The following is a 72,089-nucleotide window of genomic DNA, read 5'->3' as shown; positions in this document are numbered from 1 at the left end:
TTTGATTTTCCTTTACCAAAATGTGTCTTATGATGATCTTTCCTGAGTTCTTTCCTTACTTCGTCCATTTTGCCTCTTATGAAGGATGCCAGTTCACTCGAAAAGATGTTATTATTACATTTAGTAATCATAGCGTGTAGTAGTAGACCATGGTTCAGATCAAAGGAATTCTTCATCTCGTAAAACCTAAAAAAATAAAAATTCAGAATGGAGGGAGAAGACTAGTTCTTTAGGGTCTGCTAGGGAAAGACCATTCGGATTCCATTCTCGGAAACTAAACGAAAACAGAATATCTAACTCTAACAGAAATATATATTATCCTTAAAAGACTTGATTCTCCCCACACTTAGTTAGCTGTGGTGTCGAAATTTTGATTAACTTCATTTTCAATTGGATTATCAACAACTTGTATATCTCTGACTTTTGCTTCAAGCCAATTGTTGATTTCCTCTGTAACTTTCACAAATTCAACCAACATTGCCTTTTATTTAGGCGAAAAATTGGATACTAATCGGTTACATAACTTAAAGTTCCCCTTAATCCTAGCATCTTGAATCCGTTTATAAAGTTTCTTCGTTGAACTGTTAAAAACGGGTTCATCTAATTTCGTATCAACAACGGAGTTCTTTGTTATCAGGTCATCATTGGTTGTTGCTTCATCTTCCCCACACTTAGGCATTTTTATTGGTTCAACAGTTTTGGTTGGTGGAGATCTAAACTTTCATTTCACAAAGGTGACCGATTTGTCACCATCCCTTAGTGTCATTCTACCTTCTCTCACATCAATGAACGCCTCGGTGGTTGCTAAAAATGGGCGACCTAAAATTAGAGGAATATCAAGGTCTTCCTCCATATTAATAACTATGACGTTTGCAATAAAGGTCAAACTTCCCACTTTAACATGTAAATTGTTTGCTATTCCAACCAGGTGTTTAATGGTTTGATCAAATAATTGAACACCTATTCTGGTTGGTCTTAATTTACCGACACCTAATCTTTTGTATAAGGAAAGAGGCATAACATTTGCACTTGCTCCTAAATCTGCGAGTCCATTATACATAGCACCATCGTTAAGCAAGCAAGAAATGATAAATTCACCTGGGTCTCCTACTTTAGTAAGTAGAGTTGGTTTGTTAACCTTTTCCAATTGATCTTTTCTTGGTTCTTTCACTTCCACTTGAACTTCTTGTTCACATTTTTCTTTGTTTCTTGGAATGGGAGGTTTGTATAGGAATTCTTCTTCATCACTCCAATTTGAAGCTTCCCCGTCTTCTAATTTTAGTTTTTCATATGTTTTTGATAACATATTTATGTTTTCATTCTGAGAGTTTTCTTGGGTGGTGAAATTATGACTGACTTCATTGTCAACTTCCATCGGACCATGTATGTAATGTTTAACTCTGTGACCATTAACTTTAAATTCAATCCCATCTGAATTTATTAACTCTATTGTTCCATATGGGAAAACTCTTTTGACTATGAATGGTCCAGACCATCTTGATTTCAATTTTCCAGGAAATAACTTGAATCGTGAATTGAAAAGAAGAACTCCGTCTCCTTCTTTAAATTCTTTTGAACTTCTGATTCTTTTATCATGCCATTTCTTCGTTCTTTCCTTATATATTAACGAATTTTCGTATGCTTCATGTCTTAATTCTTCTAATTTGTTTAGTTGACTTAACCGTAGACGTCCGGCTTCATGTAAATCAAGATTACATGTCTTCAAAGCCCAAAATGCTTTGTGCTCAATTTCTACTGGAAGGTGACATGCTTTTCTATAAACGAGTTTAAAAGGTGTGGTTTCAATTGAAGTTTTGTAGGCTGTTCTAAAAGCCCAAAGTGCATCCTCCAATTTCATGGACCATTCCTTCGGATTTGATCCTACAGTATTCTCTTGAATACATTTTAAAGCTCGGTTGGTATTTTCAACTTGTCCACTTGTTTGTGGATGATAAGCGGTTGAGATTTTATGAGTTACTCCATATCTTTTGAGAACTTTCTCAAGTTGATTATTACAAAAATGAGTACCCCGATCACTTATTAAAGCTTTCGGTGTTCCAAACCTAGCAAAAAGACATTTTAAAAAATTGACTACAACCCGTGCATCGTTAGTTGGGAGAGCTTGTGCTTCCGCCCATTTAGATACATAATCAATAGCAACGAGAATGTAGAGATTATTATGAGATTTTGGAAATGGACCCATAAAGTCAATACCCCAAACGTCAAATACTTCACATACTTGAATGACATTTTGTGGCATTTCATCACGTTGACTTATTTTTCGAGTCCTTTGACATGCATCACAGGATTTACAAAGAAGGTGCGCGTCTTTGAAAATTGTAGGCCAATAAAATCCAGCATCATAGACTTTTCTTGCTGTAAGTTGTGGCCCATAATGCCCTGATGTTGGTCCTGTGTGACAGTGGTTTAAGATTTGACTAGCTTCATCTCCGAATATACATCGGCGTATTATTCCATCGGGACAACTTTTAAACAAATGTGGATCTTCCCAGAAATAGTGTTTTATATCACTAAAGAATTTCTTTCATTTTTGGTACGACAACCCTTTTTCAAGGAATCCATATACTAAGTAGTTTGCATAGTCTGCAAACTATGGAATTTCATTATAATCTATCTTCAATAGATATTCATCAGGAAAGTTATCTTTTATAGCCGATTCATTTAGAACTTCTAATTCAGGATTTTCAAGACGAGAAAGATGATCAGCGGCGAGATTTTCTGCTCCCTTTTTGTCTCGGATCTCAATATCGAACTCTTGTAAGAGTAAGATCCAACGAATTAATCTTGGTTTGGCATCTTGTTTAGAAAATAGGTATCTAGGAGCAGAATGGTCGGTATAGACCACCGTTTTAGCTAGAACGAGATATGAACGAAATTTGTCAAAAGCAAAGACAATAGCAAGTAGTTCTTTTTCAGTAGTTGTGTAATTCATTTGTGCTCCTAGTAATGTCTTACTTGTGTAATAAATAGGTTGAAATCTTTTTTCAATCCTTTGTCCTAAAACGGCTCCCATTGCAAAATCACTTACGTCGCACATGAGTTCAAATGGTAGATTCCAATTTGGAGTTATCATGATCGGCGCATTAGTGAGTTTTTCTTTAAAAATATTAAAAGATTTGATGCATTCATCTGAAAAGATGAATGGAGCATCCTTTTCTAGGAGTTTATTCATAGGAGTGGCAATTTTAGAAAAATCTTTTATGAAACGTCAGTAAAAACGAGCATGTCCTAGAAAACTCCTAACTCCTCTAACATTGGTGGGATGTGGAAGTTTAGCAATTACATCTACTTTAGCTCTATCCACTTCAATTCCTTCCTTTGAAATTTTATGACCAAGAACGATGCCTTCTTTAACCATGAAATGGCATTTCTCCCAATTAAGAACTAGATTTGATTGCTCGCATCTAATAAGCATTCGTTCAAGATTAACTAGACATAATTCAAATGTATCACCGAAGACTGAGAAGTTGTCCATGAAAACTTCCATGCATTCTTCTATCATGTCGTGAAAAATCGTCATCATGCACCTTTGAAAGGTTGCAGGGGCACGTGAATGTGGTTTTCTCTTGGTCTTCAGGTGCTATTGGAATTTGAAAATATCCGGAAAAATCGTCAAAAAAACAATAGTAACTGTTTCCGGCTAATCTTTCCAACATTCGATCAATGAAAGGTAATGAAAAGTGATCTTTTCTGGTGGCGTCATTTAATTTTCTATAATCAATACAGACATGCCATCCTGTTACATTCCTAGTAGGAATAAGCTCATTTTTTTCATTTGTGATGCCAGTCATGTCACCCTTCTTAGGTACGCATTGAACTGGGCTTACCCATGGACTATCAGAGATTGGATAAATTAAACTTGCATCTAGTAGTTTAATAATTTCTTTCTTAACAACATCTTGCATATTGGGATTTAGTCTTCGTTGGCATTGCACATATGTTTTATGACCTTCTTCCATAAGGATTTTATGTGTGCAATACGAAGGACTTATGCCTTTAATGTCATGAATTTTCCATGCAATAGCTGGTTTCTGAGCTTTTAGCATAGAAATGAGTTGAGATTTTTCATTTTCAGCAAGAGAAGACGATATTATTACAGGTAATTCAGATTCACCATGTAAATAAGCATATTCCAAATGGTTTGGAAGTGGCTTTAACTCTAATGTCGGTGGTTCTTCTATCGATGATTTGTATCGATATCTGTCTTCTTCTTTTAGCATTTGAATTTCTTCTGTTGTTGGTTCATATCCATTAGCCATGAGTGTAGCTAATATTTCAGCTTCATTAATTGGTTCAGTTCCTTCTCCTAAAGAACATTCTCTTGTTCCTTGTAATTATGGAAATTCTTCTAACAATTCTGCATGTGAATCTATAGTTTGAATATAATAACATGTATCATCTACAGATTGCGGTTGTTGCATGGCTCTATCGACAGAAAAGGTAACACTCTCGTCCTCTATACTTAGGGTCAGTTTCTTACCGAACACGTCTATTATTGCTTTAGCCGTATTTAAGAATGGTCTTCCTAATATAAGAGGAACTCGAGAATCTTCTTCCATGTCCAGAATAACAAAATCTACTGGAAATACTAAAGTACAAACTTTAACTAGCATGTTTTCCATTATCCCTCTAGGATATTTTACTGATCGATCGGCTAGTTGTATACTTATTCGTGTTGGTTTCAATTCTCTAAGATCTAGTTTAGTGTATAGTGAATACGGCATTAAATTTATACTAGCACCTAAGTCTGCAAATGCTTTTATTGAACTAAGACTACCCAGAAAACATGAAATTGTGAAACTTCCTGGATCAGAGAGTTTTTCTGGTATCTTATTCAACAACACTGCAGAACAATTAGCATTCATAGTAACAGCCGAGAGTTCTTCCATTTTCTTTCTATTTGTGATTAGATTTTTCAGAAATTTGGCATACCTAGGCATTCCTGAAATCACATCAATGAAAGGAAGATTGACATTTATTTGTTTAAACATATCCAAGAATTTGGATTGCTCGGCTTCAAGTCTTTCTTTTCTCATTTTACTTGGGTAAGGAAGTGGTGGTTGGTATGGTTTAACATAAGGTTTAGCCTTAACTGTGTTATCTTCATTAACCTTTTCAACTACCGGTTCTATTTCCTTCTCTTGTTCAGGTTGTGGTATCTGTGTAGTAGGAATAGAGTCATCAGAAATTACAGGTATTTCAGGTGGTTTAAGTGTAATACCACTTCTCGTGGTAATGGCTTTAGCTGTTTCATTTCGGGGGTTAGCATTTGTATCGCTAGGTAAACTTCCCAGTTTTCTTTCACCTATCAACCTTGCTAGGTTGCTTACTTCTTGTTCTATATTTTGAATAGAAGCTTGTTGATTTCTAAATGCTTGAGCATTTTGTTTATTAGTTTGTTTCTGAGATGTGAAAAATTGAGTTTGAGATTCAACTAGCTTTGACATCATGTCTTCTAAATTTGGCTTTTTATCATCGGTTTGCGGAAGTTTATTTGGAAAAATAGATCTTTGCTGATTGTAAGGATTGTTGGATACTTGTTGATTGCTAGGACCTTGTTGATTGTTGTATGGAACATTTTGGTTATAATTCTGATTTTGATTGTAGTTTGGTCTTGGCGGTTGATAATTATTCTGATAATTATTTCCAGGCCTTTGGTTCATGTATGAAACATTCTCTCTTTGTTCCATTGTTTGTTCAATACTGAGACAATCTTTTGTCAAATGTGGTCCTCCACACTGCTCATAACTAATTCGTATTGAGTGAATATCTTAAGTCATCTTTTCCATTCGTCTTTCGACAGCATCTATCTTTGCAGAAATGGAATCAAAGTCATGGCTAGAATCGGCTCTAGCCGCTTTAGATGATCTAACGATATCTTTTTCTTGGTGCCACTCAAGTGAGTGGGAAGCAGTGTTATCAATAATTTTGTAAGCTTCAGTTGCGGTTTTCTTCATAATAGAACCACAAGCTGCTATGTCGATGTCTTTTCTTGTAGTAATGTCGCATCCTTGGTAGAATATTTGTACTATTTGATAAGTGTCTAAACCATGTTGCGGACATCCTCTTAACAATTTTCCAAATCTTGTCCATGCCTCATATAGAGTTCCATTTGGCTTTTGCATGAACGTAACAATTTCTCCTTGAAGTCTCACGGCTTTAGATGCCGGAAAGAATTGTTTAAGAAAATTTTCAACTAAGACATCCCATGTATCAATCGACCCTTCAGGTAACGATTCTAACCAATCTTTGGCTTCTCCCTTTAAAGTTCAGGGAAATAACATGAGATATATCTGTTCATCCTCCACTTCTCTAATTTTGAATAGAGTACAAATCCTGTTAAAGGTACGAAGATGTTCGTTTGGATCTTCCTTCGGCGCACCACTAAATTGGAATTGATTAGTTACCATGGGTAGGATTTGTCCTTTGATTTCCTAATCTGGCGCATTAATGTCTGGTTGAGTAATTGCATGACCTTGGCCAGTGCGTTTAGCTCTCATTCGGTCTTCCATACTTAGAGGTTCCAGATTTTCCATGATTGAATTTGTTGAATCTGAATCAATAGAGGATTCTGATTTAATGGTTTCTTCCTCGACAATCTCTGGATGAGTGATTTGTGGTTCAGGAGGAATGATTAGTGGTTCAGGATCTCTGAATTGTACCTGAATATCCTCCGGATTCTCAATTGTGGGGTCGGGTTCAAAAAATGGATTATCGGAAATTTGAATTGGAGTACTTGGTCGACTAGATGACGATTCTAAAGAAAAATCAACGGCGACAATGTTGGCTAGATGTCTTGATCTAGTTACAGGAGGTGAACGTATGAAAGGTGGTGAACGTTTTGCTCATGCATTCACTGAATATCCTATTAGTTATAAAAAATAAAAATTATATAAGTTATCAAATTAATAGACTTTTCTGATTTTTGCCCACGTTTCGAATAGCCAATAGATGCAGCAGGTAGCCAGGACCCTTTAAATCGGAAGCCCACAATTCGCCACTAACAAATCCAACTATTACTACGAACCAGAAAATTTTGGATGTCTATCAATTTAACCGCTTACAATAATTTTTCGTCGAAATTTTGAAATAAAAATCTATGTCCTAAAAACTAGAGCGTCGAAAAACAAGAAAGAAAAAGAGTGCGTCGGAAAACGTCGAAAAATAAAAGGTCAAAAAATAAAGGTTGAAAATAAAAGGTTGAAAAATAAAAATAAGAAAGAAAAGCGTCGAAACTCAAAAGTCTAAAAACTAAGAATTAAAACTTACGTCTAAAGGTATTAAAGATAAAAAGAATTCTATATCCAAAACGGCAATAACTTAAAAGTCACTAAAATCTATAAAATATTAAAGCGGTAAGTGATGTCGTAAAATTCTAAAGCACCTAAATCTTAGTCTAAAGAAAAAGCGCTTAAGGCATTTTACGGCAAAGTCTTAAAAATCTAGAAATGAAAATAACTACGGCAAAAACTAAGTTTAAAACTAATTACGCATGATAAATATACAAATATTACGAATAAACGATTAAAATATACAATTTATAAAAAGAAATGAAAAGTAATAAAATTACAATTTTATAAAAATATTATTTTTGTATTATTATTTTATAAAAGTATTAATTTTATAAATAATAAAACTAATTGAAACTTAAAAATACAAAATAAAATAAACTAAACTTAATTATTAAATAACTAAACCCTAATTAGGGTTTAATAATAAAAATAATTAATAATACTCCGTAATTAATTCTGATGGTCAAAGGTTTCAGACGTGTCAGAGTGTACCATGCAGTCGCATGGATTTTAGCCTACGGGTTCATGCGGTCGCATGCCCCAGATGTTCAGGTCACAAATTGAGCTACTACAGTTTCCAAGCCTGATTCTTTTTACTTATTTTTTTTCTTCTGCTTTTAACTTATATAAAATATTTATATAAATAAAAACTTATATTTTAAAAACTACCTATTAGTTTTTGTAACTAAAAAAATACAAACTTTTTAATTTTAAAAACATAAAAATATATAGTAATATATATATATATATATATATATATATATATATATATATATATATATATATATATATATATATATATTTATTTATTTATTTATTTTTCTTTTTCTTTTTCTTGTTTTTATATTTTTGATATTTAAAACGTATTTTTATGACAATAAATTAAAACTTAATAAAAAAATATATTTTTTTTAAAATAGAGTTTCGCTTCTGCGTTTAAGAGATTCCCCGGCAGCGGCGCCAAAAAATACTTGATGTGCGCAGAGGTGTATACGAAATAGTTTTATTTTTATTACGAAATACTATTAAATACGATACAATTTTACACAAGTTATTTATTTATTTATAGAGTGGATATACCTAAACCTTGCTACAACACTTATAGGCAGTGTACCTAATCGTACAGTAGTGTAGTTTTTAGTAAGTCCGGTTCGTTCCACAGGGATACAATAAACAAGTTTAACGCTATAATTATTTTAACTTATAATTGTAAATATATATATATATATATATATATATATATATATATATATATATATATATATAAGTAGTAGTATTATTATAAAAGAGGGTTTTTACCGTTTAATTACCGGTTTGTCGATTTTATGCTTTAAGTCGCAATTAAAACCTAATGTAAAATATTAAAAATAAATATAACTTAATATAAAGCGTAAAGTAAATGACGATAATTAAAATGCGATAAATTAAAGTGCAATAAATAAAATGACAGTAAATAAAATTGCGATAATTAAAAGTGCGATAAATAAAATTACGATAAATAAAATTGCGGTAATTAAAAAGTACGATAAATAAAAGTGCGATAAGATATAAAATAAAGGAATTATGCTTATTTAAACTTCCGTAATCATGATGTTCGACGTGTTAATTTTTAATTTATTACCATGGGTTAATTATCCTTTGTCCTGGATTATTCGATATGTCCATACGGTTTTGTCCATAATAGTCCATCAGTCATAAATATAAAGTGCGAGAGTCTTCGTCAAATTATCCTTATACCCGAAGTCAAATATTCCAACTAATTGGGGATTCGAACTGTAACAAGGTCTTAATACTTTGTTTAATGAATACACCAGGTTATCGACTGCGTGTAATCCAAGGTTTTACTACTTTGTTAACAATTACACCAATTACCCTTGAATGTAATCCACCCCTGTTTTAATGAGTCCATTAACTATTAATCCATCCTCGTGTCCGGTAAAATGAACGATAATTCGTATTTATAGATATCCAGCCCACCGTACCCGATTAAGCGTATGTGGTTATATATAGATACGTCAAATTGTAATCTTTATACTAAATTAATGAGGTATCGTTTAGTTAATATAAAGCCCATTAATAGCCCATAGTCTAGTTTTCACAAGTGTCGTTCTTTTGTCCAAACCCCAATTATGGTACAAAGCCCAATTACCCCGTCTTTAATATTTAGCCCAACATCATGATTACTTCGATTTAAATAAGCATAATAATAACTTAGCTACGAGACATTAATTTAAATAGGTTGAACATAACTTACAATGATTAATAATAGCGTAGCATTACACGGACAGAATTTCGACTTACACACTTACAAATTTGCCACTATAACCTTATTATTATTAAACTTTAATATTAAAATTATAATTAAAATATAAATATAAATATATATATGAGAGTTAGAGAGATTGAATTAAAAGGTGTATATTTTCGGCCAGAACTCGCGAAATTTATAGGACCAGACCTGCTACAGTCATCCATGCGATCGCATGGATTTAAAGCTTCCAGGACATGCGATCGCATGGCCACCTTTTCCTGGTCACAAAGCTTCCAAAACGTGGGCTGCTATGATTAATTTAATATATAATATAATATATATAATTTTATATAATTAATTATATATTATATTATATTCTTGTACTCCGTTGACTTGTAATTTTAGCTCCGTTGCGTTGCGCGTTGATAGTTGGTTCATGTCCCGGTTTCGGATTTTCAAACGTCCTTTCGTACTATTTAATATCTTGTACTTTGCGTTTCGCGGCTTGTACTCTTGTAATTTTTAGACGTTTCTCATCAATAAATTGAACCACTTTGATTGCACTTTGTACTTTTTAGCTTTTTGGTCGTTTGCGTCTTCAAATCGTCGAATCTGTCTTTTGTCTTCACCTTTTATTATTTAAACGAATATCACTTGTAAATAGAACAATTGTAACCAAAAGTTTGTCTTTCTTGAAGGACAATGCTATGAAATATATGTTTATTTTTAGCATTATCATTATCTCATTGTTTTTTTGCAGATGATGCTTTGTTTATAGGGGAATGGAATGACCAGAATGTTCAAAATCTAATACGCATCCTTCATTGCTTTTACCTTATTTCCGAACTACAAATTAACGTAAACAAATCTAATTTATTTGGTATCGGTATCGAGGAATCTGAGGTTCAACGGCTTGCTAATGGCACTGGTTGTGGTTCGAAAATCCTCCCATTTTCGTACCTTGGCCTCCCAGTAGGAGCTAACATGAACCTTATTAACAACTGGAAACAAATCATCGACAAAGTCAAGTCTCGGATTGCTTCTTGGAAGGTGCCTTTACTTTCGTTTGGAGGTCGGCTTACTTTAATTAAATCTATTTTGGGCTCGCTTGGTACTTACTTCTTTTCGCTATATAAGGCTCCTAAAAGCATCATTAAATCTATTGAAGCTCTTCGGGCAAAGTTTCTGTGGGGTGGTGTTAAAGATGACCGAAAAATTCATTGGGTCAAGTGAGAAGTTGTGCGTAAAAGTAAACAAAAAGGTGGTCTCGGGGTTACAAATCTTGAATCTCTAAACTTGGCTTTACTTTGTAAATGGAGATGGAGAAATTTACATTGCACAGATTGGATTTGGGTCAAGGTTATAAAGGCTATACATGGACCTCAGATAGATGGATTCTCTCCTCCGATTAAACAGTCGTCTGCGGGTAAACTGTAATGACCCGAAAATTTTTGACTTATTTAAACCAATTCCCTATACGATTTATTAGTTTGACACGTTAAACAAAGTCTGTTAGATTGAGTCTCAAAATTTTAGTATTGTTTCATATATTCAATTACCTTTGAATAGTCTGGACGATTCACGAATAATTATATGTACGTATATATATATTATAAGATGTACAAGTAAAAACGACTTCGCTACAGTAAAAACGACTTTGCTACAGTAAAACACTATTTGCTACAGTAAAAACGACTTTGCTACAGTAAAACACTATTTGCTACATTGAAAACGACTTTGCTACAGTAAACACTATTTGCTACAGTATTTTTTGTCGACGAACTAGCAAACAAAAGCGGATCAAGGGCCATGCGATCGCATGGCAAAAGCACTGAAAACCCATGCGATCACATGGGCTACAGTTTTTGGAAATATGCCTATAAAAAGACAGTTTTCTCGACGAATTTATATACACCATCTTTCTTTTCTCTTTTTCTGTGTTCTAAGTTTATATTTATAATTATAATTAAAATTTTAATTTAAGTTTAATAATAATAAGATATATTTGAGGGTGTTTTAATTCGGGTTTCAAACCATTTTAAGCTAAGGAAATATTGGATATTGTTCGGGGTATTGTTCTTGAATCCAAGGTCAACCATACAGTCATCTACCATCATTACGTCTACGCTTTTTGCCTACAATATTGAATCTCAATATTGAACTGTGAGTTTATAGTCTCCTTTTTTAAATACTTTAAATATTTTTGGGCTGAGAATACATGCAATTTATTTTAAACGCAATAAGACACAAGTACATACTAAATTCTACACTGAGTTAAACCGAAAATCTCTTAGCTTTGGTAACTAGTAGCTGCCAGCACATAGGATATGGACTGATGGGCGCGAATAATTGTATATGAATCCATAGGGCTTGACATCCCCGTCCGAGCTAGAGCGCTAGCCTTTTAACGGACGTATGTTATTTGAGTTTATGACACGTTGGTTTGCGTGTATTAAAACGAATGGGGTAATTATCATTATAACGTTAAAGTTTAGTTACCAGGGTGCTCTGTTACGTAGAATCTATTGATAAACTTTTGATGAAATCTTGTGGTCTACCTTTATATATATTTATGACTCGAGCAATTAAACCTATAACTCACCAACATTCGTGTTGACTTTTTAGCATGTTTTATTCTCAGGTCCTTAGACTGCTTCCGCTGTTATGTGCTTGTTGCCTGCATGGAGTCTCTCATGCTTTGTATAAAGTTTATTGCATTCGAAATAAAACTGCGTTGTGTAATAAATAATTTGACTGTGATGTCAAACTGTATGATAAAAACTTATGTATTTTGGGAATTTGCTTATACCTAAGCACTCACCCACGTGTTTATAACTTTCTATGTTTAGAAAGTCACTTATTTTAATGAATGCAATATTTTATCAAAACGTATCATATAGAGGTCAAAACCTCACTGTGGAATCAATGATTAACGTGCCGCGTCAATAGCGATTTTGACGGGTCGTTACATAAGTGGGCTAGCATTAATCGGGTCATTATTGACTTGCACAATCGCTTTCCAGTTACCTCCTCTTTACTTTTGATTAATGTTGGTAATGGCATGAATACTTGTTTCTGGATGGATACATGGATTGGGAATACTTCTTTGAGTTCTCGCTTCCCTCGAATGTTTGCTCTCGAATTGAACAAGACTTGTAAGATAGTAGATCGTCGCTAGATTAATGGTGTTTGGATTGGGATTGGCGTAGAGATCCTAGACCGGGAATTAAATCTCAACAATTTAATGATATGCTCGATTTTTTAGCTCTGGCTTCCTTTTCTAACTCTCCGGACTCTTGGACGTGCCCCCTTTTCAAAGAGGGCAGATTCTCTGTCAGTGGTTTTCGCAAGCTCATTATCGCGGATCAGATGGGGGAATGGCCGACTCATTGGTGTAACGTTATACCTCCAAAAGTTAACTTCTTCCTTTGGAGGGCAAGGTTTGATCGATTACCAGATAAATGCAATTTACTAGATCGTGGGGTGGTTGCTTCTAACCTCCTTTGTTCATCTTGTCATATCCAGATCGAAGACTCTTGTCACATATTCTTTGATTGTGAAGTCGCAATGCAAGTTTGGTCCTTTGTTGCTCAATGGCTCGAAATCGATATACCTCGGTTGCAAAACTTTGATGTTTTCTGGCAATGGTGTATGGCCTCATCCAATGATTTCAAGAAGGTCATGGTGACGGAAGTGGTGTGCTACGCGGCTCTTTGGACAATTTGGCGCTATCGAAATGGAGTCATCTTTAATCCTAATAAGTTTCGGAAGTGCCATTTACTAGATTCGGTTGTTTTTTCTTCGTACGACTGGATTTCTTCTCGTTATAAGAAAGCTAGACTGAATTGGAATTTGTGGTTATTATCTCCGTTAATGTCCTTGTAACTTTGTTCTCTAGCGTCTTGCTAGCTTTTTAATAATATTTGAGCCGTTCAGAAAAAAGGCTTTCCAAACTCCGTAGTACATATATATCTACGACATATTTTCAACCAAAGTAAAATAGTACGTTGGTTAGTTCTAATACCCTACCAGGGATTATCCACGCCGATAAAAAAAAAAAATCACATGGACCACCCATGTCCATTTTGTTAATCACATGAACCAACCACTCCGGAAAAAAAGATCAAGGACCAATGACTTCATTTGGTGTTGTAATATTTAGGCGTCTTTTTGTCTCCATAGTTTGTTTGTATCATGTAACTGTTGTTTTCTTGGCTCGCTCCTAGCTCGGTTTGGTGCATTTTGGCACGCTCCTTGCGTGAGTTTATAATAATATTAGCTTTTCGGAAGAAAAAAAATCAATGACTTCTTTTGATGTAAACTACAGGGACTAACCGTTCATTTTGTCCAATCTTTATTATAAATTATTATAATTTTGCTCTAGTCTGTAGAGAAGTTTTTAATTTTAATTCACATTTGTCTCGAGGATGATGATCACTAATTCCAATTCGTGGTTCTTTTAGAATGAAAAATAAAGATAACTAATTTAAAGATTCTTTGGACCTACACAATTTTGTTAAAATAAAACTTTGTTTAATATTATATTATTATTATTATTATTATTATTATTATTATTATTATTATTATTATTATTATTATTATTATTATTATTATTATTATTATATTCATAAATATGAAAAAAAATGTATGTAGCATTTTATTTTAAGCCCTATACTAAAACAAAGAAATTATAAATAGTAATACACAACTAACATTGCATGCACTATAACAGTTGTAAAAAAGTACGTTATGCGGATTTTATTTTCCACGCCCCTTTCTTTTCCAATTCAACCCACAAGGTCGCCATAGTCTTTTTCCCCTAAAATTTCTTTTGCTTCTCTCTATTTTTCCAATTCAATCCATTGTTTCAAATTCTAAATCCGGGTATTAGTGGTTCGTTGAGGTAGGGATGGCAAAAATACCCGTACTCGATAGGTAAACCCGAAACCCGATATTATTGGTCCGGGTTTGGTTCGGGTATACGGGTTTAGAGTCGGGTATGGGTAAATGTTTACTTTTTTTCGCGGGTTCGGGTTCGGGTTTGGTTTTAAATGAAAACTCATATACCCGACCCGTATGCCCGACCCATATACCCGATAAGTTTATTCTATATATTACATTGAAAGTTACAAATAAATACTAACCTGGGCTTATATCCTACTAGCCCACTTCATAAGACCCACCAAAATGGACAAGAAAAACATGCATACATTACATCCGAGTACAGACATGTAACTGAGATTAATCCTTGAATGCTACTATGAACAAGCTGCACAACAAGATTCTTTAACATTTAATTCTTTAACATTTTAATCTCAGTTAGTAATGTAGTTTGTAAATTCTTTAACATTTAATTTAATTTGATTTGAATTAAATGGTTACCCGATTATCCATGGGGAAATCCGTTACCCGTCGGTTAATTAGTTAATGGTTACCCGCCGGGTATGGTACCGGGTTTGGGAGTGAGTTTCTTAATCGGGTTTGGGTTTGGTATTGCCTATACCCAACCAAACCCGACCCGATGCCATCCCTGCGTTGAGGTTTGATGATATAAGTTAATTAGTTTTTGACTTGCACTTTCCTTTAATTTACACGGAGACGAACGAGGATTTACGGTTTTGCCCTTTGTATCAAACTATAAAGAAAATAAAATGACTCCCTTACATCTTTGATTTGTCTCACATTTAATATGCAGGGTCGTCTCAAAAATTTAAAGGCCCTAGACGAAAATAAAATGAGCCCACATATACGTTAAATTTGTTTACTATGCATAAAAAAGTAATACTCCAATTTATCTATTTATTTACATTACATTGTATTTAACTATTAAAAACATAGTATTTCAACTTTAATTGATAATTTTTTATTTGATTTAATTAAATATATTGAGAAAAATATTTACATAATCAAAATTTTGGACCCTTCTAAATTTTTGAGCCCTAGGCGATTGTTTATCTTGCCTGTGGTCAAAGACACCTCTGTTAATATAGGAGAATAAAACGCAAGAACATGAGCTAGGTTTGAATTATAAACCTCATTTCATGTTATATGTTGCATATCTTTCAACTACTAAGCTACTATCGAGAATAGGTGTATCGCGAGGAGATATTGCAATCAATATTCAATTCAATTCAATATATTCATTCAATTCAATATAAGTTGTATAATAGAAGTTTAAAATGTTCAGTTTTATTTGTTTGGTCCTAGTCTTATTGTATATAAATATAATCCGTGAGAAAAAAGAAAATCAATAAAGAAGACCAAGTAGTCGATAAAAGCCCGAGTTCGATATGTAATCTAGTGCTGTATTTATTTATAGTTGTATGTATAAGACAAGACACATTTGTAGTAATAATAAGCTGAAAAGAGATCCATTTTATGTTAGAGCCTTAGGAGGTGATAGAAATATGTTAACTCCTCGTGTTTTTATAGACTATTACTCACCAAAAACAAGTGTTGGTTGATACTCGTTGACAAAAAATTAACGATATTCATCCTAAATGATTATATTAATAATAATTTGATTTCTTTAAACAGGTTACGTCCTATCGTTTATTATCTCTACGTAACTAATTTTATCAAATTCATTTTTTTTATGTTGCGAAATAATATCTTCGATATAATTTCATCGAAAGAAAAGTACCAAACATAAACATACAAAAATTGACCGCATTAATGATGTGGAAAAGCCCAAATATCTTGAATACTTAAGTGGGCCTTATGGCCCATGACATTGACATGTAACGCTGTGAGTGAACTTTCATGTGCCCGAACATGTCATGTCGTACACGTGAATCCACATAATATTGAAAAGGTTGCAAAATAAAAGTCAAGTGGTCTACTTGAAAAAATGTTGATGTTGAATAAAAAAAATTAATGTGAAATTCTTAATATTCACTTGCTTAAATGTCTAAAATTTGGCACGATATATATATTTTGTTATTATTACTCCATAGGTACATAAGATAAAATAAAACAAAATAAATTTTAAAGTTAAAAGTAACAGAAGAGAGCAACCACAAAAGAAGAGATTGAAACTACAAAAACATGCTACATAAATTTATTCGATTCAAAACCCTAATTCAACTGCAATTTACATCTTTCAAATCTTTACAAGACAACAAATATCAGAAATTATTCTATCTCCATTTTAATCTACTCATCCATCCAAATTTGCTTATGCAGATACATACATACATGCAAATTATGCAGTAAAGATCAATGATTTATAAATCTTTCGATGCTCTGAAACCACCATGACCATCAACCCGTGTTCTTTTGACCGAAAAAACTCATCATTTCATGATGAATATGAGAAACAAAAACAGACTTGTTTAGCCCGAGGGTTGATGATGTCATGACGAATCTTGTAGTTCTTGAGTCCGGAGTGAACATGTAAACAGATGATCTTATGAATCTTTGATATTGCTCGCATTACTTATTCCTATGATAAATAAATAAATGTGAAGACTTTTAGGACTTAGAAGCTTCGGGTTTGACTCATTGGGTCATAATCATACGCATCACCAGCCTTCACAAACCGCCCTTTCACACGCTTTCTTACATCAGCCCGTGCCTTTCGTGTAGCATACCGTACTCTCTTATCAAATCTATCAAGACAAACATGTATCTTTTAGAGTTTGATATAAATCAATTTTTCTTTTTTGGGCCATGCTAAGGGAAAAGCTTATTTGGAAAACTTATAGCTTAGTTAAAAGTGTGTGTGAAAGCTTATTTTGGAGGATCTTAGGGTGTGTTTGATTTCTAATTGATGTGTTTGGTTGAAGGGTTTACTATTACAAATAGCCAAATAGGTATCAAACCCACCAATTTAGGCGTACTCTAAACCCAGCAAGGTTGGTGAGTTTGCAAATCAATTCCCATGACCATAAAAACCCATACCCATAATGATTCTCAATAATTTAAACCGAAGAAAAAGTGTGGTTTACTTATGAATGGAATGATTTAGGTTAAAATCCCATCTCTAACATCTAAGATAAAATAGATAATATAACTCTAGAGGAAACGGGTCAAATGGGTCGAAAGTCTCTGAAAGAGTATAATGCATAAAACCTTTAAAAGTAATATTATAACTAATCATTTCTTCAAATATTACTGAAAAATATATATAATCTGATAATTAAAGTTAACTTACTAATTAGTACAACTGATAAATGCTTTTTTAATAAAAATAGTTCTGACCGTTACCCAACCTGCCCAATTTGCCATCTCTAGTGCACACAACTTTATAATTTACAAGTAAATACTCACTTTCGCATCTTCTTTTTTTCCTTATAACGGAGAACAGCATCACTTCTACTACCAGAAGGTGTCATACTTGGATCAAGACCGGGTGGGCCCCACGGTGGCTCGCCCATGAGAAGCATCGAAGAAGCACCACAATCTTGATATTCACCACCACTACTCTCCCCTGTTAGACTCGAGAACGAAATGTTCGAGTGTTGCCTTCCGTAACGGGCGGGTTCCGTTTTGCAGCTAATTAATGAGTCAGCTGATGCTCCGTTACTGCATGCCTGTTGTGCTGACTTTGCTTGACCAGTTGAAGACTCCTACTCATAATACAACAGAAAATACATTACAATGACATTTTGCAAACACAAATATAATCGTATTAAAGATAAGTAAATGAATAGAAAATTGTGTAATACCTTGGCAGCATATAAAGAAACAGCATCACCAAACAGACTGTCGATTCCATCTTTTGCAAAAAGATGTGTGGGATCGTTATGTCCTACACCAAACATCTCTTCATAATTCTCAATGCTTAAGTCAACTTCATCCATACTAAAGTCAACATAAAATCCATCATCATCATCAACAAATGGTTCCGGATCCTTTGTCCTTGAATGTGATATCTACATGTAAACGACATGTAAAGACATTATAAAAAGATACACAATTAAGGGGTGATTGAATGTTGTAACAACTCCTTAAAGTTGGAGATAGATGTGTAAGTTTACATTGACTTTGGTTTTTATAACAACTCCTTACCATTTAGTCATTTACCCAAATTGACTCTGTTCTTAAATGTTAATATTGGACTGTAAAGCTATTATCTTGAATTTATTATAAGACCAAATTAGCATAAACCCTAGACAATATACCTTGGATGCAGAAGAATTTACAGGCCCAACTTGTTGAACTCCATTATGTGGCCTACTATCCACTCGAACACTTGAAGGGCCCGTCGAAACATTTGAGTTATTTCCACTTTTCAAGCCATTCACTTCACCCGTAATAGGTAAATCTCGATCGTTATTATTGCTCATAGATGGCGCTTGGCCATTATCAGTAATGCTCATTGAACCCATTTCTTGCTCACAATTAGAACCATTAGCAAAATTCGATTCTGACATAAACGACCAAATATAAGAAAGTTCTACAGCTGATGGGCAGCCCGAATAGCAATCTAATGTTTGTTTACTGTGTGTGCTTGAACCGTTATGACCCGCCCAATCGCAATTCTGACAAAGAGATACTTTTTCGTCTATGCATCTAACCGATGCAGGTTGTGAATTGCAACGATCACAAACGAGCGTTCTTGAATGGCGTTTGGCTAATGCATTTGCAGAATGAACATGACGATCACACGACAAACACAAGTATGCTGCATCTGATCGACAGTACACCATCGATCTTGCCTCCCCACAATGATCACATTGGTAGCCCATTTTCTCAAAAACCTATTTAATAAAAAAAAACCAAGATTATAATCTCTTCCCAAAACAACGTCTAATTTGTTCTTTGGAACCTGAATCAGCAAATAAATGATAAATGAGAAAATAATCATAAAGTTGGATTTTTTTTTATTTTTTCTTTGTGTGCCAAAAACACATACTATATTCAGTTAGAATATGATCCAAGGTACCAGAAAGGGTCCAAATAAACAAGTTTCCGAAGCAATTCGATAACATATACTATATGTCGAATATATTGTATATTGATAACTGAAAAAAACATCTTTTTAAGACAATTGGAATCTTAATCCAAAGAATTTTAAAGATTCCAAAGGGATTGGACTCAAACCCAAAAGGGTGTTTAAGCATTTAAAACTCCGAGCACAAAAGTTCATAATTATCAAGAAAACAAGACTGCAGTATAGACATCAATTACTCTACATAGTTTATACAGCAAGGACTGAAGTAATAGTAATCATTATATTATATGCACAACAAATCATATAAAAGTGCTACAAGCAAGCTATACCAGTGATAACAAAAAGCTTCACAGGTGCAAAAATAAATCCAACTAAACAGTGTGAACACTATGAAAACCGACATAAACAAGAAAAAGTCAAACAAAAGTCAAACTTGAAAGAATCAAATTCAAAATGAAAATTTAACCCAGATTACAGATAGATCAACACAAGTAACCAAACCAACGAAAAAAGTTCATATTTTTAGGATTTTTATACAATAAAAGTAACAAATTAAATCAAATAATCAAACCCACAACTTATAGATCAAGAAATACAAAAAGAACCCCATTTTTATATTCTATAAAGCAAACAAACAAAACCCAGAAAGCTTACCAAGGGTTTTAACTCAAGTAGATTTGCTTTTGTTGCAGGATTTGAAGAACCCTAATTAAAGATCAGACCTTTCTGGAGTTTCTTGGTTTCTTTGGATGTGTGTTGTAGGCAATTAGAAGGTAGGCAATGATTCTGGATTTTGTTTACTGTTGCTGAGTAAGTTATCTGACAACACAAAATTTTACAAAAGAAAAATGGCAAAAAGTGCATAAAGAAAACAAAAGAAATAAGAGCTTTTGGGTGGGTTGGAAAGGTGGGACCTTGTCATTTTCATGACATTGAAAAAATTAGGCCTTCTTATCAAATATTTTGGTCAATTGCAACTTTAGTCCTTTAAAGATACTACTACATGATTCTACTAGTCTTCATCTTTAATAGTATGTTGGTTACCTAGGTTACCTACTTTATTATAGTTTACTTAACAATCCCATGTGTATCAATGACTACTTCTTAACAAAAATATCTTAAATTTTAACAATCTATTGTACTAAGGGTGTTCAAGATTTAATTTCAAACTGATTAATTTAAAATTGAACATAATGAAAACAAAAAAGATACAAATTGAATTTAAATTCAGCAGATTTCAGTTCTGTTTCAATTCAGTTTTCATTTTTGAATTCGGTTTTCTTTTTCAATTTCAATTATACCGTTAAACGAATTTAAAATAATAATAATATATTAAATTATTAATATATAGACGAAAAATCAATTTTAAAATCAAAAGTTCAATTTAAAACCATGAATAATTTTGTTAAGTTATTGTTAGGTCCTTTTATGATGAAGTTTGAAGATCACATGAATGTGCATGAATATGATATGAATGTGTAGAGAGCATTAGTCGAATAGTCAACTTTAACTTTTATTTCACAACTCTCTTGAACAGCGTTATATATTAGTGGTTAGAAGCAATGAGCTACGAAGCCTAGGGGTTCTGTATATAGCCCACATCTATAGAACTCTTCATATAATGCTTGAAACACAATCAACTCATTCCAGGAACCTAACAATTATGACTTCTCGGATTTTTCAGTTTTAATCGAAAATGGAACCGAATTCGGTTTCCAGTTTCGATTTTGTAATTGAATTCGGTTTCGTTTTCCCGTTATGCCACCAAAATTTATAAAAACAAACAAATCGAACTAAATAAACAAAGAAAATCGAAAATCAAATCAAAGAACACTCTTGCATTGTTTTTTTTTTTTTTTTTTTTTTTTTTTTTTTTGCAAAAAACGAGAAATAAACTAAATGAAAAGAGAATACCTTTTCATCAAAAAGATGAAAAGGCCTTAATTGGAATTACAAGACATTGAAGCCGAAGCATAGATAGCTTGGCAAAACACTAGCCAAAAACATTGAACGCAATATGAAACTAGCTATGCAACTAACATTACTTGGACCAAACACTAGCCAAAAACATTGAACGGAATATAAAACTAGCTATGCAACTAACATTACTTGGACCAAACACATGTCATCTATACGTGAACTGAAGATGAGCCATAACATTTGTTGCACTTGGGAAGACATGAACCATACCACTTGCTAAGAGACCGAGATTGCAAATAGTGTATTAGCCATCTAGACACCAAAAAACGAATAAACTCCATACTTGCGTCTATCTCCGTAAGAACTACAGTATGAACTATGCATAAACCTCCCCGCATCTATCTCAATAAAAAACTACATTCTACTCCATATAATGTCATATTGTCATGCAATTGATGTTACATGGTTAAAAACAGCATTTATTTATTTATTTGTTATCTTACAAAGCAAAACATCATATTAACAACGTTCGAATTAATTGTGACAATTGAACTCTATTTCCGTGTTTGAATTGGATAAAGATTATTCCGAATTTTTTATCATCTTTACATCTTTTATTCTTTATGCTAGATTAAATAACTAGTTGGAATGCTTTTGTTATTTAAAGTAAAAAAACACCTCTATAAGTATGAAGCTCAAGTGTTTTTCATTACGCATAAATTATGATAAATTCTAAAGAAGAATTGTTCATCAGATATGCTATTAAATAGGGTCGAGATTATTGAAATCCGTTGAGTCATGTAAATACTTTGTGTATGAAGTATTTTAACCCAATTGTAAAGTTCACGAATTCTTTATAGGATAATTCAAGAACGGCAATTGTTTTTTGACAATGAAATCACAAATCAATATTTAGAGGGATCATTAGTCATGCAAATACTTTATATATGAAACATTTTCACACAGTTGTCAAGTTCACGAAATCCGTACATGATAATTCAAGAACGACAATTGTGTTTTGGCAATGAAATCACAAATCAAATTTCAGAGTGCAAATCCATGTTGTCCGGATATTCCAAAAGGAAAGCAATATGCGTAACTCGTTTTTTCTTAACAATATCAAGTTAACTCTTGCGGGTATGCATTTCACACTCTTCAATTCCGTTATTAAGTAGTATAATTTAATAACTCTTGATTTCAAGTAATTCACAACTATTTAAAATGAATATTAAATAACACAAAAATAATAGTTTTTTTATCATTTGGTATTTTTTAATGGCCATTTAATCACATATTTAATCACATATTTTCTTCAATTCCGTTGATTTTGAATGGCCATTTAATCACATATTTTCTTTAGTATCTTATGTATGTCTATGACCATTTAATCGCATTGATCCCGGATCAGCCTAGAATTACATTATTATTGAAACCCGCAAAGGCTCAAAAGATGATAAAGATCATACATCAAAATAGCACCAAGTTTTAAAGAAAGAAATCAAATCAAGTAAAAAACAAAATCAAAATAAAAATACTAAAGACGCGTAATAGAAGGCGAGACTCCAACGAAGTGTTTTCTATTAGCTATACAAATTACGTGTTCATCATAGTCAGAATGTGAATAACATAATCTTATTTAGCTGTAATTATTATTATTATTTTTTTTGAAAAGCAACAATTTATATATATAACTCGAAAAAGGCCTATACTAGAGACCATTACGGTCAGCAAGCAAGGCAATACACGAAGTTTGTTACCTACAATGCCGCAACTCTACGTAGCTAGGTGCCGAGTCGGCAACACGTGATCTACATTAAAGTTATGTACATATATGACACAAAAGTAAGAAGCTAAACTAAGTAGATACGCGGATTATGTAACCAATTATGCCAATCGATTTTCTTCACGTTGCACCTTTTCTCGATCCATTCGAAGCTCTTCACTTGAATGTCACTAATTGCAGCCGGTACACTCCAACACTTGTTTTTGAATACCTTCTTGTTCCGGTTTTTTCATATTAAGTAGCAGCACGTCCACGAAACCGCTTGCCAAATCTCTTTACCAAGGTCCGAACCACTCCCGAAGTGCCATCAAATATCTCGAGTGTATTTGAATTGAGCCGCCAAGGAATCTTCCACCAACCATACAATTTCTTCCAAATTTCACAAACCAATTCGCAAGATAAGAGAGAGTGTTGCATTGTTTCGATACCATTGTCACAAAGTGGACAACGTACCGAATGTAAGTCAATACCCCTCCTATCTAACTCCGTTAAAACCGGTATTCTATCCTTTCGAACTCTCCACATGAACACCTCAACCTTTTTGGGTACCAAACTATTACGTATAGTGCTCGAAAAAGAATGAGGTATACTTAGCATTTTTTCATCAAGTAAGTCACTAAGGATTTTTGTCTTGAATGCCCCATTGTTGTTATACAACCAGCACCATGAATCAGGTTTTGTTTCGTCGAGTACCACCCCCTGCAGCAGCCTTTTCAGCCCGTCCAACTCCTCGATCGCCCGACCAGTTGGAGATCGAGCCCAACTCCAGTTTGTTACATAATCAGACCCATCAAGCATGACTTTGCTACTTACCACAGCATTAGGATCAGTACCACAGCATTAGGATCAGTTTCCAGGTAGAAAAGCCGATTGAATCTGTTTTTAAGCGTGAAGTCCCTGAGCCAATTGCAGTGGCGATTCTAGGATGTCAATTCAATGGGGTCCTATCCAATTTGAGTGGTACTTTCTAAATTTTTTTCATAAAAATGGCCATTTACTTCCATACAAATCACTAATTCTTAAAATATATGGGGTCCTATCTATAAATTTAGTGGTGTCCTATACAGTTTTAATATTATTTTATACATAATAAAATTTATTTAATGGGGTCCTTTGACCCCACTTGACTCCAAGTGGAGTCGCCATTGGCCAATTGTCGTTCCAAAATGAAGTACAACGAAAATGACCAAAATCACTCGATATGAACTTTATAAATTACTATCCCGAAACAAACATTTTGGAAAAGATGGCTGAAATGTAAATTGACGAATGTAAAGGACTGATAATGCAATTAAATACTTTTGTCTCGGTGCTGGAAATATATCTGCTAAAATATACATTTAAGAATCTTATCCATCCTTCAATATGATTTCTATATTTTATTTAAATATATATATTACTCCGTATATTTTATTTATTATTCACAAGGAAATAAAACCTTTTTTGTGCTTTTTGCCCCCACCATTCAGTAAAGTACTCCCCTTTTGAATTATTCTATTCATGTAGCTAAGTGGGTCCATTTAATATTATTTACTCCGTAATATTAGTTTTAGTATAATTTTTAAATATGTATTCGATCAGGGAGTTGATATTTCCCCCATCAATTTTACTCCTTCCACCACATTTTAAACCTCTTTCCCAAAATACCCTTGTAAATTACGGAGTAATTATTAAAGGCGTGCATTAACTATTCAAAGTTCTTCAATTCTCATTACCCTTTGTCTATCTTTTCCACTTTTTTCATCTACCAAATCAGTAACAACATCCCTAATCGTTTATTTTCATAATAAAATTGAAGATTACATCTACACTCACTCTATTATGAACACCCAGGTATTTATTTATTTGATGATATTGTTGAATTTTTCATTTATTTTCTACTCCAATCAATTAGTTGATGAGTTAGACTTTCACTAAAACCTTTAATTTGAGTCTAAGCTTGTTTGTAGTGCTTTGCTATCACTTTGATTTTCATATTGTTAATTTAGTAAGTTATAATCTGATGCAATGTAATCTGGCATCACTTTGTTTGTGCTTTGCCTAATTTTACATTACTTTACTACCACTGATTAGTTGTATATTTCAAGTTAGTTGTTGTGTTGTGTTGTCATTGTTTGCTACTACTATTAACTTTAGTCTAGTGTATTTTTTTGACCTTGTGATTTTAATTTTGACCCAAAGTGTATGTTCAGTAGACACAAATATGGCTTCTGTTCGTTTAATTTATTAGATTGATACTTCTGTTCAATTTAATTTTAACTCAGCAGGTCAATGATGATGAAAAGTTGTATCTTGAGAGTTCTAAGTTTCAATCGCGTGATGAGTTAGTAAAGAGTGTGCGAGCATTTTATTTTAATAAAGGTTTTGGACTATCTATTTGTAACTCTAAAAAGGATACATTTGTACTTCTAAAGTGTGATCGGGGCGGTTCCTATCGAGATAGAAACGATGGTGGAGAAACAAGAAAACGGAGCACTGTGACTCGTTTGATTGATTGTCCCTTTAAAATAGAAGGACGAAAAGGATGGGATGGTATGTGGATATTTAGAACAAAATGCATGAAACATAACCATGAGCAATCTTCTGATATTTCTGGACATTCATTATTCCGTCGATTGCCAGCTGATTGCATAGAAAGTGTTAAAGATATGACCAAATCTGGAATACCCCCTAGACAAATCCTTTGTTCTTTACGCCAACGAGACCCAAATCTCCCGGCTAACTCTAGAACTATTTACAACTTTAATGCAAAAGTTCGTAGGGAGAATTTAGGAAATAGGTCAATGGTTGATGCCTTATTTGAAGAGCTTCAAGTAGGTGGTTTTTGGTACGATATTTTATATGATGAACAAGGGCATATAACGAGTTTCTTTTTTGCACACCCTTTATCAATTAAACTGGCCAAAACCTTTTCCGACACCTTTGTGATGGATTGTACCTACAAAATTAATAGATATCACATGCCTCTACTTGATATCATTGGAGTTTCATGTTTCAATACCTCGTTTTACTCTGGATTTGCTTTTCTTGAAAGGGAAGATGAAGAAAGTTATATTTGGGCACTAAATGCGTTTAAGAAGATTCTAGGAAGCGAGAATCAACCGTCTGTGATTATGACAGATAGAGAGCTAGCACTAATGAATGCCATAAGTAAGGTATTTCCAGCAGCTACAAATCTTTTATGTGTTTGGCATATTGAAAAGAACGTTTTAGCGAATTGCAAGAAGCATTTTAAACGTGAAGCGGAGTTTGACATATTTATGTCTAGTTGGAAGAATGTGATATATTCAATAACAGAAGCTATCTTTTTAAATAATTGGTGGGAATTCAAGTTATCGTATGAAGTCAAAAAGGAAGCAATTGATTACATAACGAACATATGGTTACCTTGGAAAGAAAAATTTGTTAGTGCTTAGACCGAAAAGTATTTGCATTTTGGTAACCGTACATCCTCAAGAGCTGAAGGTGCTCACGCCAAACTCAAAATGTATTTGCAAGTTTCTACCGGTGATTTGAAAGAAGTGAAAGATAAAATATGTCTAGCAATCGAACACGAGTTTCATGAGATTAAAGTGAAACTAGCAAGTGAAAAAATTCAGATTCCTCGTGACTGCCACTTGCCTATGTTTCGAGAGCTCATGTTCAATGTATCTAAATTTGCTTTGAAGGAGATCTACAAGCAATACCTACTATTAAAAAAAGGTATTATTATATATTATAAATTGATGTATATGGTAATGGCAGTATATTATACATTATACATTGATATTATTAAACTTTATTATTTATGTACTTTTATAGGTACAAAGACTTCATGCACCAGTCATTTTACGAAAACTATGGGACTTCCATGTGCTCACGTGATAGAAAGCTTGCAAGGAACAACCCTTTCTTTGGAGCTTGTTCATCCACATTGGAGGATTGATACATTATCTTTGAACCCTGATGAATTGTCTCAAAATGATGGTTGTGAAAGTTTTGTTAACTTGGCTAATGAGTTGGTTTCAAAGTATAAAGTATGGCCTGAATATAAGAAATAATATGCTACTTTGATGCTTGGTAAACTTGTGAATGAACACGATATATTATTTGACCCGATGATTCAACGCTTGTGACGATCGCTCCAAATCCATATGGACAATACGTCATTCATTGATTTCATTGCGAGGTATTTGACCTCTATATGATACGTTTTGTAAACATTGCATTCTTTTGAAAAGGCACACCATAAATGAATATTTAAATCAAAGGTTTTTAACATCTGATGATTTCTACATATAGACAATCACTGTAAATAATAGTTTACAATAGTACTTCCGTTGACAGTACAGTCAAAATAAGATACATGGTGATGATTTGGTGAATGCAACATTTCCTTGAAAAATATGCCATGTATGACTCCATGCACATAGCTTGTCTAACATATAAGCAAACAGCGGAAGACTTCTAGAAACCTGAGAATAAACATGCTTCAAGTGTCAACACAAAGGTTGGTGAGTTCATAGTTTTAATATTACACATAATCCGTATATCAATGTGGATTTACAAAAGTTCAGTTGTTTTATTCAAAACTTTTATCAATAGGTTTTACATAAAAGGTGGATCACAAGATTTCAGTTGTTTCATCCAGAAACGTTTATCAAAATATTCTACGAAATTGAGCACCCTGGTAACTAAACTTTAACGTTTATATAATTTGTACCCTTTGTATAATCATCTTAATAATACACGCAAACCAACGTGTACGCTTCTCAAATAGCATACGTCCGTTAAAAGGCTAGTGCTCTAGCTCGGACGGGGATGTCAAGCCCTATGGATCCATATACTACTACTCGCGCCCACCAGTTCTTATAACTAGCAGTTACTAGTTACCAAAGCTAAGGGATTTTCGGTTCAAACTCAGTGTAGAATTTAGTATGTACTTGTATCCATTGCGTTTAAAATAAAGTGCATGTATTCTCAGCCCAAAAATATATTGCAAAAAGCAATTAAAAAGGGATCAATGAAACTCATGCATATAAATATTGTATATCGGTTAATAAAGCATTTGCATGTTTTCTCAACCCAAAAATGTAGGGAGTAAAAGGGATCTTATGAAACTCACACAAAATCAGTTTTAGTATTTGTATCCATTTAGTAAAACAGCGCATGTATTCTCAGTCCCAAAAATATATATAAAAAGGGAGTAATGAAACTCACACAAAATCAGTTTTAGTATTTGTATCCATTTAGTAAAACAGTTTATAAAACTGCGCATGTATTCTCAGCCCAAAAATATAATTTGAAAAAGGGATCATATGAACTCACTGTTTAATATTGATATACAATATTGCAGGAAAGCACGTAGACGCATCGGAGATGATAAACACGAGGTTTTATTCACAAAAAAATACCCCCGAACATTACCCATAACCTCCTTGGCAATAACCCATAATTTCTTTAGCTCTAGCTTGCTCGAAAACTCATTTTGAAAATTACTTGGACAGCACTCCGTCGTAATATTTTATGTACATTATTATTTTTGTATCGCAAAAATAATAACACTAATAATAAAAATAATAAGATTAATAATAATCTTATTATTATTAATAATAATAATAATAATAATAATAATAATAAAATAAATAAATACGGAGTAAAAATAATATGTGTGTGATTTATCTGGCCAAAACTCGAGAATTTATAGCACTTGGCCTGAAATCTGGAGTCATGCGACTCGCATGGAAATGGCCTTCTGGCCATGCGACTCGCATGAGGACCAGGGACAGCTCACATTGTTTTGTAATTTAGCTCGTCGACATAATTAATTATTAATATAATATATATAATTTAAATAATTAATTATATATTATATTAAATTCACGTGCATAGTTGACTTGTAATTTTTGTTCCGATAAGTCGTACGTCATCACTCGACTTATGTCCCGGTTCTGGTTTTTCGAATGTCCTTTCGTACGCTGAGAAAACTTGCATTTTACGTTTCGTGACACGTACCTTTGTCAAAATATAGCCTTAAGTTATCCATAAAATATACCACTGTAGCAAAGTTACTGTAGCAAAGTCAATTTTTACTGTAGCAATTCACTGTAGCAAAGTTAATTTCACTGTAGCAAATAGTGATTTTCGAAAACACTGTAGCATTTTGAGTAATGTGGCAAATTGGAAAACACTGTAGCAAATTAGTGTTTTACTGGTTCATCTTAAACGCTTTATTTAACTTATCTAAATATCAATCGAATCAATAAACGAATGTTACTATCGTTTATTATATATATGTATATATCTTTTTAATATACATAAATCAATTTTTAAATACACATTGGAAGTTATTTATAAATAAATTTTAATAATAAATATCTCAACTTATCATATATATTCAAATAGATATTTAAACCAATAAGTTTAATGTACGGTATCAAACAATTAATACATTGTTACCTTTTCATGTTATAGTATATATGTATCTGTTTACATATAATTGTTCGCGAATCGTCGAAAACAACCGAAGGTATTTCAAAAATTTTGAGATTCAGTTTTACAGACTTTGCTTATCGTGTCAGAAATGTTAATCATACAAAGATTAAGTTTAAATTTAGTCAAAATTTCCGGGTCATCACAACGCTCGAAAGGGAGACCTCCAAAATCAAAAAGGAAAAAGAGGGTAACTTCTACCGCACGAGAGCCTTCAAAATTTGAGCTTGTTGAATCATCTCGGAGTCACAATCCAAGTTCTGTCGGTACATCTCAATGGAGTGGTGAAGTGGAGGATACAAGTTATATTAATTTTGAAAGCACCCTAATGGATTTAAATGGTTATCCAGAATTTTCGGAAGACTATATGTTGTTCGATTAGTGCAGGCTCCAATTTTTTTTATATACGGTGCTGTAGTTTTTGTTGTGGTTGGAACATTCACATCATTTTTTGATACAGTGCTGTAGTTGTGGTTGTAAACCAAATTTGATACATTATGTTTTGAGACTTGCATCAGGTTATTCCACTGTGTATTTGATAATTAAATTGATTTATTATGCTTTCATGGAGTTGGCTTATTTGCATATTAATTTGATAGTTGAATATTATCCTTGAATACAGAGGATAGTACTATTTAATGTTTAGTCCTGGGGCACTTTGAAATTAGCAAGTGTATATTATTATAGCTTACGGAGATATAGGATTTATCAGTTATTGCTTTAAACAAATAATTCCTTTAAATAAATAATTAGATAAGGGTAGTTTGGGAAATGGTTTGAAAATGTGGTGGAAGGAGTAAAATTGATGGGGGAAATATCAACTCCCAATCAGCTAACGTAGAAAAATGAAACTTTTGTTTGTTGGCATTTATGAATTTAATTTCTTGTTGGAAATTGAAATTATTTATTTTAGCTAAATTACCAGGTAGTAAGTTCCGAGGTATAAATAAGTTAATACAACATATAATAATAATAATAATAATAATAATAATAATAATAATAATAATAATAATAATAATAATAATAATAATAATAATAATAATAATATAATAACTATAAGAAATGATCTGCCGATAAAATCATTAATACTTTTTTTTATCGCAAGATGATTCGCAATTTTAAACAAGAATACAAGGTCCATAAATCTTGTAGAAACTTTAAACTCTCATATAAATTAATGATATTTTATACTCTGTATTAGGGGTGATCAATATTTTATTTGAAACCGTGGAACCCGAAAACCAAACCGAAATCAAACCAGAAAAAATCAAACTGAATTTTAAAAAAGGTTTTCGATCGAGTCAAACCGAAACCGAAACTGAATTTGAATTCGGTTTTCGATTTTGAAAATTCTGAATTCGGTTTAACCGAAAACCAAATTCGAAACCGAATTCAAAATTTTTAAATATTTAATTTGTATATTTATGTTTTAATGTCATTATAATTTGGGATTCCAATCAATAAAATATGTTCTCTCCCATATGACGATTTGGTAGCTCACATTATAATTATGTTACTCAAATTATTATGTTATTCTTCGTAATAACAGAAGTGGTAAACGTCATAATTAACCTATAAATATTAATAAGTTATCGAATTCTTGATAATTTAATAGTACGTAATTGTTTTAGAATATAAATAACTAAGACATCGGTAATGCCAGAATTAATCTATCATCGTTCTCAGTTTTTTCATAATAATCGGTTTTAACTGAAAATCGAACCGAATCCGAATTCGGTTTTCGGTTTTGCCCAAAAAATTCAAAACCGAATACACCGAACTAAATAAACCGAACAAACCGAAAATCGGACCGATGAACACCCGTACTGATGTCAAAGCAGAGGGGTATAAAATACTATTAATTTTTACAAGGAAATACTATTAAATACGATACAATTTTACACAAGATATTTATTTATTTATAGAATGGATATACTTAAACCTTGCTACAACACTTATAGGCAGTGTACCTAATCGTACAGTAGTGTAGTTTTTAGTAAGTCCGGTTCGTTCCACAGGGAAATCTTTAAACAAAGCTCAACGCTATATTAGTTTACTTTTATAAAAATACAAACATATATATAAGTAATATTATTATTATAAAGGGGGGTTTTTACCGTTTAATGACCGGTTTGTCGATTTTAAGACTTTAGTCGCAGTTAAAACCTAATGTAAAATATAAAATAAATACAAGACTTAAATTAAAGCGTAAAGTAAATAACGATAATGAAATTGCGAATAATAAAAGTGCGATAAAATAAACTTACGATAATTAAAAAGTACGATAATTAAAATTGCGATTAAATAACAATAAATAAAAGTGCGATAATTAGAAGTGCAATTAAATATAAAATAAAGGAAATTAAATATGAAATAAAAGAATTATGCTTATTTAAAATTCGGAAATCATGATGTTTGACGTGTTGATTTTAGTTTTATGCCCATGGGTTAATTGTCCTTTGTCCTGGATTATTTAATATGTCCGTCTGGTTTTTGTCCATAACAGTCCATCAGTCATAAATATAAATTGCAAGTGTCCTTGTCAAATTATTATTATACCCGAAGATAAATATTCCAACTAATTGGGGATTCGAATTGTAACAAGGTTTTAATACTTTGTTTAATGAATACACCAGGTTATCGACTGCGTGTAAACCAAGGTTTTACTACTTTGTTAACAATTACACCAATTACCCTTGAATGTAATTTCACCCCTGTTTTAATTATTCTAGTGGCTATTAATCCATTCCCGTTCCGGTTAAATGAACAATTATTCGTACATATAAATACCCCGCCCATCGTGTTCGATCGAGTGTATATGGTAATTTATAGGGACGCCCAATTGTAAATCTTTATATTAACATTAACAAACTTTCATTTAGTTAAACAAATATAAAGCCCATTAATAGCCCATAGTCTAATTTCCACAAGTGTCGTTCTTTTGTCCAAACCCCAAATTATGGTACAAAGCCCAATTACCCAATTTTAGTAATTAGCCCAACATCATGATTACTTCGTTTTAAATAAGCATAATAATAACTTAGCTACGAGACATTAATATAAAAAGGTTGAACATAACTTACAATGATTAAAAATAGCGTAGCGTTACACGGACAGAATTTCGACTTACACCCTTAAAACATTTGCTAACATACCCTTATTATTAGGATTTTAAAATTAAAATTAAAATTAAAATATAAATTATATATATATATTACGTATATATTGAGAGAGAGATATTTTTCTGTGTTTAAAACTCGGTAGAAAACTGGCTTTATATAGGACCTGACCAACATTTTCACTCCATGCGACTCGCATGGATTTTGTGCCTCTGGCCATGCGAGTCGCATGGCCACCCTGGATCCAGCCAAATTGGTTTGTTTTCTTCTTGCCGACGTAATATAATAATAATATATAATATAATATATAATTATATATAATTATATATATATTATATTATATTCTTGTGCATAGTAGACTAGATATTTTTGGTCCGTTGCGTCGGGCGTTTCTTCTTGGCTCAGGTCCCGGTTCCGGATTTTCGGACGTCTTCGCGTATTATTTTATATCGTGTACTTTGCGTCTTGTAACTTGTACTCTTGTCATTTTGAGACGTTCCTCATCAATATTTTGAACCTTTTTGATTGATTCTTGTACTTTTTAGCTTTTTGGACCTTTCCGTCTTCAATTTGTCGAATCTGCCTTTTATCTTCACTTTTTAATATTTAAACGAATAGTGCTTGTAAATCGAACAATATCAACTAAAATCTTGTCTTTCTTGGGAAATAATGCTGTAAAATATGTGTTCATTTTTAGCCTTATCAATATTCCCACACTTAAGCGTTGCTTGTCCTCAAGCAATATAGTCTTGAAACACTTGAATCACTTCTTTATTCTTCACACTTTGTACATCAGTGATTTCTATACGGCGGTTTAAACAATGGTAGTAATGATATGGTTTACAGTCCCACATGACTATAAAAATTTAGATCCATTAAGGAAATTGGATCTTTATGAAAACATTTGATCTTTTGAAATCTAGTTTTTACCCTAGATAAGTTTTCCGGAATAACCCTTTACCGGTGTTTGCAAAATATTTTTGTGGGTTTGGTGGGTTTCAGATTTGAAAATTTTAGCTCAAACTTGCGGGTTTGTGTCACCCACTTGCTAACCTTGTATTTGGAAAGCAACACGTCCAGTTTACTTATCCCGTATATTACCTTTCGGTAAACTACCGTCCGGTTGTAAAGGAAAGCGTTGAACAAGCAACTGTTAAGGCAATGTCCCGTGACATGCTTTTGATTATGGTCTATAACGTGTCGGACGCAATTACTATCCTTGGTAGGAGCAATAGTAAAGCTTACCCTTATAATTTTTCGGTCTGGCACAAGGTCCTGTCTTTGACCACTATGTAACCACCGTTCTTACGGTTGACACCCGATTTAGTTCAGGTGACCTAATGAATTCCAGGTGAATTCCTAGGATTTTACGTTTAATGGTAATGAACGCATTAAAAATAGGGTTTTCAGAAAACAAATCGGTTTGTAATTTTGATCAAAATATTTTCTCGTTTAAGCTCGAGTTTAGATATCATCGAATTCCATGAGTTTGTAATTCTCAATCTTTAAGGTCAATCTCTAGGATTGAGTAATATCAGTCTTAAAAGCTGATTTTTAATCTTTAAGGAGATTATCCTTTCTGGGGATCTGATTCATTAGTCTTATCCAGCTAATTTGCATGGTGCCCCCCCATTGTACGAGATAAATCCTTCTCATGGTTAGGATAAATCTGACCACTTGGCGACCCTGTTTAATGCTGAGGTCCGTGGATTTCCTGCTGATTTTAGTGATGACTTTTCTAGATTTTTCGTCAACCTACAGCTGGTCTGGACGACAACTTCATGACCTAAATCAAGAAGCGCGTTTCTTTTTCGGAAGACTTTACTTCCTTTTAATGATGGAATTGATTCATCGTGTAGATCCATCTCTTCTTTTCTTTTATCGGGTAAAACGGTTTAGTTTAGTCCAAAGCAAAAGTATTTTCAGTTATTTGTTACAAATATATGTGACATATGTTTAAGATAACTTGGTAAATTTTCCCACACTTGGCTTTTATTTTCCTTTTTATCGTCTTCTATTCCATTTTAAATGAATTTTAACATTTTAGTTTGTTTCTCAATTTATGTCCTTTCCGAGGTAACAATAATTTCGGTGTTAAAACCTAGTTTTATCGTTCATAAATATGTATAAACATGATTTGAATTCATTTAATTGAAAATTTTAAAATTTTTTACTAGAATTGGGTAGTTAGTATATAAGACTAGGGCTGTTCCTTGTTATCGGAGAGCACTAGATTCTAACACAACTACTGCGTTACTAGCATTTTTAATGGTAACCAAGTGTTTAAATCAAAATCTGAAAGAATTTAACCCCATATTCCCACACTTAAGCGTTGCTTGTCCTCAAGCAATATAGTCTTGAAACACTTGAATCACTTCTTTATTCTTCACACTTTGTACATCAGTGATTTCTATACGGCGGTTTAAACAATGGTAGTAATGATATGGTTTACAGTCCCACATGACTATAAAAATTTAGATCCATTAAGGAAATTGGATCTTTATGAAAACATTTGATCTTTTGAAATCTAGTTTTTACCCTAGATAAGTTTTCCGGAATAACCCTTTACCGGTGTTTGCAAAATATTTTTGTGGGTTTGGTGGGTTTCAGATTTGAAAATTTTAGCTCAAACTTGCGGGTTTGTGTCACCCACTTGCTAACCTTGTATTTGGAAAGCAACACGTCCAGTTTACTTGTCCCGTATATTACCTTTCGGTAAACTACCGTCCGGTTGTAAAGGAAAGCGTTGAACAAGCAACTGTTAAGGCAATGTCCCGTGACATGCTTTTGATTATGGTCTATAACGTGTCGGACGCAATTACTATCCTTGGTAGGAGCAATAGTAAAGCTTACCCTTATAATTTTTCGGTCTGGCACAAGGTCCTGTCTTTGACCACTATGCAACCACCGTTCTTACGGTTGACACCCGATTTAGTTCAGGTGACCTAATGAATTCCAGGTGAATTCCTAGGATTTTACGTTTAATGGTAATGAACGCATTAAAAATAAGGTTTTCAGAAAACAAATCGGTTTGTAATTTTGATCAAAATATTTTCTCGTTTAAGCTCGAGTTTAGATATCATCGAATTCCATGAGTTTGTAATTCTCAATCTTTAAGGTCAATCTCTAGGATTGAGTAATATCAGTCTTAAAAGCTGATTTTTAATCTTTAAGGAGATTATCCTTTCTGGGGATCTGATTCATTAGTCTTATCCAGCTAATTTGCATGGTGCCCCCCCCATTGTACGAGATAAATCCTTCTCATGGTTAGGATAAATCTGACCACTTGGCGACCCTGTTTAATGCTGAGGTCCGTGGATTTCCTGCTGATTTTAGTGATGACTTTTCTAGATTTTTCGTCAACCTACAGCTGGTCTGGACGACAACTTCATGACCTAAATCAAGAAGCGCGTTTCTTTTTCGGAAGACTTTACTTCCTTTTAATGATGGAATTGATTCATCGTGTAGATCCATCTCTTCTTTTCTTTTATCGGGTAAAACGGTTTAGTTTAGTCCAAAGCAAAAGTATTTTCAGTTATTTGTTACAAATATATGTGACATATGTTTAAGATAACTTGGTAAATTTTCCCACACTTGGCTTTTATTTTCCTTTTTATCGTCTTCTATTCCATTTTAAATGAATTTTAACATTTTAGTTTGTTTCTCAATTTATGTCCTTTCCGAGGTAACAATAATTTCGGTGTTAAAACCTAGTTTTATCGTTCATAAATATGTATAAACATGATTTGAATTCATTTAATTGAAAATTTTAAAATTTTTTACTAGAATTGGGTAGTTAGTATATAAGACTAGGGCTGTTCCTTGTTATCGGAGAGCACTAGATTCTAACACAACTACTGCGTTACTAGCATTTTTAATGGTAACCAAGTGTTTAAATCAAAATCTGAAAGAATTTAACCCCTTCCCACACTTAAGATCTTGCAATGCCCTCATTTGCAAGAAATCAGTAACAATTTAAATTATTGAGGGTGATTTGTGTGAAAATGATTAAATTTTTACCAAATTTCCAAATATATTGGCGTTTGTTTGCTGAATGATAAATGGTGCACGTCATTTGTTCATTCCGTCTTGTTGTTATTTCACATATATTTTGCATCATTGTCGTCAAAATTACTTGCTTTTGCTGAACTTAATGCCAGTCTTTGAAAACGCGTTGTTTTACCCTGTTGTGTACATAAAATACATACAATACAAATATAATCATACATGTAATTTGAAATGGAACTTTGGCATCCCACTTTCAAATTATAAGAAAAATATTAGTACACAATAATAATAGAAATATCAAACATTACATAAATGTAATTAAAATGTTAAGTGTTTAAAATAATAAAAATATAAATTACCAACTTATCTCTACTGATCAGGAGGTGGGTTAGGAGGAAAATTAGGATATGGATCCCAATTCATGTTCGCGTCCGGGTTCCATGGCTGATTATAGGTGAACTGGTATGCTGCGTCATAATCATATGAATCATAGGGTGGTCTCATTTCTGGCTGATGTGCGGGATAGTATGCGGGTCGGGTCGGATAATACATCTCGCCAGGCTGCAACTGGCTTATAATTTGGCGCTGATGATAATCCCATCGGCCATGCTCTCGTTGCCGGGAATGCTCGTAGTCATTCCGACGTTGCCATACCTCGTACTGCATATGCCTATCATAGTTCGTCATGTATTCATCCTCCATACGAACGCCTAAATCAAGAGCAGTCTCCCGAACAACTCCTATAATGTTGTTCGCCTCTTCCATTTCGTCATCCGAACCTCTTTCTACCTGTCGCTGAGGTCCCTCGTATCGATATACCCGACCACGTCTCATCAATAATACCCTTGCACCGTGATAAAGGTTTGAACTTATAGTTTCACCTTCGTCCTCTATTTCGTTCATTGGACCCCCTTGGTGCTTATCCACACCTAAATACTCTCCAATGAGAGTAATGAAAATACCACCACCTATAATACTCCCCGATTTCATCCCCGAAACTACATTAGCGAGATAATAACCAACACAATAGGGAATGTTAACGAAACTCCTCGGGTCTCTAATACACTTGAGGTAGAACAAATCGTTTACTGTCAATTTCTCTTTATTCTTACCCCTTTGTGTAATTGTGTTTGCTAAGAATCTATGAATCACCCGGAGTTCAGCTCTGTCTATATCTAAGTATGTATGATTTCCACTGGCGTGAAATTCATTAAAGTGGGACATACGCCTCCAGACGGCGTTAATATCAAATTCCCTATCTATCCTTTCTCCTTGGGCAATCAGGCTATTACAGTCGGGGCTCAAAAGTTCAGCAGGGGTGTAAATCTGTAAGGCCCTGGCTAAATCTATCATGGACATTCTGTACATGCGTCCACCTAACAGAAATCTAATAAAGCTTCTATCATCTATCCTCCTAACATCACTGTTTAACTTAATAGTACTAAGTAATTCTATACACCATTCCCTATATATGGTTCTACGAATGGAAAATAGGCGCATCCAATCGTTAAACTGAGAATTACCATACCTTTGCACCAATAATTCCCGAATCGGTTCGGCAAGGTCAACTGTTTCCAAAGGTACCCAGTCAATTGCCCTTGGCATTTCAATAACCTTAAAGTAGAGAATGTGCATGTTCTTTTGATAATCTGGATACTCTATCCAACATCGATCAAATCTCAGATTTGGGTGTAACTGATCTTCATTGATGTCTAAACTCAGAATCATTTGATGTGGAGCGAATTGACGAAACTGATTCATGAATAATTGATCTTGATCGTGATATGGAATATGTTGATCCTCATGTTGTTCTTCTTCTTGTTGCATATGTTCTTGTTCATAAAACATTTCCGGTTCGGGCTCTGGTTGTCTGGACGATGATGCACCGTCCGTATCTGTATTTCTCTGCAAAACACATTAAACACAAAATTTGTGCATCCAAATATGCATTAGTGTTAGCAAAATAATAACTTGAAACAATTATGATGACATGTTCAATTCATAACACATTTTATACACATTTTCTTAACAATAACAATTCTACACTTTTACATACGAAAATGTGTACAATGTTTTATCACATTTAAACTCTTAAACATGTCAACAATAATCATTATAGCAATTAAACACTTGTTACATGGCATTCAAATCAAACTAGTGCTCATTTTCATATTTTTGTCAAGTCTACACTTTGTCAAATAAGCATATACGAAAAATGTACATCAAGTTCATAAGCATTTATCTCAAATAACATGCCAAAATAATCACTACTAGCAATGAAACAAGTTTCAAATGGCCTTTATATCAATTTAACCTAGTTCATGAATTTTTAGACTTAAAAAGTCTACTTTAATTCTCAAAATCATGTTTAGGCTCAAAGTTTGGATCAATTAACTACCTAAACATGTTACACTACTTAATTTAGCAACAATTCATGACAAAAATCGGCCATAACCTGTTTATATCAAAAAGCCCCAAATTGCTCAAGAACACAAACCCTAGATTCTTAAAAATTTGAAGTTTTTAGCTTCAATTCATGTTAAATAGCTTCTATCTAGGATATACATGCATAATATAACAACAATTTAGCTCTAATTACACCTAAATTTAACAAAATCAAAATATAAATTTTCTAGCTCAAGAATACAAAAATTCGAATTTAAAGAGATTAGGGGTGAAATCTTTACCTTTCTCCTGAAAGGGTTGAGACTACTGAATCTAGGCATGATTGTTGTGAAGTTTTGCAAGAAATTTGATGAAAAATGATGAATTTTTGAGAGAGTTTGGGAGGTTTTCGTATGTGTTTGTGTGTGTATTGTGAGAGACAGAAGCAGATCGACTGGAATTTTGATCCTGTCCAGTTTTTATTAGCCATGCGAGTCGCATGGTTTCCTGCCCAACCCCATGCGAGTCGCATGGGGTTAAATTTCAGGTATATATATATATATTTTTTTTTTTTTATTAAAACCTTAAACTTTTAAAACATAAATTAAATAAAATTTTTTAAAAAATTTTGTTTCTTTTTAAGACGAGGTCGTTTCGGGACGATGCCCTAGTCTGTCCCTCGACAAAATTTTAAAATTTTGTCATTTTCAAGCGATTGTTTTAAAAGCTTAGATTTTTGGATTTTTTAATTTTTTTGGCATACTTTAAATCAAAAAGATTAAAAATAATGATAATAAAAGTTCTCGTCCCTCCCTCGGGTAAAGCAATTTCGGTTCAAAGACCTAGTCTTCAACTTACGAAGAATTTTAAAAATCATATTTTTAACTTAATGAGATAAAATAAATTTTTGTTTTTAAATTCACACAATTTAAATATAAAATTCAAAATTAATATTAAAAAAAAAAAATTCACACCAAACTTAAAATTTGAAATGCATAAAATTAAAAATTCATATTTTAAAAATTCACACCAGACTTAATTTAAAAATTCATATTATAAATTCACACCAAACTTATATTAATTTTTCAAATATTTACAATTTTAAATATATTGTTTTTACAAAGTTTACAATATTAATTTAAGATTTAAATATTAAGATTAAAAACATGGTAAAAAATAAAATTAAAAATCTTTTTGTCTTTTTATCCCACTTTAATCAATCAAATATTATCAAAAATATGCGCCCCTCTTTTCGGTAAAGTAATTTCGGTTCCAAGACCTAATTTAACTCATGACGAATTTTTGAAATATTTTGGGTTGATTGATTAAAGATATTTATACCTTAAGAATAAACGTTAAATTTCGCAGTGATGTAATAAATTTTTGAATGATATCAATAATTTCGGTCGCCAAACCTAATTTTATTCAATACCAATTTAATACTTTTTAGCGAACAAATTAGCGTTTATTATCAAAAGGTTAAAAATAAAAATAAAAATAAAAACTGTACAGACATACCTGTGAAATAGATTTCTTAGTTATATGATCTATTCCATTCATAAGATAGTCGGTTTAATTGGTTTTCCATGGCTACATAGGCGTAACCTCGAGCATTCAGTGTCTTTTCTTCTAAACATATGAACGGTCCGTCTCTGCATAAAGTAACAAATTCGGTATTTGAATATGTTTGATTATTTGAACATTTACCTCCATGTGACCATTTTCCGCATTTGTGACATCTTTCTAGGTGTCGTGCTCTTCTTTTCGCTGCGGATTTTGATTTTCCTTTACCAAATTGTAACTTATTATCTTCGCATCTGGATCCTTTTCTAACTCCGTCCATTCTTTCTCTGATTACTGATACTAATTCGCTCGGTAGTATGTCATTATTACGTTTAGTGATCAAAGCGTGTAGCATTAGACCATGGTTTAGTTCACAGGCAGTCTTCATTTTGTAAAAACCTAAAAAAAAATAAAAATTCAGAATGGGGGGAGAAGACTAGTTCTTTAGGGTCTGCTAGGGAAAGACCATTCGGGTTCCATTTTCGAGAACTACACGAAAACAGACAATCTAACTCTAACAGAAATATATATTATCCTTTAAAGACTTGATTCTCCCCACACTTAGTTAGCTGTGGTATCGAAATTGTGATTAACTTCGTTGTCGACTTCCATCGGACCATGTATGTAATGTTTAACTCTGTGACCATTAACTTTAAATTCAATCCCATTTGAATTTATCAATTCTATCGTTCCGTATGGGAAAACTCTTTTGACTATGAATGGTCCAGACCATCTTGATTTCAATTTTCCAGGAAATAGCTTGAATCGTGAATTGAAAAGAAGAACTCTGTCTCCTTCTTTAAATTCTTTTGAACTTCTGATTCTTTTATCATGCCATTTCTTTGTTCTTTCTTTATAGATTAACGAATTTTCGTATGCTTCATGTCTTAATTCTTCTAATTCGTTTAGTTGACTTAATCGTAGACGTCCGGCTTCATGTAAATCAAGATTACATGTCTTCAAAGCCCAAAATGCTTTGTGTTCAATTTCTACTGGAAGATGACATGCTTTTCCATAAACAAGTCTAAAAGGTGTGGTTCCAATTGGAGTTTTGTAGGCTGTTCTAAAAGCCCAGAGTGCATCCTCCAATTTCATGGACCATTCCTTCGGATTTGATCCTACGGTTTTCTCTAGAATACGTTTTAAAGCTCGGTTGGTATTTTCAACTTGTCCACTTGTTTGTGGATGATATGCGGTGGAGATTTTATGAGTTACTCCATATCTTTTAAGAACTTTCTCAAGTTGATTATTACAAAAATGAGTACCCCGATCACTTATTAAAGCTTTCGGTGTTCCAAACCTTGCAAAAAGACGTTTTAAAAAGTTGACTACAACTCGTGCATCGTTAGTTGGGAGAGCTTGTGCTTCCGCCCATTTAGATACATAATCAATGGCTACGAGTATATATAGATTATTATGAGATTTTGGAAATGGACCCATAAAGTCAATACCCCAAATGTCAAATACTTCACATACTTGGATGACATTTTGTGGCATTTCATCACGTTGACTTATTTTTCCGGCCCTTTGACATGCATCACAGGATTTGCAAAGAAGGTGTGCGTCTTTGTAAATTGTAGGCCAATAGAATCCAGCTTCATAAACTTTTCTTGCTGTTAGTTGAGGCCCATAATGCCCTCCTGTTGGTCCTGTGTGACAATGGTTTAAAATTTTACTAGCTTCATCTCCAAATACACATCGGCGTATTATTCCATTGGGACAACTTTTAAACAAATGTGGATCTTCCCAGAAATAGTGTTTTATATCACTGAAGAATTTCTTTCGTCTTTGGTACGATAATCCTTTTTCAAGGAATCCACAAACTAAGTAGTTTGCATAGTCTGCAAACCATGGGATTTCTTTATAATCTATCTTCAATAGATATTCATCAGGAAAGTTGTCTTGTATGGCTGATTCATTCAGAACTTCTAATTCGGGATTTTCAAGACGAGAAAGATGATCAGCGGCGAGATTTTCTGCTCCTCTTTTATCTCGGATTTCAATATCAAACTCTTGTAAGAGTAAGATCCAACGGATTAATCTTGGTTTAGCATCTTGTTTTGAAAATAGGTATCTAAGAGCAGAATGGTCGGTATAGACCACCGTTTTTGCTAGAACGAGATATGATCGAAATTTGTCAAAAGCAAATACAATAGCAAGGAGTTCTTTTTCAGTAGTTGTATAGTTTGTTTGTGCTCCTTGTAATGTCTTACTAGCATAATATATAGGTTGAAATCGTTTTTCAATCCTTTGTCCTAAAACGGCTCCCATTGCAAAATCACTTGCATCGCACATTAGTTCAAATGGTAGATTCCAATTTGGTGTTATCATGATCGGCGCATTAGTGAGTTTCTCTTTAAGAATATTAAAAGATTTGATACACTCATCTGAAAAGATGAATGGCGCATCCTTTTCTAGGAGTTTATTCATAGGAGTGGCAATTTTAGAAAAATCTTTTATGAAACGTCGGTAAAAACCGGCATGCCCTAGAAAACTCCTAACTCCTCTAACATTAGTGGGATGTGGAAGTTTAGCAATTACATCTACTTTAGCTCTATCCACTTCAATTCCTTCTTTTGAAATTTTATGTCCAAGAACGATGCCTTCTTTAACCATGAAATGGCATTTCTCCCAATTAAGTACTAGATTTGATTTTTCGCATCTAATTAGCATTCGTTCCAGATTAACTAGACATGATTTAAATGTATCACCGAAGACTGAAAAGTCATCCATGAATACTTCCATGCATTCTTCTATCATGTCATGAAAAATTGCCATCATACACCTTTGAAAGGTTGCAGGGGCGTTGCAAAGTCCAAATGGCATTCTTTTGTAAGCAAAAGTACCATAAGGGCACGTGAATGTGGTTTTCTCTTGGTCCTCGGGTGCTATTGGAATTTGAAAATATCCGGAAAATCCATCTAGAAAACAATAGTAACTATTTCCGGCTAATCTTTCCAATATTTGATCTATGAAAGGTAAGGGAAAGTGATCTTTTCTGGTGGCGTCATTTAATTTTCTATAATCAATACATACACGCCATCCTGTTACAGTCCTAGTAGGAATAAGCTCATTTTTCTCATTTGTAATGACAGTCATGCCACCCTTCTTAGGTACGCATTGAACTGGGCTTACCCATGGACTATCAGAGATTGGATATATTAAACCTGCATCTAGCAGTTTAATAATCTCTTTCTTAACTACATCTTGCATATTAGGATTTAGTCTTCGTTGGCGTTGCACATACGTTTTATGACCTTCTTCCATAAGGATTTTATGTGTGCAATACGAAGGACTTATTCCTTTAATATCATGAATCTTCCATGCAATGGTTGGTTTATGAGCTTTCAACACAGAAATGAGTTGAGATTTTTCATTTTTAGTAAGAGAAGACGATATTATTACAAGTAATTCAGATTCACCATGTAAATAAGCATATTCCAAATGGTTTGGAAGTGGCTTTAACTCTAATTTCGGAGGTTCTTCTATCGATGATTTATATCGATATCTGTCTTCTTCTTTTAGCATTTGAATTTCTTCTGTTGTTGGTTCATATCCATTAGCTATAAGTGTAGCTAACATTTCAGCTTCATCAATTGGTTCATTACCTTCTCCTAAAGAACATTCTCCTGTTCCTTGTAATTCTGGAAATTCTTCTAATAATTCTGCATGTGCATCTATAGTTTGAATATAATAACATGTATCATCTGCAGATTGTGGTTGTTGCATTGCTCTATCAACTGAAAAGGTAACACTCTCATCCTCTATACTTAGGGTCAGTTTCTTACCGAACACGTCTATCATTGCTTTAGCCGTGTTTAAGAATGGTCTTCCTAATATGAGAGGAACTTGAGAATCTTCTTCCATGTCCAAAACAACAAAATCTACTGGAAATACTAAAGTACCAACTTTAACTAGCATGTTCTCCATTATCCCTCTAGGATATTTTATTGATCTATCGGCTAGTTGTATGCTTATTCTGGTTGGTTTCAATTCTCCAAGGTCTAGTTTAGCGTATAGTGAATATGGCATTAGATTTATACTAGCACCTAAGTCTGCCAATGCTTCTATTGAACTAAGACTACCCAGAAAACATGGAATTGTGAAACTTCCTGGATCAGATAGTTTTTCTGGTATCTTATTCAACAGCACTGCTGAACAATTTGCATTCATAGTAACAGCCGAGAGTTCTTCCATTTTCTTTCTATTTGTGATTAGATCTTTCAAGAATTTAGCATATCTAGGCATTCCTGAAATCACATCAATGAAAGGAAGATTTACATTTATCTGTTTAAACATATCCAAGAATTTGGATTGCTCAGCTTCAAGTTTTTCTTTCTTCATTTTACTCGGATAAGGAAGTGGTGGTTGGTATGGTTTAACATAAGGTTTATCCTTAACTGTGTTATCTTCATTAACCTTTTCAACTACCGGTTCTTTTTCCTTATCTTGATCAGGTTGTGGTTCTTGTGGAGTAGGAATAGTTTCATCAGAAGTTACAGGTATTTCAGGTGATTTAAGTGTTGTACCACTTCTTGTGGTAATAGCTTTAGCTGTTTCATTCCGGGGGTTAGCATTTGTATCGCTTGGTAAACTTCCCGGTTTTCTTTCACCTATTAACCTTGCTAGGTTACTCACTTCTTGTTCCAGATTTTGAATAGAAGCTTGTTGATTTCTAAATGCTTGAGCATTTTGTTCATTGGTTTGTTTCTGAGATGTGAAAAACTGCGTTTGAGTTTCAACTAGCTTCGTCATCATATCTTCTAAATTCGGCTTTTTATCATCGGTTTGTTGTGGTGGTTTGTTTTGAAAATTAGGTCTTTGCTGATTATAAGTATTATTGGATACTTGTTGATTGCTAGGACCTTGTTGGTTGTTGTATGGAATATTTCGGTTATAATTCTGGTTTTGATTGTAAATTGGTCTTGGCGGTTGATAATTATTCTGATAATTATTTCCAGGCCTTTGGTTTATGTATGAAATATTCTCTCTTTGTTCCATTGTTAATTCAATACTGAGACAATCTTTTGTCAAATGTGGTCCTCCACACTGCTCACAACTAATTCGTATTGAGTGAATATCCTTAGTCATCTTTTCCATTCGTCTCTCCACAGCATCTATCTTTGCGGAAATGGAATCTAAGTCATGGCTAGAATCGGCTCTAGCTGCTTTAGATGATCTAATGATATCTTTTTCTTGGTGCCACTCATGTGAGTGGGAAGCAGTATTATCAATAATTTTGTAAGCATCAGTTTCGGTTTTCTTCATAATAGAACCACCAGCTGCTATATCTATATCTTTCCTTGTAGTGATGTCGCATCCTTGGTAGAATATTTGTACTATTTGACAGGTGTCTAAACCATGTTGCGGACATCCTCTTAACAACTTTCCATATCTTGTCCATGCCTCATATAGAGTTTCATTTGGTTTCTGTGTGAACGTAACAATTTCTGCTTGAAGTCTTACGGCTTTAGATGCAGGAAAGAATTGTTTAAGAAATTTGTCAACTAAAACATCCCATGTATCGATCGCCCCTTCAGGTAACGATTCCAACCAATCTTTGGCTTCTCCCTTTAAAGTCCAGGGAAATAACATGAGATATATCTGTTCATCCTCCACTTCTCGGATTTTAAATAGTGTGCAGATCCTATTAAAGGTACGTAGATGTTCATTTGGATCTTCCTTCGGCGCACCACTAAATTGGCATTGATTAGTCACCATGTGTAGAATTTGTCCTTTGATTTCATAATCTGGCGCATTAATGTCTGGATGAGTAATTGCGTGACCTTGGCCAGTGCGTTTAGCTCTCATTCGGTCTTCCATACTTAAAGGTTCTAGATTCTCCATAATTGAATTTGTTGAATCGGTATCACTAGATGATTCTGATTTAATGGTTCGTTCCTCAACAATCTCTGTTTGAATGATTGGTGGCTCCGGAGGAAAGTTTAATGGTTCAGGATCTATGAACCGTTCCTGAATATTCTCCGGATTCTCAATTGTGAGGTTGGGTTCAAAAAATGGATTATCGGAAATTTGAACTGAAGTACTTGGTTGACTAGATGACGATTCTATAGAAAAATCAACGGCGGTTATATTTGTTAAACGATGTCTTGATCGAGTTACAGGTGGTGAACGTACAAAAGGTGATGAACGTCTTGCTCGGTGCATTCACTGAATATCCTATTAGTTTTAAAAAGGAAAGAAAAATTATAATAAGTTATCCAATTAATAGACTTTTCTGATTTTGCCCACGTTTCGAATAGCCAAAAGATGCAGCAGAGGGGCAGGATTCGTTTGGTCTCAATATAATTGAGGACTGTTTGGCTCCAATAACCCGATCCACGTACAAATCCAACTATTACTACGAACCAGAAAATTTTGATGTCTATCAATTTAACCTCTTAAAATAAATTTTCGTAATTTTAAGAAATTTAGATAAGAAGTAGAAAAAATTCTAAGTCCTAAAAACTAGAATAGCGAGAAATAAGAGAGAAAAAGAGTTCGTCGCAAAAGGTCGAAAAAGAAAAAAAAAATGGTTGAAAAATAAAAGGTGACGGAAAAATAAAAGAAACTTATAAAAACTTAAAAATACTTGACTAACCTAACCTTATTACTACAACTAACTTAAAATTATAATCGCAAATTGAAATTACTAATTGGAATGATAATTGGTACATAGTAAAAGGTCTAAAAATATTAAAGCTTACAGGAAAAACTAAATTCCAAATGGAAATAACTTAAAAAGAAACTAAAACTTAAAAAGGCGTCGCAAAATTCTAAAACACCTAAATCTTAGTCTAAAGAAAAAGCACTTAAGGAATTCTACGGCAAAGCCTAAAAATCTAGGAGTAAAAATGATTATAGCAAAAACTAAGTTTAAAATTAAATATGAGCTAAAAAATACAAATATTACGCTACAACGATTAAAAAGGTACAAAATATTAAAAGAAATAAAAAGTAACAAAAAAAAATACAATTTTTATTAAAATATTATTTTTATATTAATTATATTAAAATATTAAGTATTAAATATAATAAAACTAATTAAAAGTAGTTAAAAATAATTAAACTAAAAACTTAATTAATAATAATAAAATCAAACTAGGTTTTATAATATAATAATAATATATTATACTCCGCATTAAATGCAGAATTAGGGCAAATTGGTGGCCTGGTCAAACTACTTATGCGAGTCGCATGAAATAAACCGGTGGGTCATGCGAGTCGCATGGCCATTCTGAACTGGTTCAATTGGACTGGTTCAAATGACAGGTCACGTAATTATTTAATATTTATTTTTAATTTCTGTTTTATATATAATATAAGATATAAATATATAATTTAAATAAAAACTTAATAAAATACTAAAATAAAATACAAATACTTTAATATTTTGTAAATAATAAAGAAAAACTTAAAATACACTTTAAAATATATTTTTTTTTACTTTTTTAATTTTTTTTAAACAAAAATATAAATTTTACAAAAACAAATTATAACTTAAAATTTAAAAATATGGCGTTTCGCTTTGGCGATTCCCCGGCAGCGGCGCCAAAAATACTTGATGTCAAAGCAGAGGGGTATAAAATACTATTAATTTTTACAAGGAAATACTATTAAATACGATACAATTTTACACAAGATATTTATTTATTTATAGAATGGATATACTTAAACCTTGCTACAACACTTATAGGCAGTGTACCTAATCGTACAGTAGTGTAGTTTTTAGTAAGTCCGGTTCGTTCCACAGGGAAATCTTTAAACAAAGCTCAACGCTATATTAGTTTACTTTTATAAAAATACAAACATATATATAAGTAATATTATTATTATAAAGGGGGGTTTTTACTGTTTAATGACCGGTTTGTCGATTTTAAGACTTTAGTCGCAGTTAAAACCTAATGTAAAATATAAAATAAATACAAGACTTAAATTAAAGCGTAAAGTAAATAACGATAATGAAATTGCGAATAATAAAAGTGCGATAAAATAAACTTACGATAATTAAAAAGTACGATAATTAAAATTGCGATTAAATAACAATAAATAAAAGTGCGATAATTAGAAGTGCAATTAAATATAAAATAAAGGAAATTAAATATGAAATAAAAGAATTATGCTTATTTAAAATTCGGAAATCATGATGTTTGACGTGTTGATTTTAGTTTTATGCCCATGGGTTAATTGTCCTTTGTCCTGGATTATTTAATATGTCCGTCTGGTTTTTGTCCATAACAGTCCATCAGTCATAAATATAAATTGCAAGTGTCCTTGTCAAATTATTATTATACCCGAAGATAAATATTCCAACTAATTGGGGATTCGAATTGTAACAAGGTTTTAATACTTTGTTTAATGAATACACCAGGTTATCGACTGCGTGTAAACCAAGGTTTTACTACTTTGTTAACAATTACACCAATTACCCTTGAATGTAATTTCACCCCTGTTTTAATTATTCTAGTGGCTATTAATCCATTCCCGTTCCGGTTAAATGAACAATTATTCGTACATATAAATACCCAGCCCATCGTGTCCGATCGAGTGTATATGGTAATTTATAGGGACGCCCAATTGTAAATCTTTATATTAACATTAACAAACTTTCATTTAGTTAAACAAATATAAAGCCCATTAATAGCCCATAGTCTAATTTCCACAAGTGTCGTTCTTTTGTCCAAACCCCAAATTATGGTACAAAGCCCAATTACCCAATTTTAGTAATTAGCCCAACATCATGATTACTTCATTTTAAATAAGCATAATAATAACTTAGCTACGAGACATTAATATAAAAAGGTTGAACATAACTTACAATGATTAAAAATAGCGTAGCGTTACACGGACAGAATTTCGACTTACACCCTTACAACATTTGCTAACATACCCTTATTATTAGGATTTTAAAATTAAAATTAAAATTAAAATATAAATTATATATATATATTACGTATATATTGAGAGAGAGATATTTTTCTGTGTTTAAAACTCGGTAGAAAACTGGCTTTATATAGGACCTGACCAACATTTTCACTCCATGCGACTCGCATGGATTTTGTGCCTCTGGCCATGCGAGTCGCATGGCCACCCTGGATCTAGCCAAATTGGTTTGTTTTCTTCTTGCCGACGTAATATAATAATAATATATAATATAATATATAATTATATATAATTATATATATATTATATTATATTCTTGTGCATAGTAGACTAGATATTTTTGGTCCGTTGCGTCGGGCGTTTCTTCTTGGCTCAGGTCCCGGTTCCGGATTTTCGGACGTCTTCGCGTATTATTTTATATCGTGTACTTTGCGTCTTGTAACTTGTACTCTTGTCATTTTGAGACGTTCCTCATCAATATTTTGAACCTTTTTGATTGAATCTTGTACTTTTTAGCTTTTTGGACCTTTCCGTCTTCAATTTGTCGAATCTGCCTTTTATCTTCACTTTTTAATATTTAAACGAATAGTGCTTGTAAATCGAACAATATCAACTAAAATCTTGTCTTTCTTGGGAAATAATGCTGTAAAATATGTGTTCATTTTTAGCCTTATCACGTACTCTGTATGGATTTACTTACATGTGCGGGGTCTAGTATTTATTTTTTTTCCTCTAATCATTTTCCTGGTAACACTTAGACCACTTCTGAGACCATTCCTAACCGTGGCGATGATATCACGGACAGTCTGACCAAAAAGTGCAATCCGACTATGATTTGGAAATGTCAGTTTCTGACATTTTAACCGTTGTGTCAGTTTTTGGTGTTAAATATTATGTAGGGTGATGTGGTAAAATCTGATTGAAAATGGGGTGGGAAAAATAAAATAATTAAAATTGGAAATTTTGTAATTGGACCATGCAAAACTCACGAATATAAACAAATCCATCACAAAACTGACTAACACTCCAATAATGTCAAAACTGACGCCCCATTAGAAGTGTCAGTTGGTGTCAGTTTTAGCCATACGTGCTACCACCTCATCTCATCTGACTAAAAAAACTCACGCCCCATTATAATTAGTCTAACTGTCCGTTACTCCACCTCCGTAAGTCCATGTGTACAACCGTGACGAAAAATTACGACCCTAACCGGGCATCAATTAGATTCCCTCTCTTCCGTCAGTCATGGAGGCAACGGATTTTAAAACCTCCGTGAGTTTTGCAGGGACCAATCAAATAATTTCTTGATTTCATTATATATATTTATTATTATTAATTTATTTATTTTTCCACTTCATTTTCAATCAGATTTTACCACATCATCATACCCAATATTTAACACAAAACCTGGCACAATGGTTAAAAAATGCCAGTGCCTAATCACAACCAGTTTGCATTTTTTTGAACTTTTTAGTCAAAATGCCCGTAATATCATCGCCACAGTTAGGAATGGTCTTAATATGCAATGCTAATAAAATTTGAATCAAGACTACTTGTAAACATATTTAGACACTAGTCAGCAGATGATATTGTGATGGTGTATAAACTGTCAAATTAAGCAGTTTGCTGCTTTTGATGAAATGATGAAGGGTATGAAGGATGTTAGTGTCAAAGTTAGTATTATCAATTCTAGCAATCCGCCCATCATCAAGGATAAAGGTAAAAAACAACGAAAGAGTAAACCGATTATGTGAGCCGAAACTAGAAATTGTACTCTCTCTCCACTTAAAAACCCACAATATTCATCCTTGAAATTACTTAGAATAACTCATTGCATCAGAATATCGGATAAACATTTATCATACATAAGGCGCCTACCCTCAACATTATAAAAATTATATCACGATTTAGCATTACTTTAATACTAAGCTTTATTTTTTATAGATCCAAGTAATCAAACGCAAGGCACTTCTAATTAATCGCTACTATGATTTACTTAATCTACTACTATTAAACACACACAATGTTGTCATTAGCATATTAGCATATTGACATTTGATATATATATATATATATATATATATATATATATATATATATATATATATATATATATATATATATATATATATATATACACATAACAGAGTCATAACAGAGTCTATGTATACAAAATTAGTAGGCGAAAAAATATGCAGTCATAATTTGAACAACGTATAATAGTTTAAATATACAAAATAACATAAATCCATAAAAAACAGAATCCATGTATGAAACGACCCGTCCTAATCCTCCTAGACGAAGTCATCAACATTTGGTCCCATTGCGATGATCGACTCCAAGTAATGTTCTTAAAATGAGCAAATGCACAGCGGAAGACTTAATTCGTACCTGAGAATAAACATGCTTAAAAATGTCAACCAAAAGGTTGGTGAGTTCATTAGTTTATCATAAGAATCATTTCAATATATTAATAGACCACAAGATTTCATAATCATAAACATAATACACTCGCAAGTGTATGTAAAGCATTCTAAGTGGTTGAACACTTGGTAACCATACTTAACTATTAATCAACATCGCATATTCCCTTTATTATGAAATCTCACTACACTGTACCAAGTGTAGCCTACAAAACGAAGTACTGTGCAACCGTTGAATACTGGTCGTCCAGTCCGGTTGGGGTTGTCAGGCCCGATAGATCTATCAACAGGATTCGCGTTTACAATACCCATGTAAATAGTAGTTACCAAGCTACAGGGAAATATGCCAGTGGTACAACTCAATGTAGAATATATTTTTAAGTACTTGTGTCTATTTTGTAAACATTTATAAAAGCAGCGCATGTATTCTCAGCCCAAAAATATATATTGCAAAAGCAATTAAAAATGGAGCAAATGAAACTCACCTAATGTATTTTGTAGTAAAAATACATATGACGTCATAGAACACGTGTAGGGTTGATCCCGGATTCACAAACCTATATCAGTTATATATATTAACACACATAATTTTATTCGAACAATTTATATAGTATTAGTAATATACATAATATCCTAATAAATTATACGTTTTATTTATAGCTTAATTAATATATTTATTTTATATGCTTTTAAATAATTAATTAATATTTCTTATAAGAGTATTAATATAGTTTTTGTTAAATATATTTTTATATAACAAATTTTTATTATAATAATAATACTAGTACCGATAGTAATATTGATAATAATAATTTAGTTATAACAATAATAATAATAATACTAGTAGTAAAAATAATAATAATAATAATAATAATAATAACAATGTTAAAAATAATAATATTAATGTTAAAAGTAATAAAAATGATAAAAATAATGATAATTTAATAATAATAATAATAATAATAATAATAATAATAATAATAATAATAATAATATTGCTAATAAGGATAGTTATGATAATAATATTATTAATTATTAATAATACTTAATATAAAAATGATAATAATAATAATAATAAAACTAATAATAAGAATTAGTATAATATAAAAATAATAATAATAATTATATTTATACCTAATATAAGATAAAATTACGGGTTTTGTTTGATATCCTAAACAGATCGCGATGGGATGAGCATAAAAAAAATGCAGAGCGGTTTCAATTTTTAGGGGATCTTCAATTCATCATCGCTGCCCAGTAGATTATTGATTCTTCATTATCATCATTCAATCGTGTTCCTCTGTTCTAATCATCATCGTTATCGAGCAACAACAGATAATCGAAGTAATAATTGGTCTTAGTTTGATGTCTGATTAGATTGGGAAAAGAAATCAAGCACCACAGCGTATAAAATCCAAGACTTCATCAATTTAACTTTAATCGACCAAGAAATCGGTCCTGTAATGGATCGAATAGGTATTTAGTGTTTCTTCTTTTTTTTTAATTTATTTACTTATCTAATTATATAATTGAATATTCTTATCAATCATCATCGTTGTAAGTTTTAAATTGATTCATTAAGATTTATTGTGATGTAATTAATTTGTTTGATTTGCTTGAATAAATTCGGAAATAATAGTTATGTTCAATAGTGGTAGCAAGATTGTGGTTGTGATTGAAAAATGAAGGTGGAATTGAGTTATCTTGCTAGGAAAGATGATAAACAAGTATAGTTGCAGCTGTAAAAGCCGTAGTACTTACAGCAGTAGTTGGTGGTTTCCAATGGTAGTGATGGGGTTCGATGGTGGGATTGTTTTGCAGCTGCACCGACACAGTAACATGTAGTAGCAGCAACAACGTGTTAATGTTGGTGTTGTTCTTGGATGGTGTTTTAGTCGTCGAACAGCTGCAACAAAAGGGAATAGCAGTAGTAGTTCAATGGTTGTTGTAGTGATAATCGACGGTGGTGGTCATGGTGGTAGCAGACGACAGAGATGGTGGTGAGGATGGTTTATTGTTGCAAGAAAAAAAATACACACATCATAGGGTGCTTGGGTGTCGAACAAAATCAGTAACAACCTATAAGTTATAGTGATCTAATGGTATTGGTGGTGAAATGGTGTCTGTGTTGTAAATGTAAACAGAACAGGAGATGGTGTTGATGTTCTTGATTATGTTGGCCAATGGTGATGATTTGAGTTGAACCGAACTAGTTAGCAACATGATGATCAGATGATGGTCCATGGTTTGTGGTGTTAACAAAGTAGTCGGTGGTTCGTTCGAGTGGGTTTCGTTCAAGTGGTTTATGGCTGCAAGATGGCTCGTGAGGTGATGAAAGGTTGTGATGGCGGGTTGTGGAAGCAAGAGGAGAAGAATGGGGTTTTTAAGCTAATCATATGTGTAAATGTAGGTGCTATATAATGTATATATTTATATATAGAGTTGAATAGCAGAGAAACAACATGGTACCCAACAAACACAGTAATTTCAATCCAAATATCGTGCATATGAATTATGTATATATATAGAATTTATAGATATCTGAAAATCAACATCATAATTAATATTAATTAATAATATATTTAAAACACATGTGGGATATTTCTAAGAAAACACCAACTGGAATCCACTAACTCATATATCAAGTATAGTGTAGCCGCCTACTTTTTAATTTACATTTGACGGACCGAATAATGTGCTCCGTTGTTAATCAGTGGCGGATAAAAGTGTAATTGCGTGAGTGATGATGTAACAAAAGTTTATCCTAATTGTTTGTATTTACCAAGTGAATTAGACATCTATCAAACTGTCAAACAGGAACAAAAATTTAGTAAAATGTGATTGTGAAATTAAACAAACTTAAATGATTAATTGAATTATATATAATTAATATTAATAATTATTAAATATAAATTCATTAATAATAATAATTCTTTTAATATTATTAGTAATAATATGAGTAATAATAATAATACAAATAACAAGTATAACGATATTTATCAATAATAATGTTAATAATACTGATATTAATATTAGTCTTAATATTTATTTTCAATCAATTGTTTGGAAATCATCGAGAACAGTCGAAGGTGGATTGAATACATGAAACAGTTCAAAATTTTTGAGACTCAACTTAACAGACTTTGCTTATCGTGTTGAAATTACACTATCGTATCGAGAGTTTGGTTTAAAATTAGTCGAAATTTTCCGGGTCGTGACAGTACCTACCCGTTAAAGAAATTTCGTCCCGAAATGTGTGTGAGGTAGTCATGGCTAACAATAAAAATGTTTTCATGACGAATATGAGTTGATAAAATAGGGTTTTATCAACATTGGGTAATATTGATAAAATAATTGAGTTACTCGAAACGTATGAGTGAAGCTATTACAAAAGAGTGAAATGAAGTAAATAGAGGTTCGTTTTAACTTTTGATGTAGTCACTGTTGAATTTCGGAATTCAAGGAATTTAAAGAAATCTTCTAATCAGAAAGAAAATGTAATCGCACGATTTATTAGCAAACTGTCGGAATTACAGAAGGACAGAAATATCAAGGAAATATTTACGTGATATGCTTAAAGATTTAGTAGAATGAAAGAGTTATGTAACATGGCACGTGATGACGGTAGGGTTTGTGAATCATCACGTTCCATTAGAAATTCAGCATGACTTACTGTAATATAATCACGTTGGCCTGACGTCATTATATTATACTAACTCATGCTTCAATTCCCAACACTTCTCCACAATTCATTCATAATGTATACTTAGATTTTACAGAAGTTTCCAATATAATGGAATACAGAAAACACGAAGAGGTAGATAATTTCGGACAAGAATATTTATGTAAATATCCTCAGAAAATATCGAAGATATTTGTGATGATAGTTTGGAATTTCTGAGTTCGAAAGTTGATAAGGAAAAATTTTCCGCAAGATTTTAACGTGGGTACGGAGCAAGATATTCTCTAAAGATTTTGGTGGATCCAGAATTACCTGGATTCTTTTGAAAATAGGGTTTGGTCCTTGTATTTGTCCTTGGTCTCCTTCATGGTGTGCTCAATCCGATTTTCAGTACCAAATTTTCTATCGAGCGTTCCTAACACTTCCTTCTTTATCATCAACTTTTGACCATTAAGACCATCTATAACATGCTGCTTCGTCAGCATTTTCAAAGTTAACTGATCTAGGTCATCGGTTATCAAACCGAGGTGTTTGCAGGAGAATTGTGTTTTTAGATGATTAAACGCTGATGGTAGTATGATGGAATATATAAGGTTCCCCAGTAATAATAAAGAGTACGCATATATATATAATAAGGTTGTTTCGGATGAAAAGTTGGAGTTGACTTGATGGAGCTGTGACAAAATTTGCTACTTTGAAAGGAATTACCAAATTATTTTGGGTACTAATAACACTAAAGGAATTAGCACATCTACGTGTTAAACGTTTACTCAGTTTCCGAGAGTTTTTTAGGTGCATAACTATGTGCATCAATCTTTTCTTCCGTAGATGAAGTGCGGCTGGTTCATCCTCTCGATCGAGGTGTTTTCAAGAATCAAGAAAGATTTGAACATGGATTGGAATCGTCAAAATTCAAATGAGGTTTAAAATGAAATCAAGTGGCAAACTTGAAGAAATGTTTAGTTTCATATGTTATAATCAATATTTTAATTCATTTTAATTGTCCAATGTTTTTAGTCCACAGTCGATAGTTGACAGTCCAATAATTCATATATAGTTTAATATATAATATTCGAATTAATTAATACGTATCGTGACCCGTATTCGTCTCAGACTCGATCACAACTCAAACTATATATATTATTGTAGAATCAACCTCAACCCTGTATAGCTAACTCCCGCATTACTGCATATATAGTGTCTATGGTTATTCCAAATAATATATATAGATGGGTCGATATGATATGTCAAAACCTTGTATACGTGTCCCGATATTTAAAGTGCGTAAAATAAATAACAGAAATTAAATGACGATAAATAAAATTGCGAGAATATAAATTGCGATAATTAAATTGCGATAAAAAAAATGTAATCAGTTAGCTAGGAACAGTTAGCTAGGAACAGTTAGCGTGGATTTTTAACAATATTTCAATCAGTTAATTCGTTTGTTTCTAACAAATTTTATTTTGTTCAATGTTTTCTTCATTATGCCACTTGTTGGATTCTGATAGGTCAAAATCCAAATATGAAATTGAATGAAAAATGGTTATTCTGTGGTGAACGGATACGTATATCGGTGGATGTAAATAGGATAGTAAATGACCGTTGAATTAGATTCGAAGAATGTACAGTGTAACTTATTAATGTGAAACTCCAATATTCCTCGGGTATTACCTACCCGTTAAAATATTCTCATCATTAACAGTTTGTACAAAAGAATTTTTAATTACAATCTTTATGAAAATATACATACATATATATTTTCTTCAGATGTAATCATGGATTTAATGAGTCAACAAGATATTAAACTCATTCGATTTATCGTTAGTACTAGTTTACATAATCTCTAAAACTTTAAAAATTGCATAATCGCCATGTCGAGCGAAGATAATCAATGTAGAACAATATGTAGAACAAAGATCATGCTTGGGGTATAGATTGTGATATTGTGGTGTTGATGGTAAAAGTGTTGTTGCTGAAGCTGGTAATTTTTGCACCATATCCTCCAAATTGATTACTCGAGCGCGAAGTTTGTTGACTTCTTCCATTGTTCGGGGATGATTGTCGGTCGGAATGAGCGGATGAATAAGGTTTAGTATTTTAGATAGAAGATAATCGTGACGAGATACCCTGGAGATGAGGCTAAAAATGGTGTTTCGAATAGGTTCACTGGTATGTGCTTCAGGTTCTTCGCCAAGAGGTGCAAGTTGGTGGGTGGAAGGGATCGTCTTCTTCTTGTCTTCATTGGTTAAGTCGACTACGAATCCATCAGATGAATTGGTGATGACTATTTGGTTGATCCATTCCGGCTACACTGCTTTCGAAGCTTGAGTGGGACTCCATATCGGAATCCGAGGGACTTGATCTAATGGTGAGTTCCATTGTGTACGATTGAATAAAAGATTTTTCGATATGAAATTATTTTCGGATATCGGATGATATTCTAATTATATAGAATACCTATACATAGTATAGAAGATCCCGTAGATTACGAAGAAAAATAAGGAAACGTGTCAGATAAAGTCTACAGTAACAGATACGCTAAGATATGAATTTATCTGTACACTATCTATCAAATAAGTGCAGGAAATCGTGTCTAAGCTTAAGGATGATAAGCAAGTAATTTCCGACAAGAATTGATAACAAAACTTATAATATGCGGCTAAGGTCGAAGTCCAGACTCGCTAATGCATCCTAACAACTATCAGTTAGACACACTAATGCAAGACCTGGTTCGCTTGGACCAACGCTCTGATACCAACTGAAACGACCCGTCCTAATCCTCCTAGACGAAGTCATCAACATTTTGTCCCATTGCGATGATCGACTCCAAGTAATGTCCTTAAAATGAGCAAATGTCAGCGGAAGAATTAATTCGTACCTGAGAATAAACATGCTTAAAAGTGTCAACCAAAAGGTTGGTGAGTTCATTAGTTTATCATAACAATCATTTCAATATATTAATAGACCACAAGATTTCATAATCATAAGCATAATACACTCGCAAGTGTATGTAAAGCATTCTAAGTGGTTGAGCACTTGATAACCATACTTAACTATTAATCAACGTCGCATATTCCCTTTATTATGAAATCTCACTACACTGTACCAAGTGTAGCCTACAAAACGAAGTACTGTACAACCGTTGAATACTGGTCGTCCAGTCCGGTTGGGGTTGTCAGGCCCGATAGATCTATCAACAGGATTCGCGTTTACAATACCCATGTAAATAGTAGTTTCCAAGCTACAGGGAAATATGCCAGTGGTACAACTCAATGTAGAATATATTTTTAAGTACTTGTGTCTATTTTGTAAACATTTATAAAAGCAGCGCATGTATTCTCAGCCCAAAAATATATATTGCAAAAGCAATTAAAAAGGGAGCAAATGAAACTCACCTAATGTATTTTGTAGTGAAAATACATATGACGTCATAGAACACGTGTAGGGTTGATCCCGGATTCACAAACCTATATCAGTTATATATATTAACACACATAATTTTATTCGAACAATTTATATAGTATTAGTAATATACATAATATCCTAATAAATTATACGTTTTATTTATAGCTTAATTAATATATTTATTTTATATGCTTTTAAATAATTAATTAATATTTCTTATAAGAGTATTAATATAGTTTTTGTTAAATATATTTTTATATAACAAATTTTTATTATAATAATAATACTAGTACCGATAGTAATATTGATAATAATAATTTAGTTATAACAATAATAATAATAATAATACTAGTAGTAAAAATAATAATAATAATAATAATAACAATGTAAAAAATAATAATATTAATGTTAAAAGTAATAAAAATGATAAAAAATAATGATAATTTAATAATAATAATAATAATAATAATATTGCTAATAAGGATAGTTATGATAATAATATTATTAATTATTAATAATACTTAATATAAAAATGATAATAATAATAATAATAATAAAACTAATAATAAGAATTAGTATAATATAAAAATAATAATAATAATTATATTTATACCTAATATAAGATAAAATTTCGCGTTTTGTTTGATATCCTAAACAGATCGCGATGGGATGAGCATAAAAAAAATGCAGAGCGGTTTCAATTTTTAGGGGATCTTCAATTCATCATCGCTGCCCAGTAGATTATTGATTCTTCATTATCATCATTCAATCGTGTTCCTCTGTTCTAATCATCATCGTTATCGAGCAGCAACAGATAATCGAAGTAATAATTGGTCTTAGTTTGACGTCTGATTAGATTGGGAAAAGAAATCAAGCACCACAGCGTATAAAATCCAAGACTTCATCAATTTAACTTTAATCGACCAAGAAATCGGTCCTGTAATGGATCGAATAGGTATTTAGTGTTTCTTCTTTTTTTTTAATTTATTTACTTATCTAATTATATAATTGAATATTCTTATCAATCATCATCGTTGTAAGTTTTAAATTGATTCATTAAGATTTATTGTGATGTAATTAATGTGACGACCCGGGAATTTCTGACCAAATTTAAACTTGATTTTTTTTATTTGATTTCGACACGATAAGCAAAGTCTGTAATGTTGAGTCTCGAAAATTTTGGAACTATGTTCATATATTCAATTACCATTTGACCTCGACCATTCCCGACGATTCACGAACAATTATTTGAAAATAAATATGTATATATATAAGTGCATAAATAATAATTAGAGGTATTAAATAAAGTATTATATGATTTGATGTTTTAAATTAATAATTAAATTGTTAGTTAATATATATATTTATGTAAATATAATGTAATTCGAAAATTTATTTGTTTTAAATTTCATTTAGGAAACAATAATAACACTAGTATATCATTCAAATGGTTATTTTAACAAACTTATTCAATTTTAAAATAAACGGTGATTCGAAAATGAGATCTATAAATTTTAGGCTTACTAAAAATGTATTTAGGACCTAGTCATTAAATTTTAACACTTTTTATATTTTACCCAAAAATGAGAGGGACAGTTGATGTAATTTTATTTAACAAATTAATGACCGAATTTTATACCATAATGACCAAAATAAATAAATAAAGTTAATTTAAAAATATGGAATTTTTCTGAACACTTTTATCCGCTACTGTTTTCGCCCGATACACCGTACGTAAAAATCGTCGGTAGCATAACCACAATTAAGTTTCACGAGATTTACTATATCATTGAATGGATATTTTTAAAAAGCAAGTGGAAGACTTTGCTTTTACAACTCTTTGTATATATCTATATATAATATACATATTCATATGAATATGGACATACACCCCATATTAACAAACAACATTCACCAACTCTCTTAGTAATATATGCATTACCTCTCTTCTCTCTTTCTGTTTTAATCCGAGAAACACCCACTTACATGATCATCTTACAAACCGAGGCCACCTTCTAACACCTCATCCGTCGACACCCTTCATCACCTATTTAGCACCATCAACCCGCCACTACAACCACACGACCACTACTTTGTCACCACAAACGGCAACTCTCACAACCACCATCCAACTGATATTGCTACTACTATCTTATTTTGTTTATGTTTCCCAACCACCACCATCGCAAAACACTCAAACTCATTTTCCTACTCGAAACCCATGAACTTGCTACTCGTTTACTTCTTGGCTATATTTTTTTTCTTTTCGGTTTAAAGTGAAACCGATCACCGCCACAGTTTCCACCGTCCACCATCCACAACCATAGACCACCATCTCATCACCACAAAACACCCTACAATCACCTTCCACCGCCAACCCATACAATTTCCACGAACCACCGAATTTTCTTTCCTTCTATTGTTTAAATCGAGCACCCATCATCACCACTGCAACCACCGTAACACCATCTCCTTCACCCTTCTCTTTCTTTCTCCCTATCCTCAACCATCGTGAGCACGACACCACCAGCTCCCGACCACCACCACCTCACGACCACCATCTGCAATTGCTAAAATGCATCTGTTACTAGTCGGAAACCACAAAACACCTACATCATTCATACTATTCCACTGCTAGATATTTTTTCTTTTGTTCCGGTAATATCACGAAAAAGATACCTATGATCATACTTAATTATTTAATTATTCATGCAAAGTATTACTATTTAAGTTTGTCGGTAGGCTGTCTTTATGATTATGATAATAGAAGATGATGTGCTAATGACATATTGATGATGCTATAATAATAATGATCGATGGAATACTGTTTTTTTAAACTCTATCCTGACTTCTAAAAACACAATTCAAGTTATGGATTTTTTTACCTATTGGGCCGATACCCATTTGATATTTTTTTTTTCTTCTTCCTTGTGGGCTAGACTTCCAAATGATACATGATACATAATAAAAAAAAATGATGATATAGTTGTTGGTTGACGAGTTAATGAATAAAAAAATGATGGTGCATATCATGATGGTTACGATATGATGATAAATGATTAACATGATTAAGATGACGTATTACGCGATATAGAATGATGAGGTTATGATGTATTCACGATGATGGAGATGTATAATACATGATTATGCTTCGGTAATAATCATGATGATCGTGAAGGACGAATGATGAGATGATAATTAGGTTATGATGATGATGTTGTTATGTGATGTTGATGATGATTTAGTGATGATAAGATGATAATGGTAAATGTGATGACGGGATTTTGATGCCATGATGATGATTATGATCACATTAATGATGGTGTTAAGGATGATGAGGTTAATATGATTTTATGATATAGATGGCGTATGATTATAATGTTAATTGGGATTAGGATAGATAATAATCATGACGTATGGTAAACGGTGTATAAGAATAATGATGATGATTATTCGATAGATTACATGAAGAAGAAGGAGAAGATACAAATAACGAGTTAAAAGAATTTGAGTAATAAATGATTCAGGAAAGAATCAGATAGAGTATTGGTTAAGGATATCTTTGGGTTAGCGGGACGTCGCGGGTTCAAACCCGGACATGGGCATTTTTAAGGGTTACTTCTGTGAGGTTCATGAATTTGAGGCCAACCCTGCATTGTTCAATATAGTCATATGTATTTTTACTACAAAATACATTAGGTGAGTTTCATTTGCTCCCTTTTTACTTGCTTTTGCAATATATATTTTTGGGCTGAGAATACATGCGCTGTTTTATAAATGTTTTACGAAATAGGCACAAGTACTAAAACCAATTCTATGTGGGTTTAAACCAGAAATATACCCTTAGCTTGGTAACATTAAACTACTTGTCTATGTACGGTAGGCGCGAATCCTAAAGATAGATCTATTGGGCCTGACAAACCCCATCCTGACTATGGGATGCTTTAGTACTTCGAGGTTATATTAAACACACCTGATCTGGTGTACTTTATAGGGTAAAATATGAATGTTAAGGCTTGTTACCGGGTGCCTACAACTTATAGAATACTTTTATACACTTGCAAGTGTACATATATTTATAAACGGAAATCTTGTGGTCTATTAATATATTGAAATGATTGTTATGATAAACCTATGAACTCACCAACCTTTTGGTTGACACTTTTAAGCATGTTTATTCTCAAGTATGAATTAAGTCTTCCGCTGTGCATTTGCTCATTTTAAGAACATTACTTGGAGTCGCCTCGTAATGGGACCAAATGTTGATGACTTCGTCCAGATGGATTAGGACGGGTCGTCACAGGTGGTATCAGAGCGGTGGTCTTAGCGAACCAGGTCTTGCATTAGTGTGTCTTACAGATAGTTGTTTAGATGCATTAGTGGGTCTGGACTTCGACCGTGTCTGCATGTCAAAAGTTTTGCTTATCATTTAGTATCGAAAATTATTTGCTTATCATCTTTAAAGTCTAGACACGTCTTAATGCCTCTATTGCATAGACAGTGTATAGATAAATTCATATCTTAGCATATCTGTTACTGTTACCTTTCCCTGACAGCTTCCGTAGATTCCTCCGTAACTTATGAGATTTTAGTATTATATATGCATATGTAAATTATGTATTGCAGGATACTAATCTACATCCTATAATCTATTTCTTATCGAAAATCCTTCATCTGATCGTACGAGATGAATCCCTCAACCAGTTCGAATTCCTCGGATTTCGACAGCTATTCTAATATGGAGTTTCACCTAAGCTCCGAAAGTAGTGTCACCAGAATGAAGCAACCAATCATCCATCTCCAATTCATCTGATGGGTTATTGTCGACTTAATCAATGGAGACGCGCAGAAGGTGATCCCTTCCACTAACAGAATTCACCTTTTGATGAAGAACCTGAAGCACTTACCGGCGAACCTGTTCGTAATACCATTTTCAGCCTCAATTCCAGAGTAGTTCGACACGATTATATTCTATTCACAATTCTGAACCTTATTCATCCGCTCATTTCGATCGACAATCATCCCGGAATAATAGAAGAAGTCAACGAATTTCGCGCTCGAGTAATCAATTGGGAGAATGTGGTGCAAAAGTTACCAGCTTCAACAACAACCCCGGCACCAACAGTACCATCAGTAACAGCACCAGTACCATCAACAATCCATGCCTCAACACCTCATTCTGTACCTCGAGTATAATTATCGTTCCACGAATCGTTCTACATCATTTATCTTCGTTCGACATGGCGACCATATAATCTCTAATGTTTTAGAGATTATATATTCTTATTCTAACGATAAATCAAATGAGTCTAATATCATATTGACTCATTAAATCCATGATTACATCTGAAGAAAATATATATGTAAGTATATTTTCATAAAGATTGTAATTAAAAATTCTTTTGTACAAATTGTTAATGGTGAAAATATTTTAATGGGTAGGTAATACCCGATGAATATTTAGATTTCACATTAATAAGTACACTGTATATTCTTTCAAATCTAATTCAACAGTCATTTACTATCTTATTTACAACCACCGATATACATATCCGTTCAGCACAGAATAACCCTTTTCATTCAATTTCATATTTGGATTTTGACTTATCAGAATCCAACAAATGGCATAATGAAGAAAATATTGGACAAAATAAAATTTGTTAGAAACCAACAAAGTAACTATAAAGAATTTTGTTAAGAATCCACGCTAACTGTTCCTAGCTAATTGTTCCTAGCTAACTGATTACATTTTATTTATCGCAATTTAATTATCGCAATTTACATTCTCGCAATTTTATTTATCGTCATTTAATTTCTGTTATTTACTTTACGCACTTTATTTATCGTCATTTAATTTCTGTTATTTATTTTACGCACTTTATATATCGGGACATGTAGACAAGGTTTTGACATATCATATCGACGCATCTATATATATTATTTGGAATAACCATAGACACTCTATATGCAGTAACGTGGGAGTTAGCTATACAGGGTTGAGGTTGATTCTACAATAATATATATAGTTTGAGTTGTGATCGAGTCTGAGACGTATACGGGTCACGATACGTATTAATTAATTCGAATATTATATATTAAACTATATATGAATCATTGGATTGTTAACTGTGGACTATCGACTGTGGACTAATAACATTGGACAATTAAAATGAATTAAAATATTGATTATAACATATGAAACTAAACAATTCTTCAAGTTTGCCACTTGATTTCATTCTAAACCTCATTTGTATCTTGATAATTTCAATATGCGTTCAAACCTTTCATGATTCTTGAAAACACCTCAATCGAGGAGATGAACCACTCGCACTTCATTTACGGAAGAAAAGATTGATACACATAGTTATGCACCTGAAAAACACTCGGAACCTGAGCAAACGTTTAACACACATCTGTGCTAGCACCTTTGGTGTTGTTATTACCGAAAAATCACTTTACAATCCCTTTTCAAAGTAGCCAATTTTGTCACAACTCCAGCAAGTCAATTTCAACTTTCATTCGGGTTTGCCTTATTATAACTTTGATATATATATGCGTGCTCATTCACTGTTACCGGGAAATCATTTATATTCCACCATATTACCATCAGTGTTTAATCATCTAAAAACACAATTCTCTTGAAACCATCTCGAATTGATAACCGATAATTCAGATATCGTAGCATTAAATGCAGAGGAAACAGAAAAATTACAGATGGTCTAAACGGCCAAGGGTTTGATGATAAAGAATGGGGTGTTGGGAACACTCGATAGAAAATTTAGTACTGAAAAACGGATTGAGCAAACCATGAAGGAGACCAAGGACAAATACAAGGACCAAACCCTATGTTCAAAGAATCCAGGTAATTCTGGATCCGATGAAATCTTTAGAGAATATCTTGCTCCGAAGTCATGTTAAAATCTTGCGGAAGATTTTTCTTCATCAACCTTCGAACTTAAAAATTCCAAAATATCATCATAAATATCTTTGATATTTCTGAGGATATTTTCATAAATATTCTTGTCCGAAATTATCTACCTCTTCGTGTTTTCTGTATTTCATTATATTGGAAACTTCTGTAAAATTTAAGTATAAATTATGAATGAATTATGGAGAAGTGTTGGGAATTGAAGCATTAGTTAGTATAATATAATGGCACTTGGCCAACGTGATTATATTACAGTAAGTCATGCCGAGTTTCTAATGAAACGTAATGATTCACAGATCATAACGTCATCATGTGCCATGTTACATAACTCCTTCATTCTACTTAACCTCCGAACATATCAAGAAAAATATATTCTTGATAGTTCTATCTCCTATAATTCTGGTAAATTAATCAATCAAATCGTGCTATTACAATTCTTCTGCTTAGTATATTATGATCATTCAAAAAAAAAAAAAAAAAATTCATACATATGAATTCTGGACAATTACTCGCTTGACTTGGAGTCGGGAAGAGAAAACAAGAGCATGGAGCTCCGAAATATAAAGGAAAATATAAAGCCGATCACAAACACAGAAATCACAAACCATGTATATCAATGTGTATAGCAACATAAAGACACGGAAGAATTAAAAACACTATAACCCCAAGGTAATTATAGACGCAAACAGATTCCTTCGATGGTAAATGAAAAAGAAGAATGACAGAAGCGATAGTCAGGAAAAATAACAAGGATCAGAACTGGATTTAACATTCTCAAAATCTTTTGGAAGTATGAACTGAGAAGGAAAGTATACGAGTGATGAAAATAATAGAACGGGAGAAGTTCATTTATAGAGAAAATATCAGACAAAGCAATCGAGACAGATAATCGCATTTAAGTATAGAGATCTTAATTTCCATAAATCCTGAAGAATCAGATCTTATAGATTTCCAAGATTTTCTTTTAAATCCCTTGGAATCCGGAAATCAATCCTATCTACGTCAAAAGTTAAATCTCTATCTCAATCTTTTATGATAGCTTCATTCGTACTCTTCGAATAATCGAATTGTTTTATCCATATTACTCAATGATGATGAAACTCTATATATCAACTCACATTCGTCATGAAAACATTTTTATTGTTAACCATGACCATCTCGATCAAATTTCGGGACGAAATTTCTTTAACGGGTAGGTACTGTGACGACCCGGGAATTTCTGACCAAATTTAAACTTGATTTTTTTTATTTGATTTCGACACGATTAGCAAAGTCTGTAATGTTGAGTCTCGAAAATTTTGGAACTATGTTCATATATTCAATTACCATTTGACCTCGACCATTCCCGACGATTCACGAACAATTATTTGAAAATAAATATGTATATATATAAGTGCATAAATAATAATTAGAGGTATTAAATAAAGTATTATATGATTTGATGTTTTAAATTAATAATTAAATTGTTAGTTAATATATATATTTATGTAAATATAATGTAATTCGAAAATTTATTTGTTTTAAATTTCATTTAGGAAACAATAATAACACTAGTATATCATTCAAATGGTTATTTTAACAAACTTATTCAATTTTAAAATAAACGGTGATTCAAAAATGAGATCTATAAATTTTAGGCTTACTAAAAATGTATTTAGGACCTAGTCATTAAATTTTAACACTTTTTATATTTTACCCAAAAATGAGAGGGACAGTTGATGTAATTTTATTTAACAAATTAATGACCGAATTTTATACCATAATGACCAAAATAAATAAATAAATAAATAAAGTTAATTTAAAAATATGAAATTTTTCTGAACACTTTTATCCGCCACTGTTTTCGCCCGATACACCGTACGTAAAAATCGTCGGTAGCATAACCACAATTAAGTTTCACGAGATTTACTATATCATTGAATGGATATTTTTAAAATGCAAGTGGAAGACTTTGCTTTTACAACTCTTTGTATATATCTATATATAATATACATATTCATATGAATATGGACATACACCCCATATTAACAAACAACATTCACCAACTCTCTTAGTAATATATGCATTACCTCTCTTCTCTCTTTCTGTTTTAATCCGAGAAACACCCACTTACATGATCATCTTACAAACCGAGGCCACCTTCTAACACCTCATCCGTCGACACCCTTCATCACCTATTTAGCACCATCAACCCGCCACTACAACCACACGACCACTACTTTGTCACCACAAACGGCAACTCTCACAACCACCATCCAACTGATATTGCTACTACTATCTTATTTTGTTTATGTTTCCCAACCACCACCATCGCAAAACACTCAAACTCATTTTCCTACTCGAAACCCATGAACTTGCTACTCGTTTACTTCTTGGCTATATTTTTTTTTCTTTTCGGTTTAAAGTGAAACCGATCACCGCCACAGCTTTCACCGTCCACCATCCACAACCATAGACCACCATCTCATCACCACAAAACACCCTAAAATCACCTTCCACCGCCAACCCATACAATTTCCACGAACCACCGAATTTTCTTTCCTTCTATTGTTTAAACCGAGCACCCATCATCACCACTGCAACCACCGTAACACCATCTCGTTCACCCTTCTCTTTCTCTCTCCCTATCCTCAACCATCGTGAGCACGACACTGAAATGTCCCGTTCTTATTGATTAAAAACGTTCCATATTAATTGATTTCGTTGCGAGGTTTTGACCTCTATATGAGACGTTTTTCAAAGACTGCATTCATTTTAAAACAAACCATAACCTTTATTTCATCAATAAAGGTTTAAAAAGCTTTACGTAGATTATCAAATAATGATAATCTAAAATATCCTGTTTACACACGACCATTACATAATGGTTTACAATACAAATATGTTACAACAAAATAAGTTTCTTGAATGCAGTTTTTACACAATATCATACAAGCATGGACTCCAAATCTCGTCTTTATTTAAGTATGCGACAGCGGAAGCTCTTAATAATCACCTGAGAATAAACATGCTTAAAACGTCAACAAAAATGTTGGTGAGTTATAGGTTTAACCTATATATATCAAATCATAATAATAGACCACAAGATTTCATATTTCAATACACATCCCATACATAGAGATAAAAATCATTCATATGGTGAACACCTGGTAACCGACATTAACAAGATGCATATATAAGAATATCCCCATCATTCCGGGACACCCTTCGGATATGATATAAATTTCGAAGTACTAAAGCATCCGGTACTTTGGATGGGGTTTGTTAGGCCCAATAGATCTATCTTTAGGATTCGCGTCAATTAGGGTGTCTTTTCCCTAATTCTTAGATTACCAGACTTAATAAAAAGGGGCATATTCGATTTCGATAATTCAACCATAGAATGTAGTTTCACGTACTTGTGTCTATTTTGTAAATCATTTATAAAACCTGCATGTATTCTCATCCCAAAAATATTAGATTTTAAAAGTGGGACTATAACTCACTTTCACAGATTTTTACTTCGTCGGGAAGTAAGACTTGGCCACTGGTTGATTCACGAACCTATAACAATATATACATATATATCAAAGTATGTTCAAAATATATTTACAACACTTTTAATATATTTTGATGTTTTAAGTTTATTAAGTCAGCTGTCCTCGTTAGTAACCTACAACTAGTTGTCCACAGTTAGATGTACAGAAATAAAACGATAAATATTATCTTGAATCAATCCACGACCCAGTGTATACGTATCTCAGTATTGATCACAACTCAAACTATATATATTTTGGAATCAACCTCAACCCTGTATAGCTAACTCCAACATTCACATATAGAGTGTCTATGGTTGTTCCGAAATATATATAGATGTGTCGACATGATAGGTCGAAACATTGTATACGTGTCTATGGTATCTCAAGATTACATAATATACAATACAAGTTGATTAAGTTATGGTTGGAATAGATTTGTTACCAATTTTCACGTAGCTAAAATGAGAAAAATTATCCAATCTTGTTTTACCCATAACTTCTTCATTTTAAATCCGTTTTGAGTGAATCAAATTGCTATGGTTTCATATTGAACTCTATTTTATGAATCTAAACAGAAAAAGTATAGGTTTATAGTCAGAAAAATAAGTTACACGTCGTTTTTGTAAAGGTAGTCATTTCAGTCGAAAGAACGACGTCTAGATGACCATTTTAGAAAACATACTTCCACTTTGAGTTTAACCATAATTTTTGGATATAGTTTCATGTTCATAATAAAAATCATTTTCTCAGAATAACAACTTTTAAATCAAAGTTTATCATAGTTTTTAATTAACTAACCCAAAACAACCCGCGGTGTTACTACGACGGCGTAAATCCGGTTTTACGGTGTTTTTCGTGTTTCCAGGTTTTAAATCATTAAGTTAGCATATCATATAGATATAGAACATGTGTTTAGTTGATTTTAAAAGTCAAGTTAGAAGGATTAACTTTTGTTTGCGAACAAGTTTAGAATTAACTAAACTATGTTCTAGTGATTACAAGTTTAAACCTTTTAATAAGATAGCTTTATATGTATGAATTGAATGATGTTATGAACATCATTACTACCTTAAGTTCCTTGGATAAACCTACTGGAAAAGAGAAAAATGGATCTAGCTTCAACGAATCCTTGGATGGCTCGAAGTTCTTGAAGCAGAATCATGACACGAAAACAAGTTCAAGTAAGATCATCACTTGAAATAAGATTGTTATAGTTATAGAAATTGAACCAAAGTTTGAATATGATTATTACCTTGTATTAGAATGATAACCTACTGTAAGAAACAAAGATTTATTGAGGTTGGATGATCACCTTACAAGATTGGAAGTGAGCTAGCAAACTTGAAAGTATTCTTGATTTTATGTAACTAGAACTTGTAGAATATACGAAGAACACTTAGAACTTGAAGATAGAACTTGAGAGATATCAATTAGATGAAGAAAATTGAAGAATGAAAGTATTTGTAGGTGTTTTTGGTCGTTGGTGTATGGATTAGATATAAAGGATATGTAATTTTGTTTTCATGTAAATAAGTCATGAATGATTACTCATATTTTTGTAATTTTATGAGATATTTCATGCTAGTTGCCAAATGATGGTTCCCACATGTGTTAGGTGACTCACATGGGCTGCTAAGAGCTGATCATTGGAGTGTATATACCAATAGTACATACATCTAAAAGCTGTGTATTGTACGAGTACGAATACGGGTGCATACGAGTAGAATTGTTGATGAAACTGAACGAGGATGTAATTGTAAGCATTTTTGTTAAGTAGAAGTATTTTGATAAGTGTATTGAAGTCTTTCAAAAGTGTATAAATACATATTAAAACACTACATGTATATACATTTTAACTGAGTCGTTAAGTCATCGTTAGTCGTTACATGTAAGTGTTGTTTTGAAACCTTTAGGTTAACGATCTTGTTAAATGTTGTTAACCCAATGTTTATAATATCAAATGAGATTTTAAATTATTATATTATCATGATATTATCATGTATGAATATCTCTTAATATGATATATATACATTAAATGTCTTTACAACGATAATCGTTACATATATGTCTCGTTTAAAAATCATTAAGTTAGTAGTCTTGTTTTTACATATGTAGTTCATTGTTAATATACTTAATGATATGTTTACTTATCATAGTATCATTTTAACTATATATATATATATATCCATATATATGTCATCATATAGTTTTTACAAGTTTTAACGTTCGTGAATCACCGGTCAACTTGGGTGGTCAATTGTCTATATGAAACATATTTCAATTAATCAAGTTTGATTTCTTAACATGTTGGAAACATTTAATCATGTAAATATCAATCTCAATTAATATATATAAACATGGAAAATTTCGGGTCACTACAGACACCACCACCTCACCACCACCACCACCTCACGACCACCATCTGCAATTGCTGAAATGCATCTGTTACTAGTCGGAAACCACAAAACACCTACATCATTCATACTATTCCACTGCTAGATATTTTTTCTTTTGTTCCGGTAATATCACGAAAAAG

The 72,089-nt window shown here is 32.6% G+C and overlaps 2 protein-coding genes across 4 annotated transcripts; one reads left to right on the top strand and one right to left on the bottom strand.

Annotated features, from left to right (window-relative positions):
- Positions 1–16,619: 16,619 nt before the first annotated feature.
- On the bottom strand, positions 16,620–20,223 carry LOC139886144 (zinc finger protein CONSTANS-LIKE 9-like). 3 transcript variants are annotated; one of them, XM_071869888.1, is made up of 5 exons: positions 20,117–20,223; positions 18,690–19,336; positions 18,234–18,440; positions 17,836–18,134; positions 16,620–17,174 (listed from the first exon to the last, which is right to left on the bottom strand). In XM_071869888.1, exons 2-5 carry the CDS (start codon positions 19,254–19,256, stop codon positions 17,045–17,047), a joined length of 1,203 nt encoding a protein of 400 aa, XP_071725989.1. In that variant the 5' UTR covers positions 19,257–19,336; positions 20,117–20,223; the 3' UTR covers positions 16,620–17,044. The 3 variants fall into 3 exon arrangements, with proteins under 3 accessions (XP_071725989.1, XP_071725991.1, XP_071725990.1); XM_071869890.1 differs by having other exon boundaries at positions 16,620–17,008; XM_071869889.1 differs by having other exon boundaries at positions 18,690–19,268; positions 20,185–20,217.
- Positions 20,224–25,368: 5,145 nt separating this feature from the next.
- LOC139853329 (protein FAR1-RELATED SEQUENCE 5-like) lies at positions 25,369–26,581 on the top strand. The gene is made up of 2 exons (XM_071842705.1): positions 25,369–25,377; positions 25,433–26,581. The coding sequence occupies exons 1-2, from the start codon at positions 25,369–25,371 to the stop codon at positions 26,579–26,581; spliced, it is 1,158 nt and encodes a 385-aa protein (XP_071698806.1).
- Positions 26,582–72,089: the final 45,508 nt, after the last annotated feature.

This window comes from Rutidosis leptorrhynchoides, chromosome 1 (assembly GCF_046630445.1).
Source record: "Rutidosis leptorrhynchoides isolate AG116_Rl617_1_P2 chromosome 1, CSIRO_AGI_Rlap_v1, whole genome shotgun sequence".
Lineage (NCBI taxonomy): Eukaryota > Viridiplantae > Streptophyta > Magnoliopsida > Asterales > Asteraceae > Rutidosis > Rutidosis leptorrhynchoides.
Note: the sequence above shows the minus strand (reverse complement) of the source record. Positions and strands in the feature narration are given on the sequence as shown.

What these genes read in the sequence shown, in the direction of transcription:
- LOC139886144 (XM_071869888.1), bottom strand. Translation starts at nt 19,256, where the DNA reads ATGGGCTACCAATGTGATCATTGTGGGGAGGCAAGATCGATGGTGTAC. An exon ending in TTTCTTTATATGCTGCCAAG is followed by an intron (nt 18,135 to 18,233) that starts GTATTACACAAT and finishes TATTATGAGTAG; the next exon opens with GAGTCTTCAACTGGTCAAGC. An exon ending in GAAAAAAAGAAGATGCGAAA is followed by an intron (nt 17,175 to 17,835) that starts GTGAGTATTTAC and finishes TTGTCTTGATAG; the next exon opens with ATTTGATAAGAGAGTACGGT.